Raw genomic sequence first — 72,089 nt, forward strand, 5'->3', positions numbered from 1 at the left:
AACTCGTTAACTGTATAAAAGACACCTGTCCACACACTCAATCAAACAGACTCCAACCTCTCCACAATGGCCAAGACCAGAGAGCTGTTTAAGGACATCAGGGATAGAATTGTAGACCTGCACAAGGCTGAGATGGGCTACAGGACAATAGGCAAGCAGCTTCGTGAGAAGGCAACAACTGTTGGCGCAATTATTAGAAAATGGAAGAAGTTCAAGATGACGGTCAATCACCCTCGGTCTGGGGCTCCATGCAAGACGTCACCTCGTGGGGCATCAATGATCATGAGGAAGGTGAGGGATCAGCCCAGAACTACACGGCAGGACCTGGTCAATGACCTGAAGAGAGTTGGGACCACAGTCTCAAAGAAAACAATTAGTAACACACTACGCCGTCATGGATTAAAATCCTGCAGCGCATGCAAGGTCCCCCTGCTCAAGCCAGCGCATGTCCAGGCCCATCTGAAGTTTGTCAATGACCATCTGGATGATCCAGAGGAGAGAAGAGGGGAGAAGGTCATATGGTCTGATGAGACAAAAATAGAGCTTTTTGGTCTAAACTCCACTCGCCGTGTTTGGAGGAAGAAGGATGAGTACAACCCCAAGAACACCATCCCAAGCGTGAAGCATGGAGGTGGAAACATCATTCTTTGGGGATGCTTTTCTGCAAAGGGGACAGGACGACTGCACCGTATTGAGGGGAGGATGGATGGGGCCATGTATCGTGAGATCTTGGCCAAGAACCTCCTTCCCTCAGTAAGAGCATTGAAGATGGGTCGTGGCTGGGTCTTACAGCATGACAACGCCCCGAAACACACAGCCAGGGCAACTAAGGAGTGGCTCCGTAAGAAGCATCTCAAGGTCCTGGAGTGGCCTAGCTAGTCTCTAGACCTGAACCCAATAGAAAATCTTTGGAGGGAGCTGAAAGTCTGCATTGCCCAGCGACAGCCCTGAAACCTGAAGGATCTGGAGAAGGTCTGTATGGAGGAGTGGGCCAAAATCCCTGCTGCAAGTGTGTGCAAACCTGGTCAAGAACTACAGGAAACGTATGATCTCTGTAATTGCAAACAAAGATTTCTGTACAAAATATTAAGTTCTGCTTTTCTGATGTATCACGAATCAAATACTTCATGCCATGCAATAAAATGCAAATGAATTAGTTAAAACTCATACATTGTGATTTTCTGGATTTTTGTTTTAGATTGTCTCTCACAGTTGAAGTGTACCTATGATAAAAAATTACAGACCTCTACATGCTTTGTAAGTAGGAAAACCTGCAAAATCGGCAGTGTATCAAATACTTCACCCCACTGTATGTATGATTACATTAAAAAAGTGGCCGATCCTTAAGAGGTTTAAAGTGTACATTTCGCAGCTGTCAGGTTAACATAGGTGATTAAACATTAATAGTGCCTCCCATAGTCTCTTCTGGACTTGGGGACTGTGAAGAGACCTCGTGACATGTCTTGAGGGGTATGCATGTCCGAGCTCTGTGCCAGTAGTTTAGAGAGACAGCTCGGTGCATTCAACATGTCAATACCTCTCATAAATACAAGTAGTGATGAAGTCAATCTCTCCTCCACTTTGAGCCAGGAGAGATTGACATGCATATTATTAATATTAGCTCTCTGTGTACATCCAAGGGCCAGCCCTGTTCTGAGCCAATTTTCCAGTCCTTTTTTGTGACACCTGGCCACACGACTGAACAGTAGTCAAGGTGTGACAAAACTAGGGCCTGTAGGACCTGCCTTGTTGATACTGTTGTTAAGGCAGAGCATTGCTTTATTATAGACAGACTTCTCCCCATTTTAGCTACTACTGCATCAGTAGTATCAGTAGTTACTCCAAGCAGTTTAGTCATCTCAACTTGCTCAATTTCCACATTATTTATTACAATATTTAGTTGAGGCTTAGGGTTAAGTGACTGTTTTGTTCCAATAATGGTTGCCATTTTCACAGTTAATTGTTGAGTTTCCTCAATCCTTGTATTCCTTAATTTTCTGAATTGATCTAATTCTTCACTTTCTCCAGTTCAGAAGTTTCTGCAATTTCTTCATTCTCTGCACTCATTTGTAATAATGTACACACTGTTACGTTTTTTCTTTTTTTTTACAGTATTTCTCCACCGAGATAGCCTAATTTCAATGGGTTCAATGACCGTTTGTATTTTAACCACCAGAGGGCAGTGTTCCGATTTTGGATACCAATATAGGCTTGTAAGTTGGCTGCTCCTGAACACAGTACCTGCTAGCAGTGCTGAGCCTTTTCTACTGGAGAAAAAAAACAGATATGTGCATTTCCTATTAGGTGTGGTAACATAACACGGCCGTATTACATTACTGCTTAGTAACAGCAAAGTAACTAATATAAACAGATATAGATCACAGATACTACAATTACATTTCTAAGTGCTTTAGAAATTTGAGAAATAGAGCATTTGTTCAAACATAGTGCTATTTCTGCCTCCTGCGTTTCAGAAGCGAGTAGGCTCGGTCATTATTAATTTCGAGCGAGGAGACAGGGCCAGCCGATTGAAATTGAGTAGATATTAGCTTGACTAGCGATAATTATCTCTCTGTCTGTCGCGTTACCAAGCAAGTAGACCAACCTTGTATTTCTTTGTTTATCGCGCTTTCCGGTTTAAAAAAAGCAAGAGGAGAGGAGCAGTACTTTAGTTATTTCAGAATTTCACTACTTAATTGTGTTTCTGCCAACTGCTGTGTGCCTCATGGTAGCTGCTTTTTAACTCTGGTCCCATACTGTGAGAGGGGGTTGTAGCCAAAATGGATTACTATTCTTCACCTATCTCCTTCTCAGCCCTGCATGAGTAAATGTGAAGTTGATCCGCACAGAGCACCTGCACAACCGGTGCTTCTAGAAATACTTAAAATACCTAATCTCAGCTGTCGACCCTCTAATGTTTTTTTGTTAAAAGCAATCAATTTTGTACTATTACTTTGTCAGAAATGTTGATGCAGCAGGCAGGGGAACAGGGTTTGGTTTTACCGCAAAGTTGACTTAAATATAAATAGATATAAAAGCAGCTAAAGCGAGACGGCTGTAGAATACAGTAGGAAGTAAAACCTGCTAGGTCTCCCGGTGGGTCTCTTAGAGGCAATGCAATGAATACTTTCACAGCTGGAAAACAATACCATAACAAATAATGTTTAAAGGGCAATAGTGATGGGAATGGGGAGCACTGTGCTTGCAACACAAATATAAATAATTAATCATCCACAACCGTTCAATGAGTGAGGCATCCAGCAGCATCCAGTGAATATGCAGTGAGCCCAACACATCAAAGGTGAGCAGCTTGGCTTGATCTTGTCTTTACAGCTGAGAAATTATTCAGCTGCAAATAAATGTATTTTAATGCACTTAAAAACAGACATGCTTTGCTTTTTATCCTTCCCTCTTAACTTTCTTGACAGACAGAATTAGTACGGCACAACGCAATTCTGAGAGCACATCAATCACGTTGTGCCATTAGCCATTCAAAAGGCAATTATGAAACTTCTGAAGCACTCAGTCACTAAACTCAGGGCTTCGATTGGAGCTAGACCTTGATGCAATTTAGCTTGCACAGCTATAGATCAAATAATAGATATAAGATGTAGAAAGAGGAGGAAGGGAATCTCTACTATATGAAGAGTGCCTTGGTCCTCCTTTCTTTTTAATAGATATAAGATCTTTAACATAATTACGTCTTAATGCATATCAAAGCCAGCCTGTCTAAAGTTGATCTGCAGATCAATTTATCAACACTATGGAGAGAGAACGAGAAATGGAGAGAATGCGAGAGAGAGAGAAGAGTGGCAGAGGAGGGATGCATGCTATGTATGGGACCACTCAACCATGAGGTTGTTTCCTATTAAGCAATTGTGTCATCAGCTGGAGTTCAATTTAACTCCAGTGAAAACATCACATTTCTGATACTCTATTGACAATAGACAAATGTCCAATATCTCAATGATTGCCCCATGTTCAGATTGTAGGTAGATGCAATGCGATTTTCTCAAGGTGACCTAAAGTCTGTGTGTCTGCGTGTGTGTGTGTGTGTGTGTGTCTGCGTGTGTGCTGCATTTTATTCCAGTTCATTTAGAAATAGTTTTCCAGAGTAAACCTCATTAAGTCTGAAATAATTGTGTGTGTGTTCTCCATGGTGAATATTTGATATTCTGTTTGCCCTTTTGCCAGGGTACAGACCCGAATAATCACTCTCCCCATCTGAGTGGAAGTGGTGGACAGACAAAGCTGCCGTGTGCTTAATCGCCCAGTCACCCACAATTACTTTATTAATTAATCATAAAGCTCCCCTCTAATATCCTCTAGAATCTGAGCACTTGCAATGTCACAACTGTTACAGGTCAATAACCAGGCAGAAAGCGAGACGGAAGCAGAACACAAGAGACACACACAAGAGAGGCTGCAATTACCTACATTATTCTGAGTATTCTGTAACTGCTCTAGTTAGTGGATCTGACAACACTGACAGATTGAATATTCTTCGAGACTGTAATGCTGGAATCAGGCTTGCCAACTTCACTACGCCCAGACCTCTATTTGTTTCGAGCATGAAGAAGACCATCACAGGAGGGAGGTGCAACCATTGCTAAACTGTCGCCTTGATTAGCCCTTCTAGGGAAGCCAATTCAACTACCCGGTATCCCCGTGGTTAGCAGTATATCAGTCTTGGCACTGCATACTCGTTGAGTCTGGTAAGTCTTCAGAGGCGCTGTTTGGCATGTAAAATGACTTGTAGATCAGTAGGCAGGTTTCCATTGATGCAGGTGTATTCAACAAAAACAATGTCACCCCAAAAAATCTTTGTGACATGGAAGCAGCATACAGTGGGGCAAAAAAGTATTTAGTCAGCCACCAATTGTGCAAGTTCTCACACTTAAAAAGATGAGAGGCCTGTAATTTTCATCATAGGTACACTTCAACTATGACAGACAAAATGAGCAAAAACAAATCCAGAAAATCACATTGTAGGATTTTTTATGAATTTATTTGCAAATTATGGTGGAAAATAAGTATTTGGTCACCTACAAACAAGCAAGATTTCTGGCTCTCACAGACCTGTAACTTCTTAAGAGGCTCCTCTGTCCTCCACCCGTTACCTATTAACGGCACCTGTTTGAACTTGTTATCAGTATAAAAGACACCTGTCCAAAACCTTTGTTTTTGTCTTGAGTGACCATCTGTTTTATGTAACCATACCAAACATAACATATCATAATAATTTGACTGTCCCGGATTTACAGTTGCTATGTTAGGTCTAGTCTATGCGACCAGGCTGAAGATCCGCCACGCACAGCAAGGTGAGTCCAAAAAGGACTTGTATGCTGCTGCATAAATGATGTAATATGCCATGGAGATATGTATACTGTAGCTCAGAAAATAATAAGTGTATGTTGTGTAGTAAGATGTTAGTAGCCCATGTTCCTCACCCTAATAATTTGGTCCCTTTCCCCCTCATAACTTAGCCTACTGTTCTGAGTTGGTGGTACACATGTAGCCTATAGCCCGTTTAAGAGAATTGTAATCAAATATTTGTAAGAGTTCTCATTGTCTGCTTCTATGCCCCCTTTCTTTATCCTACGGTTCTGACTTGGTGGACAGGGAGAATACTGTAAGAACGGCCCATGTTCTGAATTCTGTCACTGTACATTTCAAAAGTGCTGAACAAATAGTTATTGACAACGTCTGTCCTAACTCACTCATTAATCTTAATCTAAATTAAGGGTTGCCTCTTATCTGCTCATCATCCCCTTAAGCCATAGTTGGGAACAGTACACCTACATACAGTAGTGTTGGTCAGAGGGACACAGGACACAGGACACGCTGGACACAGTGTGCAAGTCTGACTAGGCTACTGACATTCCCTGCAGTTGTTCGGCATGTAAAATTACTTGCAGATCAGTAGGCAGGTTTCCATTGATGCAGGTGTATTCAACAAAAGCAATGTCGCCCCCCAAAAAATCTTTGCGACATGGAAGCAGCATATATAGGACAAAATGTTCTAAAGATCAACAACATTTTAATCCGTTCGAGAGGGGGGGATTTTTCTTCAGTCGTCTTTATTGCAACAAATAATGATGGAAACTGTGTTTTTCAAGTAAATTATGATTGCAGAACGGAGCATGTGAATTCAACAGGTTACTATGAAGCTCCACTCCACATTTAATTCTAAATGCCTACTGCCTGATAAATATAAATGTGAACTATAAAAATTGTGTTTCTTTGCAGGATCCTTGTACTGACTTGCTTTTCTGGTTGACTGGATGCCAGTTTTACCATCCAATTATTTCAGATCTACAGGAGTGCAAGTTTCACCATGGAAGGCAATATGTTGGCACATGATAATTAGAATATGGCAAATATTTGTAAATTCTTCAATTCTCTCTATACTGGCTTTCGCGGGCTACCTGAGACATTAGACAGATAAGTGGGAGGACATACTGGCTGTCATCAATTTATTAATGCGCAATTTGCCTAAATGGATCATGGAAACACTTAAACCACTACATTTTTATGCGTTTTCTTTTGGTGTAATTTCATTACGTCCACCGGTTTTTCACGACACAAAATAGTTAAAAGGCAATTGTAGCAGGCAATTGTCACATCTATTTTCTATGCAAACTTCCTAAATGTCGACCCCCAAAAAATAAATTAAAAATTAAAAATTCACTGGACAAGTCAATGGAAACAGAGCTAATGACTGTCAACATGGTTACATGCTCGTAATGGGTCATTTGCGAACGAGCCAGCTCTTATGTTGGGACCCTGTTCGCATATGGGGCGGTAGGGTAGCCTTGTGGTTAGAGCGTTGGAATAGTAACCGGAAGGTTGAGAGTTCAAACCCCCTAGCTGACAAGGTACAATTCTGTCGTTCTGCCCCTGAACAGGCAGTTAACCCACTGTTCCTAGGCCGTCATTGAAAATAAGAATTTGTTCTTAACTGACTTGCCTGGTTTAATAAAGGAATTTTTTTTTTACAAAAATATCAGAAGATCCTAATATATTTATTAAAAAATAAAAAATAAAGATATGATTAATCAAAATTAGCATCTTGTCCTGACAAAATATCCTGTTTAAAATGGGAACGTTTTTTTCTTCCCAAAATTGAAAATACTGCCCCAGAGTCACAACTGGTTAAATGCCAAAAATGTTGTGTTCCTAAATCAAACTGTTTCGTTATAGTTCAGTCTTCGGTGAAGTCTATAAAGTGTAATATTGGAATGCAAACTCAGAATTTAATACATTTCAACTCTATATCTGACATGTGTTTTAATTGTTTTAAACCTATACCCATGTGTGTGAGGTGTATACTTTTTTTTCAAAGTAGATTTGTTTAAAACTACCAAGAAACTGTGACAGCGATTTAGCCCACTGCAGTAAATTAAATGATTTTTAAGCCTTAAGACAATTGAGACATTTATTTATTTTATATTTAACCTTTAGTTTAGTTTTTTTTTACAATCGCTTACACACTAAAAGTGGTACTTGAGGCACACTCAGTGAAACCATTAACTCATGTACCTAATCTTCAGACCAAGTCTGCAAAACTGAAAGCACATTATCTGCTTTACACTCAGTTTGCAATTGTAAAACACTATTTTTGCCAAACACTAAACACAGTTCTCTACATTAGACACATCATTCAAAACTAACAGGTCTTGTTTCATTTGGAAAACACTGCCATTCAAAATGCCACACTCATTTACCGATTACCTACACGTGTGAAAACATTTATAGCTCATTTCTGCACTTAGAAATCAGAGTTTAGCACCATAAATAGGCTTCAGGTTGGCTTTCTTGATTTGGACAACAATGGAGGCCAATTTTGGAGAGAGAGAGTTAGAGGAAGAGGAGTAAGAGGGGGACGAGGACAAGGAGGACTCTGGTGACATAGACGAGGGGCATGCCAGGGCTGGATACTGCTACTGGGCTGCTACTTCCCCCGCTGTTTAGCCAGAGAGAACATGAGGTGATGAGGTGCTGTGGTCAGCCCCAAATAGGAGACAGGAGGCACACTAATAGTTTTTTTCTTCATAGTGACAAGCATATTTGTTTATCTTCTACTGTATTTGTTTTGTCTGTTACTGTTCATTCCGAAAATAGAATGTTTTGAGAAATCAATCAATTGTATTTTTCCCCCTTGCATTTCTGTTTATAGTGTAAATATATAATGAATATGTATACATACTGTATATATTTGTGCACATTCATGTACGTTGGCATGTATAAGAGCTAATCATTTGATGGTTTGTGTGTGGAGTTTTGATGCAAAAACACCATTTTGAGAAGAGTTCAAATAATTTTGAATTAAGAGTTTGGTTTTGCAAGAGATGTGTGACGTTTTGGGGTTGTGTGTGTAGAGTCTAGAGAAAAGGAACTACAGTTTCAGAAATCATATGTAAGCAATTGTCAAAAACTGACTAGGCAAGTCAGTTAAGAACAAATTCTTATTTACAATGACGGCCTACCCCGGCCAAACCCAGACGACGCTGGGCCAATTATGCGCTATCCTATGGGCGGATGTGATACAGCCTGGATTTAAACCAGGGACTGTAGTGACACCTCTTGCGCTGAGATGCAGTGCCTTAGACGGCTGCCCCACTCAGGAGCCCAAGACATGGATTGTGTAAGTGTGCCATTCAGAGGGTGAATGTGCAAGACAAAAGATTTCAGGGCCTTTGAACAAGATATGGTTGTACAGTAGGTGCCAGGCTCACCAGTTTGAGTGTGTCAAGAACTGCAACACTGCTGGGGTTTTCACACTCAACAGTTTCCTGTGTGTATTAAGAATGGTCCACAACCCAAAGGACATCCAGCCAACTTGACACAACTGTGGGATGCATTGGAATCAACAGGGGCCAGCGTCCCTGTGGAGTGCTTTCAACACCTTGTAGAGTATGCCTCAACGAATTCAGGCCGTTCTGAGGGCAAAAGGGGGTGCAACTCAATATTAGAAAGGTGTTCCAAATGATTTGTACACTCAGTGTACACATGATTTATCTGAAATGTTTTTTAATAACACAAGCACAGGTTTATTGACTCTCGTTACTATTGTACCACAATAGAGTCATAATACCCATAAAAACTAGGGAACTGGTTCCAATTGTTTTTACACCATTTATTTTTCCCATAGAGGATTTTAGAAACACTTAAAACAAGGGCTGTGTTTGTGGGCTTACCCTGGCGTGATGTTTTGATAACCTTGTAAAGATTGTAGTACAAGGTGACTTTCAGCAATATATTTGCCCCCACAAAATGAAATGCTAATTAGCTGCTAATGCCATGATGATCTGGACGAGACTGCTGAATCGAGGCAAAGGTAATAATCTCTGGATGAACTAATGCACTTTTCTAAATGTACTGTGAAAGTGCAACATTTATAAATGTACTGTAAAAGTGCAACATTTATTTAAATAGTCAAGTTTTAAATTGACACAATACCTGTTAGCAAAGATGGAGCTTGAGATGACGTGCAGGAGCTTGCAGGGATTTTCTAATTTTGTATAATGTCTACTTTGGTAATTAGAGAGTAAATAGAACTGAATATATTGATAAAAGTAATCTTGTCCAAGAGAGATTTACATGGTTATCAAAATGTCACGGCAGGGTAAGCCAACACAAAACACGGCCCTTAGTTTAAGTGTTAAAAAAATCCATTATGGGAAAAATGAATGGTGGAAGAACGACTAGAACCATTTTCCTGTTTGACAGCTAGGTTTTATGGGTATAATGACACCTCCACTGTAATCTATTTTAGCACTCACTGTGGCGGGTAGCATTTTCGCTATATACAACGACAAGAATTTCTGCCAATATTCTTTATTGTCCCTTAAGTTCAAGTACAGTACCCGTCAAAAGTTTGGATACACCTACTCATTCAAGGGTTTTTATTTATTTAAAAAAAATACATTGTAGAGTAATAGTGAAGGGAAAGGGGGATACCTAGTCAGTTGTACAACTGAATACCTTCAATTGAAATGTCTCAGCATTTACCCCAACCCCTCTGAATCAGAGGGGGGGCTGTCATAATCGACATCCATGTCTTCGGCGCCCAGGGAACACTGGGTTAACTGCCTTGCTCAGGGGCAGAATGACAGATTTTTACCTTGTTAGCTCAGGGATTCGATCCAGCAACCTTTCAGTTACTGGCCCAATGCTCTAAGACATCAGAACTATGAAATAACACATATGGAACCATGTGTTAACCAAAAAAGTGTTGAACAAATTAAAATATATTTTCTATTTGAGATTCTTCAAAGTATCTACCCTTTGCCTTGACGGCAGCTTTGCACACTCTTGGTATTCTCTCAACCCGCTTCATGAGGTAGTCACATGGAATGCAATTCAATTAACAGGTGTGCCTTTTTAAAAGTTAATTTGGGGAATTTCTGATTGGCTCAAATGCATTGAAAGTTCTGTTGTGACAAGGTAGGGGTGGGTATACAGAGGAAAGCCCTGTTCGATAAAAGACCAGCTCAAAAAGGCAAAGAGAAACAATAGTCCATCATTACTTGAAGGTCATTCAATCCGGGAAATTTCATGAACTTTTCAAATTCAGTCACAAAAGCCATCAAGAGCTATGATGAAACTGTCTCTCATGAGGACACCCACAGGAAAGGAAGACCCAGAGTTACCTCTGCTGCAGAGGATAAGTCCATTAGAGTTAACTGCACCTCAGATTGCAGCTCAAATAAATGCTTCAGAGTTCAAGTAACAGACACATCTCAACTGTTAAGCTGAGTGACACAGGGGAACCCAAGAGCAGACTCAGATGAGGAAACAGGGATGAATGAACCAAAATATGTATTGTTACACAGAGGGATATGGAGTGTAGATCCAGGGAAGCTTGGATGAGTTGCAGAAAAAACAGATGTGGAGAGTAGAACAGGGTAAACGGTCCTGAGGGGAATTCAAGGTAGTGGTGGTGAGTAAAATACAGAGCAAGGTAGTTGGTAGGTGTAATGTGGAACAGGAGACAGGAGCCAGAGAGGTAACTGCAATGAGAGGATAAACAGTGTCAGGCAGGGAAACAGGCACAGCAGAGTACAGGATCTTGAGTAATCATAAATGGCTAGAATCATGAACTGACTGAGCAGAGATTACGATCTGGCAGAGTGGAATTGGCAGGACTGAGTATTTGTAGAGGTCCTGATTGTGAAACGAGTTGCCGCTGGTAGGGATCTGCTCTGACTCCAGCTCACCTGTCTCCAACCACACAGAGAGGGAGAGAGAGTGTACAGGGGAATAACTGCAGGTCAAGAAGACACCGGATGAACACCAGAGGGCGAAGCAGGAGCAGATGTGACATCAAAATAAACTGTTCAGGGGAGACTACGTGAAATGTATTTGTATTTATTTCACCTTTATTTAACCAGGTAGGCTAGTTGAGAACAAGTTTTTATTTGCAACTGCGACCTGGCCAAGATAAAGCAAAGCAGTTCGACACATACAACACAGTTACACATGGAGTAAACAAACATACAATCAATAATAAAGTAGAAAAATCTATATACAGCATGTGCAAATGAGGTAGGATAAGAGAGGTAAGGCAATAAGTAGGCCATGGTGGCAAAGTAAATACAATTTAGCAATTAAACACTTGAATTGTGGATGTGCAGAAGATGAATGTGCAAGTTGAGATACTGGGGTGCAAAGGAGAAAGACACATACGTAAATACAGTATGAGGATGAGGTAGATTGGATGCGTTATTTACAGATGAGCTATGTACAGGTGCAGTGATCTGTGAGCTGCTCTGACAGCTGGTGCTTAAAGCTAGTGAGGGAGGTAAGAGTCTCCAGCTTCAGAGATTTTTTGCAGTTAGTTCCAGTCATTGGCAGCAGAAAACTGGAAGGATAGGCGACCAAAGGAAGAATTGGATTTGGGGGTGACCAGTGAGATATACCTGCTGGAGTGCGTGCCATGGGTGGGTGCTGCTATGATGACCAGTGAACTGAGACATGTAGATGACCTGGAGCCAGTGGGTTTGGCGATTAGTATGAAGCGAGGGCCAGCCAACGAGATCATACAGGTCGCAGTGATGGGTAGTATATGGGGCTTTGGTGACAAAACGGATGGCACTGTGATAGACCGCATCCAATTTGTTGAGTAGAGTGTTGGAGGCTATTTTGTAAATGACATCACCAATGTCGAGGATAGGTAGGATGGTCAGTTTTATAAGGGTATGTTTGGCAGCATGAGTGAAGGATGCTTTGTTGCGAAATAGGAAGCTGATTCTAGATTTAATTTTGGATTGGAGATGTTTAATGTGAGTCTGAAATGAGAGTTTATTGTCTAACCATCTAAGTCAGAACCGTCCAGAGTAGTGAAGCTGGATGGGCGGGCAGCGATCGGTTGAAGAGCATGCATTTAGTTTTACTTGCATTTAAGAGCAGTTGGAGGCCACAGAAGGAGAGTTGTATGGCTTTGAAGCTCGTCTGGAGGTTAGGTAACACAGTGTCCAACGAAGGGCCAGAGGTATACAGAACGGTGTCGTCTGCATAGAGGTGGATCAAAGAATCACCAGCAGCGAGAGCGATATCATTGATGTATACAGAGAAGAGTCGGCCTGAGAATTTAACCCTGTGGCACCCCCATAGAGACTGCCAGAAGTCCGGACAACAGGCCCTCCGATTTGACATACTGAACTCTATCGGAGAAGTAGTTGGTGAAACAAGCGAGGCAATCATTTGAGAAACCAAGGCTGTTGAGTCTGCCAATGAGAATGTTGTGATTGACAAAGTCGAAAGCCTTAGCCAGGTCGATGAATACGGCTGCACAGTAATGTCTCTTATCGATGGCGGTTATAATATTGTTTAGGACCTTGAGCGTGGCTGAGGTGCACCCATGACCAGCTCTGCAACCAGATTGCAAAGCGGAGAAGGTACGGTGAGATTCGAAATGGTCAGTAATCTGTTTGTTAACTTCTTATGGTATAGGGGATGCTTGAGTCCCACTTGGCCAAAAGCCAGGGAAAATGCAGTGCGGCATATAAAAATAAAACTTTCATTAAATCACACATGTAAGATTCTAAATTAAAGCTACATTCGTTGTGAATCCAGCCAACATGTCAGATTTAAAAAAGGCTTTTCGGCGAAAGTGATAGCACAACAGTAAACAAAGAGGGTAGCATATTTCAACCCTGCAGGCGCTACACAAAATGCAGAAATAAAATATAAAATACGCCTTACCTTTGACGATCTTTTGTTGGCACTCCAATATGTCCCATAAACATCACAATTGGTCCTTTTTTTCGATAATTCCATCCATATATCCAAAATGTCCATTTATTTGGCTCGTTTGATCCAGAAAACAGCTTCCAAATTGCGCAACGTCACTACAAAATATTTCTAAAGTTGCCTGTAATCTTTGCCAAAACATTTCAAACTACTTTTGTAATACAACTTTAGGTATTTGTAAACGTTAATAACTGATCAAATAACTGATCAATACAGGAAGACAACAAACCAACCTACTTTTCAAGTCTTGCACAACTCAACATTGTTACGCAGTTCCTAGATGGCCATACTTCTTCATTGCACAAATGAATTACTTCAACCAAATTCCAAAGACTGGTGACATCCAGTGGAAGCGGTAGGAACTGAAAACAAGTTCTTAAGAAATATCGTTTCCCAATGAGAACTCAGTGAACAGACAGAGACCTAAAAAAAAAATCTGAACGGTTAGTCCTCTGGGTTTTGCCTGCTTCATACGTTCTGTTATACTCACAGACATGATTCAAACAGTTAGACACTTCAGAGTGTTTTCTATCCAAATCTACTAATATGCATATCTTATATTCTTTGCATGAGCAGCAGGAAGTTGAAATTGGGCACGCTATTTATCCAAAAGTGAAAATGCTGCCCCCTATACCTTAAGTTAACTTGGCTTTCAAAGACCTTAGAAAGGCAGGGTAGAATATATATAGGTCTGTAGCATTTTGGGTCGAGAGTGTCTCCCTCTTTGAAGAGGGGGATGACCGTGGCAGCTTTCCAATCTATGGCAATCTCAGACGATACGAAGAGAGTTTGAACAGGCTAGTAATAGGGGCTAGTAATCAGGACCCCATGATTGAATTTCTGCAAAGAAACCACTACTAAAAGGACACCAATTAGAAGAGACTTGATTGGGCCAACAAACACGAGCAATGGACATTAGACCAGTGGAAATCTGTCCTCTTTGTGAGACGCAGAGTAGGTCAACGGATGATCTCTGCATGTGTCGTTCCCACCGTGAAGCTTGTGGGAGGATGGTGTGGGGGTGCTTTGCTGGTGACACTGTCTGTGATTTATTTAGAATTCAAGGCACACTTAATTAACCAGCATGGCTACCACAGCATTCTGCAGCAATATGCCATCCCATCATTTCAACAGAACAATGACCCAACACACCTCCAGGCTGTGTACGGGCTATTTGACCAAGAAGGAGTGTGAGGGAGTGTTGCATCGGATGACCTGTTCTCCACAATCACACGTCCTCAACTCAATTGAGATGGTTTGCTATGAGCTGGACCGCAGAGTGAAGGAAAAGCAGCCAAAGTACTCAGCATGTGGGAACTCCTTCAAGACTGTTGGAAAAGCATTCCAAGTGGAGCTGGTTGAGAGAATGCCAAGAGTGTGCAAAGCTGTCATCAAGGCAAAGGGTGGCTACTTTGAAGAATCTAAAATATATTATGATTTGTTTAACACTTTATTGGTTACTACATGATTCCAAATGTCTAATTTCATAGTTGATGTCTTCACTATTATTCTAGTAAAAATAAATAAAAACCCTTGAATGAGTAGATGTGTCCAAACTTATGACTGGTACTGTATTTATATACACACACCGTCATAGGATGTCACCTTTCCAACAAGTAAATGTCAAATTTCTTTCCTGCTAGAGCTCGTTATTCTGAGCTCTGGCTCTGCGCTCTGGCACACTCAGTTGCAGATGGCGCAAACAGAGATGGTCGCCTCGCTTCGCGTTCTTAGGAAACGTTCTTAGGAAACTATGCCGTATTTAGTTTTTCAATGTATTATTTCTTACATTGTTACCCCAGGAAATCTTAAGTCTTATTACATACAGCCGGAAATAACTATTGGATATAAGAGCAAGTCAACTTACCTACATTACAACCAGGAATACGACTTTCCTGAAGCAGATTCTCACGTCGGACCACCACCCAGGACAATGGATCTAATTCCAGCAGATAACCGAAAACAATGACTACGCAGAAGGGGCAGACGGAGAGGTCTTCTGGTCAGGTGTCGTAAACGGGCACACCGCTCCCGAGTATACTACTCTCCAATGTCCAGTCTCTTGACAACAAGGTGGACAAACTTCAAGTGAGGGTTGCCTTCCAGAGAGACAGAGATTGTAACATTCTCTGTTTCATGGAAACATGGCTCTCTCGGGATATGTTGTCGGAATCAATTCAGCCACCAGGCTTCTCCAGGCATCGCGCCGACAGAGATAAACACCTCTCTGGGAAGAGTAAGGGCAGGGGTGTATGCTTATGATTAACAACTCATGGTGTAATCATAATAACATAGGAATGCAAGTCCTTCTGCTCACCTGACCTAGAATTCCTTACTAATCAAATGTTGGCCATTCTACCTACCAAGAGAATTCTTGTCAGTTATAGTCACAGCTGTGTACACTATACATAGGGCTAATACTCTCTACCACTGTACCAGTAACGAGAACCACTCAACGTTGGTCTGACCAATCGGAAGCCATGCTCCAAGATTGTTTCGATCACGTGGATTGGAATATGTTCCGATCTGCCTCAGAGGACAACATTGACCTATACGCTGACTCGGTGAGTGTATATAAATAAGTCCATTGGAGACATCGTACCCACTTTGACCATTAAAACCTACCCAAACCAGAAACCGTGGATGGACAGAGGCATTCGCATAAAACTGAAAGCGCGATCCAGCGCATTTAACCATGGAAAGAGGTCTGGAGATATGGCTGAATATAAACAGTGTAGTTATTCCTTCCGCAAGGCAATCAAACAAGTGAAATGCCGGTACAGGAACAAGGTGGAGTCGCAAGTCGTTCAGAAAATCACATGCTACAAAAACAAAAACAGCCACGTCACTGATACGTCACGCTTCTTTGCCCGCTTTGAGGATAATACAGTGCCACCGTCGCGGATCGCTAACAAAGACCACTCCTCTCCTTCTCAGTGGCTGACGTGAGTAAAACATTTAAACTTGTTAACCCTCACAAGGCTGCTGGCCCAGACGGCATCTCTAGCCGCATCCTCAGAGCATGTGCAGACAAGCTGGCTGGTGTGTTTACAGATGTATTTAATCGTTCCCTATCCCAGTCGGTTATCCCCACATGCTTCAAGATGGCTACCATTGTTCCTGTACCCAAGAAGGCAAAGATAACTGAACTAAATGACTACCGCCACGTAGCACTCACTTCTGTCAACATGTAGTGCTTTGAGAGGCTAGTCAAGGATCATATCACCGCCACCTTACTGGTCACCCTAGACCCACTTCAGTTTGCATACCGCCCCAACAGGTCCACAGATGACGCAATCGCCACCACACTGCACACTACCCGATCCCATCTGGACTTAAATAATACCTACCTAAGAATGCTGTTCATTGATTACATCTCAACATTCAACACCATAGTACCCTCCAAGCCCATTATCAAGCTGGAGGCCTCCGGGTCTCTACCCCTCCCTGTGTAACTGGGTCCTGGACTTTCTGATGGGCCGTCCCCAGGTGGTGAAGGTAGGAAACAACATCTCCACTACATTGACCCTCAACGCTGGGGCCCCACAAGGGTGTGTGCTCAGGCCTCTCCTGTACTCCCTGTTCGCCCACGACTGCGTGGCCATGCAAGTCTCCAACTCAATCATCAAGTTTACCGAAGACACAACAGTAGTGGGCTTGATCACCAACAATGACGAGACAGCCTACAGGGAGGAGGTGAGGGCACTCGGCGTGTGGTGTCAGGAAAAGAACCTCTCACTCAACGTCAACAAAACCAAGGAGATGATCGTAGACTTCAGGAAAAAGCAGAGGGAGCACCTCCCTATCCACATCAAAGGTACATAAGTGGAGAAGGTGGAAAGTTTTAAATTCCTGGGCGTACACACCACAGACAAACTGAAATGGTTCACCCATGCAGACAGTATGGTGAAGAAGGTGCAACAGCCTTTGTCAAGGTTGTCACCCAAAACCTTGACAAACTTTTACAGATGCACAATCACAGTCTGGTACGGCAACTGCACCCCCCTCAACCACAAGGCTCTCCAGAGGGTGGTGCGGTCTGCATAACGCATCACCGGGGGCAAACTACCTGCCCTCCATGACACCTACAGCACCCGATGTCACAGGAAGGCCATAAACATCAAGGACAACAACCACCCGAGCCACTGCCTGTTCACACCATTATCATCCAGAAGGCGAGGTCAGTACAGCTGTATCAAAGCCGGGACCAAGAGATTTAAAAACAGCTTCTATCTCAAGGCCATCAGACTGTTAAATAAGCCATGTAACTCAGAGGCTGCTGCCTACACTGAGACCCAATCACTGGACACTTTAATAAATGGATCACTAGTCACTTTAAACAATGTCACTTTAAATAATGCGACTTTAATAATGTTACATACTCATATCACATGTATATACTGTATTTTATACCATCTACTGCACCTTGCCTATGCCGCTCGGCCATCGCTCATCCATATACTTGTATGTACATATTCTCATCCACCCCTTTAGATTTGTGTGTATTAGTTAGTTGTTTGGGAATTGTTAAATCACTTGTTAGATATTACTGCACTGTTTGAGCTAGAAGAACAAGCATTTCGCTTCACTCACATTAACATCTGCTAACCATGTGCATGTGACCAATAAAATTTGATTTGGCCCAGATGACAGTGCTCTGAAATCGAGGTAGATAAACAAGAGCGAATTTACCAGCTACATCTGTCAGTTGTCACATTGACATTCTATTGAAATGGATACTTTTATAGGACCAGTGTGAGGTCCTGTGCACTCTGAAGCATGTTTTTAATCAAAGATTTCTCTGTACTTTGCTCCGTTCATCTTTGCATCGATCCGGACTAGTCTCGCAGTCCCTGCCGCTGAAAAACATCCCCACAGCATGATGCTGCCACCACCATGCTTTACTGTAGACGATTGACATTCAGGCCAAAGACGTTAGTTTTGGTTTCATTAGACCAGAGAATCTTCTTTCTCAAACCTTGAGTCTCTTAGGTGAATTTTGGCAAACTCCAAAAGGGCTGTCATATTTCATTTACTGATGAGTTGATTCTGTCTGGCCACTCTAACCTAAAGGCCTGATTGGTGGAGTGCTGCAGAGATGGTTGTCCTTCTGGAAGGTTCTCCCATATCCACAGAGGAACTCTGGAGCTCTGTCAAGAGTGACCATTGTGTTCTTGGTCACCTCCCTGACCAAGGCCCTTCCCCCCCATTGCTCAATTTTGTCAAGGTGGCCAGCTCTAGGAATAGTCTTGGTGGTTCCAAACTTTGTTAAGTTAAGTATGATGGAGGCCACTGTGTTCTTGGGGACCTTCTATGCTGCAGACATTTTTTGGTACCCTTCAAGATATGGGTCTCAACACAATCCTGTCTCTGAGTTTGCTGTTTCATTATGTGTAGATCTTTAATGCATTTTAGGATAAGACAAAATGTTGAAAAAGTCAAGGGGGCTGAATACTTTGACAGCACTGTATAATATAATAATAAAACAATGAAAAACGTGACATGGCTGGTGGCCCATTGGCCTGTTAAGATTTTGGGGTGTGGATTTTTGTAAAATGTCTGTTATATACTAATCTATAATGAGACTTTGTCTGATCAGTGTGCAACAGACAATTTTTTGATAGGCTGAGCTGAGGTCACTCAAGCTCACATTCAAAGTCAAACGTGGCATCAGCAAAGAGACCTGACAGCCAAGATCATGAATGGTAAAAAAAAAACGAAAACATCCTAATTTTTGGGGTGGCTAAAACCATTATTTAGTCAAACATTAAAGTGAATTATCCTATTTTGACAGTTAACTATAGCTACTATAGTCTTCTTGCAAACCCATAGTTCTTGACAATCACATAAAAATATATTTAATCATGCATTCCAGCTTGGACGTGTTAGATAAAACAATAGTTTGAATACCTCAGTCTAGCTATTATACTTCTTAATAAAGCACTGTAAATGTCTTCATAAGATGATTACGCGCTTGCCACCAACTGTAGAAGTTAGTGGGACCAGTGACAATAGGGGACAAGGTTAGTCTGGAGCCCTGTAATAGTAGTTAACACTTAGGGTAGGTGTTGATTCAGGGGAAGACATATTACAGCACTCATTTGCAATATAGCCAAAGTCGTTAGCTTGGCTTTTATAACAGCTTAAGCAGAATCGCCCGCTCTTGCTGCTGGCAATTCCCTGATCCACCTCTACGCAGACGACACCATTCTATATACTTCCGGCCCGTCCTTGGACACTGTGCTATCTAACCTCCAAACGAGCTTCAATGCCATACAACACTCCTTCCGTGGCCTCCAACTGCTCTTAAATGCTAGTAAAACCAAATGCATGCTTTTCAACTGTTCGCTGCCTGCACCCGCACGCCTGACCAGCATCACCACCCTGGATGGTTCCGACCTAGAATATGTGGACATCAATAAGTACCTAGGTGTCTGGCTAGACTGTAAACTCTCCTTCCAGACTCATATCAAACATCTCCAATCGAAAATCAAATCAAGAGTCGGCTTTCTATTCCGCAACAAAGCCTCCTTCACTCACGCCGCCAAACTTACCCTAGTAAAACTGACTATCCTACTGATCCTCGACTTTGGCGATGTCATCTACAAAATTGCTTCCAACACTCTACTCAGCAAACTGGATGCAGTTTATCACAGTGCCATCCGTTTTGTCACTAAAGCACCTTATACCACCCACCACTGCGACTTGTATGCTCTAGTCGGCTGGCCCTCGCTACATATTCGTCGCCAGACCCACTGGCTCCAGGTCATCTACAAGTCCATGCTAGGTAAAGCTCCGCCTTATCTCAGTTCACTCGTCATGATGGCAACACCCATCTGTAGCACGCGCTCCAGCAGGTGTATCTCACGGATCATCCCTAAAGCCAACACCTCATTTGGCCGCCTTTCGTTCCAGTACTCTGCTGCCTGTGACTGGAACGAATTGCAAAAATCGCTGAAGTTGGAGACTTTTACCTGCCTCACCAACTTCAAACATCTGCTATCTGAGCAGCTAACCGATCGCTGCAGCTGTACATAGTCTATTGGTAAATAGCCCACCCATTTTCACCTACCTCATCCCCATACTGTTTTTATTTATTTACTTTTCTGCTCTTTTGCACACCAATATCTCAACCTGTACATGTCCATCTGATCATTTATCACTCCAGTGTTAATCTGCAAAATTGTAATTATTCGCCTACCTCCTCATGCCTTTTGCACACAATGTATATAGACTCCCCTTTTTTTTCTACTGCGTTATTGACTTGTTAATTGTTTACTCCATGTGTAACTCTGTGTTGTCTGTTCACACTGCTATGCTTTATCTTGGCCAGGTCGCAGTTGCAAATGAGAACTTGTTCTCAACTAGCCTACCTGGTTAAATAAAGGTGAAATAAAAAAATAAAAAAAAATAAGAAGAAGCACAGAGTGACAGCGGAGAAGATGCTGAGACAGATAGACAGCACAACATGGAGGCAAACAAATAGTTGAGTTGGCGGCGCGAAAGTGGTGTGGATAAAATGCCAGGGCCGAATTCTTGTCCCAATCCGCCCCTGATAAGAGCCCATGATTTGAAGTTGTCCTGAATGGAATAGGTACAGATCAATGGTGGCACTTTTTAAATGGAGAAAACAGGCTCATAGTGGCTGGAACGGAATCAATGGAATTGTTTGAAACACAAACCTTGAGTCCATTCCAGCCATTATTATAAGCTGTCCTCCCCACACCAGCCTCCTCTGGCATAGATTGTATGGAGATTGTCAGAAAATGTAGGCCTCGGCTAACAAATAGTTGAGTTGGCGGCGCGAAAGCTACACTGCAGGTGCTATTGTAGAGTAAATTCAGATAGTACTTTGCTTCTACCTGGTGGTTAAAAAAAGAAGACTAATGAACCCCATTTATAACTCTAAATATAACCTTGTTTTACTACTGCAATTGTAAGCTAACACTTTTTTGCTTCTAACCTTGGTTAAAATGCCTTTTTTATCTCATGGATCAGTCCTTACGTCCATAGCTCTTTTTATGAATTTGAGAGTGGTTTACCAAAACTAGTGGCGGGTTAACCACATTGTTGTTTTTCAAATGCCAGATTGCCCCTTTAAATCATCAAGACGGTATAAAGAAAACCCACTTCAAATCATCACATTCTATTTAGAATATTTTCCCTAAGTCATTGAGTCTGCATAATTTTATATGATGATTTTTCAGTTTGAGTGAAAACATAATTATGTGATACTGCAACAAATGTGTGGGGAATATCGGGCTTACACATTTTATATAGGGCATTACATTTGACTCCTACTTTAAGTAGTGCCGAAAATGGTATTTGTATAATATATCCATGTTTCAAGTAAATTAACATGAAGTTAAAACAAAACATTTGCGATGTGAAACACACAGACAAATGCTGTTACTGGGTCTTGCAACATCCGGATTGTAATTGCATTCAATTTCATATGTACAGAAATATGTTCAACTTCACACTGGCAGAACTACAGTACTGTATAATTTAATTTGAAGGTGGTTAGTCTTGGGATAAAAGGCTTTCAGAGCAGAAAGTGCAATTTAACACGAAGGGTGACTGACAGGGCAGGGGGACAGACAACGATGGTGGTTTGTCACATACAAATAGCCGTGGTCTGAGGGGTTATAGCCCTTCTAGGACTATTTAAATGGGTTGTCATGATGCGTGTGGAGTAGGCAGATCAGTGTTTTCCCAGCCAAAGAGACATAAGCATTGGAGTCTGGCTAGAGAGCTCTCAACTGTGACAGACTGTCCTATTCCTACTGTATATGCCAGTTTATATGACAGACAGAAAACTAAACAAAGTGCAGCTGATGACTGGCCAACAGAGGAATCTTAAGCTGTTCTTGGTTGGTGTTGCTAGTTGGTACTCTTTTAAAGACAGCCCCTTCTAAAGGGGAGAGTCAAACACAGTGGACCCAGTGACCCCTGACCTCTAACCCCTGTGACATCTAATCTATGACACCTATGATGTGTCCAACATCTTATACATAGGGTCTTGTACATAGCCAGGATCTTCATTGGGGGGGGGGGGGGGAAGCTTCAGCCACCACTGTTCCTTAGGAATCCTGTGGTTGGGGGACAGACAGTTCTCCCTCTCTGAGTATAGAGTTTAAGATGTGAATAGTAACAATTACAATAGTAATTATTCCTAAATTCTGAGTAGGAGAGAGAGTGAAAAAAGTCAAGAGAGGAAAGGAAAAAAGATAAGGGGACATGCAGAGAGAAATAGAGGCAGAGACAACGAGAGAGAGAGTAAGGAGAATCATCTCCGGAGAAACACTTGGAGCTTTAAATTAGGGCTATTTTCTGGGAATTGTCTCGGTAGTACGTACCTGATTTGTGGTATAATTCTTGCTGACCACGCGGGGGACCCGGGTTAATTTCCCAGCCTATAGACTAAAATCTGGGTTTGATTGTAATTCAACTATTGATATGCTTTGCCAGGCGATTTTGATGTAATACGTTGTCTGTTGCCCAAATTGTCTGCTGGAATAACGTATTGAGGATAGGAGTCGTATTTAAATAACTGAGTCACAGAAGAGACAGTTACCTAAATCTAATGCAGATAGGTAATTGCGATAGAGTTGTGTCCACCAAAATGTTTTTTCTTTTTATTCTTATGGATTGACTAAGTTAGGTTATACATTTGGCGAATTACATGTTACTTTTAAGTCTTGAACATTTCATAAGTGTGAAGCCGAAAGAGAAGAAGAAGTTGGAAAAAAAAGTTAATCTTACGATAGAGGTAAGGCAGAACGTTGTTTGAGTAGGGGTTATATTTTCACCTACTGGTAAGAATAGATGAGTTAATTGTGCTCACTGGGCTATATATTTGGCTGTAAGGAATTCAGGTCTAAATAGTTTAAACTAATTATATTCGTGATAGTTTCTGATTATTGTTTTGTGTTTTAATTAACTGTAAAGCAGTCAAGTAAAATGTTAATTAGGGGAATTTCATAGATTTGAATCTATCATCACGGCCGTCGTTGGAAGGGGACCAAGGTGCAGCATGGTGAGCGTACATTTCCCTTTTATTTGGAATGACACCAACGAAACAAGATAAACAACCATGAAGCTTACGAGGGCTAAGTGCCACTAACACAAGTCAACCACCCACAGAGAGAGGTGGGAAAAAGGGCTGCCTAAGTATGGTTCTCAATCAGAGACAACGATAGACAGCTGTCCCTGATTGAGAACCATACCCGGCCAAAACAAATAAATACAAAACATAGAAAATAGAACATAGAATGCCCAGCCCACATCACACCCTGACCTAACCAAATAGAGAAATAAAATGGCTCTAAGGTCAGGGTGTGACAGAGTGCTTCATTGTCTCTCATTGGAATGTTTTCTGTGGCTATAATCTTGAAGGGAGCGAGTGCGAAAGGCATATTCCTACCAAATTGAAAAGGTCTGGAAATGTTTTGTTTGTTTTTGGGTTTGAGGAGATTTCCACTTTTCCTAGAGCCACGATATCTTAAAGGGGTACACACACACACACATGGAATTTTAGAAGTTTTATTTTCTGAGTTTTAATTAAACACGTTATTTTGATAAAGGAATGTTCTGGGTGGTATGACTTTTGGTACGACTTTTGACCCCTATCATGGCTTTCCTTTGGTCTGATCAGCCTCATGGGAGGGCCATTTGGATAATGAATTTAAGGTCATTTGTAATACTGATGTTAAGGTAATTTGTGTCATTCATAATTATGATGGAGTTTATAGTTATTTGACATATTTGTAATTTGAACCAATGAGAAGGGCATAACCTTTGACTAAGGGTAGACTTCCTTAAGTCTCTCCTATGGCCATAAGGGTACAATAATTTCCGTGGAGGGTTTCAGAGTAGTGATTTTGATCTGATTATGTTATTTGAAACTTTGTTTTACCTTTTGACCAGTAGTAGTATTTATACAATACTCTCACTACGGTACCATTCCGGATAAAAGCGGTTTGAGCCGGTGATAGATCTACGGCCAGTCAGAGTCCAAGCAGTTCCCTTGACAAAACAGATATTACCAGTGTAGTCATCCAGAGCCAAGGACCGGTGCAGATAGCTCAGATGAAAGATCCTGGAAGTGATTGAGGTGGAGACTGGGTTTGGGGATTCCAATTTATGGTTGGAATGGATTCAGCATACAGCTAGATCAGTAGCTAAAGAAGAATGTTATGCCTGCGCCACACCTCAGTTGACAACCATCCCCATTCCACTCGATGGAATTAATTCACCCAGGGGAATGGCCTGTATGGTAAAGCTGTTCATGAAGGCAGCGAAGCCAGACAATGACAGTTGCACTGAACTGCATTATCTGTATCCCCATTACATCCAGACTTCCCTCTTTCACAGTTGCAGGAGGAAACTATTATTGTATGGCTCGATACAACACACGGAGGGAAGTAAGAACATGCAATAGGACAGAGAATGTTACAACCAATGAGACAATGAGGGACCTGACTGGGTGGTTGAGTTCCGAGGACTTTAGTAAGAGAAAAAGGCCTAGAGTGGATGTCTGGTGGTTGTGTGGAGGTATGAAGCTGTGGCCTAACCTGCCTACAAATTGGAACGGTATTTGTGCATTAGTACAGTTAGGCATGCCCTTCACCCTTATCAAACACAAAGACCTAGTGCCATTTAGTAGAGAGAGAAGGGGTGCTCCGTCAGGGTCCTTTGACAATAGGGTTTACATTGATAGCATTAGGGTTCAAAGGGGAGTGCCTGATGAGTTCAAAGCTAGGAATCAGATATTGGCTGGATTGGAATCAAGCATCTTCTGGTGGTCAACTCTCAATAAAAATGTAGATTGGATAAATTATATATACTATAACCAACAGCGTTTCATCAACTATGCTAGAGATGCGATAAAAGGGTTAGCAGAACAAACAGCTGAAACTAGTTTGATGGTATGGCAGAATAGAATAGCATTGGATATGCTACTGGCAGAGAAGGGAGGGGTGTGTGTGATATTCTGATCTGAATGTTGTACTTTTATCCCCGATAACACAGCTCCAGACGGATCAGTGACCAAGGCCCTGGCTGGTTTAACCACATTAGCTCACGAATTAGCAGAGAACTCTGGGGTGGATAATTCTCTAACAAATTGGTTTGACAGTATGTTTGGGAAATGGAAAAATGTCATAATCACTGTGTTGTGGGCAACCGTCACCTGTATGACTGTTGGTATTATGTGGCTGTTTGATTCCGTGTATGCGATGTCTCATTTCCAGGATTCTGGGGAGGTCAGTGATGCAACAGATGGTGAGATACAGTCCGATTCCGAGCTCCGACCAGTGTGAGGACGAATACAGATCTCCAGGCCTAGGAGATGGCTCTGTTTCTTTTAACCACGAGGAGCCAATGTTAGATGAGACTATCTTCAATGTTTAGACAGACGGTTCCTTTCATGAAGATTATGATGAAAATCCTAACAGGAAGAGTTATAATTGGATATAGGCCTAGAACAGTCATTGATGAGTATCGAATGTAAATACAGGTATTGGTTTGGTTTATTCTTGTATAACATTTCCATATAGTGTTTGATATATCAGTGTGTATTATTTAGTGATTAAGGGTGGATGATAAAATAATCTATATGTTTAAAGAATGATTAAATAATTCTACCCTGAAACCTAACTATAGGGATTATAGTTTATGTAGCATGTATAAGGAATAATTAAAGTATTAAACGTAAGTCCAACTAGGCTCAGAAGAGACCTGTGAGGGAGAGAAGTGTGTGTGCCTGAGATAATACCGGGAACAATTAAACTGTGTTTGACCCGACCTGGCTAGAACTCTGAAAAACTTATGGTAGGACAGGGAGTACTTCAAGGTTTCCATAATCTCGGGGGAATGGAACTGTCAGCTGGGTAGTGATACAGTGGTGAGAACTCTGGAGAAGGATACAACTCACCTACTGTTTGTGTGTATGTATGTGCGTAGGTATTTGTATAATGGACTTCAGAGTACTCGTGAATAAACATTTTGACTATTGTAAACTGGGACTCTTGTCTTTCATTCAACCAGAATTTTACAAACTCTGGGTTGCAGACTGAGTAGATTGATTGAAGTTTATGAACATCGATAACGAATTTCTCATAACATCTCCCCACAGCACAAGAGCAAAAAGGTGCGCGGGTGATGGGAATTATGGAACTCTCAGCCTGACTCACAATAGTACTGGTATCCACTAGAGACAAGGGTTTCCTAATAGAGCAGGTAGCTATAAAATGTCCTGCCCCGCCACAGTACAGACAACAGTTACTATTCATGCTTCGTGAGCATTCCCCAACTGATAACCTCTTTCTTCCCAACTGCATAGGCTCAGGAGTATCCAACTCACCCGTCGTAGATTCGAGAGGGCTTGGGTGGCTTCAAATCCTCTCGGAAGAGCTGCCTTCGGAAACTTCCGGATTCCCTTGGAGGTGAACGCGCCATAGCGGGAGGACGAGTGTGCATGAGATCAGACCTCTCACTCTTGCGTTCCCCTAAGCATCTATCAATTTTAATGGTGCCAAGGGAGTCGAGATCTATCGTCAATTCCCGAGCAGCTACAGTACCTCATCCTTTACCTCCTCAGATAATCCGTGCAGAAAAGAGACTCCGGATTCCAGGCACTCTAGGCAGCCAACGTGTGAAAATCAACCACGTAGTCTGCCACACTACGGGAGATTTGACGTAAGTCAAGTAGTTTACTGGCCCTTTTTCACGGAAACCGAAGACTCAAATACCTTTCTCACTTCTGCCATGAATTCCTCCAGATGACCATATATGGCAGATTGCTGCTCCCAAACTGCCGTAGCCCAGGAGAGCGCCCTTCCCGACATTATCATAATAATATACACTATCTTCGATCTGTCTGAAGGAAACGAAGATGGCTGTAGCGCAAAAATAAGCAATCACTGAGAAAGAAAACCCCGGCAGGTACCAGGATTCACCGAACATCGCTCCAGAGGTGGTAAGCGGGGTTCTCGGGGAGCCAGGATAGGCTATACAAACTCACCACAGATAGGGGGAAAATTACTGGGTGATTGGGGTTTTTCTGAGGTGGCAGGTAGATAACTCTGACTGGCTCCATAATAGCCATTAACTCATGGTCGTGGCATTCCGTCAAGGACCTGAGCCCTTCCAAAAAGGCCCTGTACCAACTCCTCATGTCTCATAATGGTGGTTCCCTGCAGGGAGACAGCGTGGCGGAGTTGGTCCAAGTCTGCTGGGTCTGTCATGGCCAGTTCGTACTATCAAGTCACAAGGCGAGACCAGGATGCAGACACAGGAGGCAGAGTCTTACAATGTTTAATAATCCAAAGGGGTTGGCAAGAGAATAGCCGGGGACAGGCAAAATGTCAAAACCAGATCAGAGTCCAGGAGGTACAGAGTGGCAGACAGGCTCATGGTCAAGGCAGGCAGTTACAGATCCCAGAAACAGGCAAGGGTCAAAAACCGGGAGGACTAGAAAAAGGAGAATAGCAAAAGGAGTATGGGAAAAACACACTGGTTGACTTGATGTCACGTTTCTTCAAAATCGAACCCAGAAGCAGACCAGGACAAGGAGAGTAGGAAGAAGGTGAATATTTATTTACAAGTGAATGTGAGTGGGTAGATACATCCAGGTGGCGTAGCGGGCAGCGGTGGTGAGTTGATGGGAGTAAATAGGTGGATCCAATGAGGAAGCGGAATCCTCCGATGACCAGGCGGGAATGGGGTAAATGATCCGGGTGAGTAACTGAAGACAGAACAAACGGAGGTAAGTTGAAGGCAAGCAAGACGTACAAAACAACAAAACAAATTCTATCCAACTTGAGGCTGATACTATGGCACAACATACTGTTCATGTGCAAGCTACCTGCCCTCCAGGACACCGACAGCACCCGATGTCACAGGAAGGCCAAAAAGATCATCAACGATAACAACCCCCCCAAGCCACTGACTGTTCACCCCACTATCATCCAGAAGGCGAGGTCAGTACAGGTTGTGATAGAACAATTACATACGTATCTAATTTGTTTGATATTAATAGTAAACAATTATTTACTTAACAAACAGAAAGATATTTCTGTCCAGCTCATGCTGTGTTTTATGGTCTCCACTTTAGTTCCCTGCAGTTAATCTGGGCATGTGGTCACTAGAGATTGCTTGAGCTGACAAATGAGTTAGACTGCATTACATAGACAGTGTGGTGGGTGTAACCGAGATAGAGATAGCCAGGAGGAGTTTAGAACAATTCCTCATTGTCTCTAATTCATCCTTGCATCTGGGAAACTACTTTAGATTGTGTGTATTATTAGATATTACTTGTTAGATATTATTGCACTGTTGGAGCTAGAAACATAAGCATTTTGCTACACCAGCAATAACATCTGCTAAACACTTGTGTGTGACAAATAAAATGTGATTTTAGCTAACTAAGGTTTTGCCGAAACACATTTTTAGGTGAATACGTTACTGGACAATTCTGCTGAAAATGGTGAAGCATGATTCATCAGTCCAGAAAATGTGTTTCCACTGCTCCAGAGTCCAATGGCGGTGAGCTTTACACCACTCCAGCCGATGCTTGGCATTGCATATGGTGATCTTAGGCTTGTGTGCAGCTGCTCGGCCATGACAAACCCATTTCTTGAAGTTCCCGACAAACAGTTCTTGTGCTGACATTGCTTCCAGAGGCAGTTTGAAACTCGGTAGTAAGTGTTGCAACCGAGGACAGACAATTTTTGCACGCTATGCGCTTCAGCACTCGGCAGTCCCGTTCTGTGAGCTTGTGTGGCCTAGCAATTTGGGTCTGAGCCGTTGTTGCTCCTAGATGTTTCCATTTCACAATAACAAATACAACACAGTTGACCGGGGCAGCTCAAGCTGGACAGAAATGTGATGAACTGACATGTTGGAAAGGTTGCATCCTATGACGGTGCCACATTGAAAGTCTCTGAGCTCTTCGGTATGGGCCATTCCACTGCCAATGTTTGTCTATAGAGACTGCATGGCGGTGTGCTCAATTTTATACCCATCAGCAACGGTGTGGCTGAAATAGCCGAATCCACTAATTTGAAGGGGTCCACATACTTTTGTATATATAGTGTATCACTCTCTCTAGAACATTAATTCCACCTCAAGTGAAACCCTATGTGGGCTTGGTGTGAGCTATTTGTTATTTTATCTGATCCAGGCATGCACTCCCCTTTCACACTCACACTGTGGCTTCATCCCAAATGGCAACCTATCCTTTAGTGCACTACTTTTGACCAGGGCCTATAATGCTATGGTTAAAAGTAGTGCACTATACAGGGAAGAGCGTGCCATTTGGAATGTTACCTATATGTGGGAGAGGGTGAAATTCAAAGGGACTTGCCTGAGATCTATTAGTAAATAAACTGATGATGCTACAGCAGGTATGCAGCTAAGTGTTATCTGCATCTATTCTTACAGACATATTTGGTCATCAAATGTCATAGTGTTAGTCATAGCTGAGGTCAGGGAATATCTGGTTCTGAATACCCTCGGTCCTGAAATCTATTTATAAATAAATTAATGAGCCTACCCCTCTCCTCTCTTCTCCTCTCCTCCTCTTCTGATGATTCTGCTGCAGGCCCTATGTATATTCTGGATCTCAGCTATACATGGTTATCAGTGTTAGTAATAACTGAGGTCAGGGAATACCTGGTTGTCAACCACCCCCAACCTATCCCCAGTCCTGCCCACCCACTGTTACTATGATACCAATGAGACTACGCTATGGAAGCATCATGCTTCCTGATCATAAGCAAATGGACAGATACTGTCGTTATGTAACAGAAGCATTTGAACATGCTGAATGGATGCTTCAGCACTATGTAGTGGTTGAAGGCAGAGTTGTAATTGAAATAGTATGCAAACTTTATCATAGCAATTTTTTAAAACGTTTTCAAGAGTACGAACTAGTACAGTATCTACATGAGTTCGTGTGTATGAGCTAACTGACTGCTCTGTGATGATTTTTGGACAGATTATTATTCATCCAAAACATGATCAGAGAAAAAGAGGTACAAATGAAACCTTCCCCCCCTCCTTCCACTCCCCCTATACTCACTCATAGAAAGAGATACACCAACTGTTTTTTCTAGCTCTTCATATGGTCAAGAATACATTATGTCATAAAGTCATATAAACGTGATTAAAAAACGTGTTGGCTTTTAATTTCATTCAGGTTAATGATATGACATTTTATTCAACTAACATGACAGAAATAAGTAGTGTATCGAAGTCTGAAGAAAATTAACAAAATGCTATATTGAAATTAATGTGTGTACAAAACAGCACTGGTCATCTCATTGGATATGGTGACAACACTGGACAAAAATTTGAACGCAGCATGTAAAGGTATTGGTTTCATGAGCTGAATTTTTATTTAAAAAAAATAAAATGTACTAGGCAAGTCAGTTAAGAACAAATTCTTATTTTCAATGATGGCCTAGGAACAGTGGGTTAACTGCCTGTTCAAAGGCAGAACGACAGATTTTGTACCTTGTCAGCTCGGGGATTTGAACTTGCAACCTTTCGGTTACTAGTCCAATGCTCTAACCACTAGGCTACACTGCCGCCCCAACAAATAAAAGATTCCGTAATTTTTCGTTGGCACAATAAGTTTTTTCTCTCAAATTCTGTGCACAAATTTGTTTACTTTACTGTTAGCGAGCATTTCTCCTTTGCCAAGATAATCTATCCAATCGGATAGGTGTGTCATATCAAGAAGCTAATTAATCAGCATGATCATTACACAGGTGCACCTTGTGCTGGGGACAATAAAAGGCCACTCTAAAATGTGCAGTTTTGTGACACAACACAATTCCACAGATGTCTCAAGTTTTGAGGGAGCGCGCAGTTGGCATGCTGACTGCAGGAATGTCCACCAGAGCTGTTGCCCAATAATTTGATGTTAATTTTTCTATTATAAGCCGCCTCCAACATTAATTTAGAGAATTTGGCAGTACGTCCAACCGGCCTCACAACCGCAGACCACGACGGCGTTGTGTGGACGAATTGTTGGCAACTTGAATGCAGAGATACCGTGACGAGATCCTGAGTCTCATTATCGTGCCATTCATCTGCAGCAATCACCTCATGTTTCAGCATGACAACGCACGGCCCCATGTCGCAAGGATCTGTACACAATTCTGCTGAAAATGTCAACCTCCTTCCATGGCCTGCATATTCACCAGATATGTCACCCATTCAGCATGTTTGGGATGTTTTGGATCGACGTGTACAACAGCGTATTCCAGTTCCCACCAACATCCAGCAAATTCGCAGAGCCATTGAAGGGGTAGGACAACATTCCAAGGGCCACAATCGACAGTCTGATCAACTCTATGCGAAGGAGATGTGTCGCGCTTTATGAGGAAAATGGTGGTCACACCAGATACGGCTTGGTTTTCTGATCCACGCCCCCCTACCTTTTTTTAAGGTATCTGTGACCAACAGATGCATATCTGTATTCCCAGTCATGTGAAATCATAGCTAAGGGTCAAATGAATTTATTTCAATTGACTTATTTCCTTATTGTAAACTCAGTCAAATCTTTGAAATTGTTGCAAGTGGCATTTATATTTTTATTCACTATGAAAGAGAACTGCATACCCAACAGGTAAAGAACAATGATCACACAAATAAAGTAACAAATTAATCAGTCATGTACATGGTGTAACTTGCATAGCAATTCTCAAAATCACTTCTCATATTCCTTAGGAACAAACACAAATAAGTTAATTTTAAGAACTTCACGTTTAAAACAATATAATTGTACAATTTGTACAAACCACACATACACATACACAGAAATCATAGTTTTCATATTGACACAAAATAATAGAATGACGTCTCAATCACAAGACCCATTCAGATGCATTTCTTTAAGAAACAAACTTGTATAAGATGCTTATACAGTATATCATGTATCTACAGAACATCCCACAAGATGTCACTGATTCCACTGTTAGCCAGTGAAACACAGTGTTACTGAGTAACACATCTCTTACATCCAATGAGCCGCTGCATTGTTGAGAGATGGCAAATTAAGGCAGCTACAGAAACCACTCTTCAGACATTGGTCAATTTCATTACACGAGTCCAGCGCCATTGAAGTGCAGGCTATTTACTGTCTCTATCCAATTTTCTGTCCTTCTGGTATCTCTTTCCAAAAGCATCAGTCACACCTTCACCATTGAGACCCGAACTCAACTTCTTGAGAGTCTCTGACCTAACAGTTCACCAGTACCAGGCTAGGTGAAAGGTAACAGTTATCTCTGATATCTTTACCTCTGAAGGAAATACACATTTCCTTCAGAGGTTAGGCTCAGGGTTAGCCATACTCTGTGGCAGGGGGACCTCTCACTAGATTATAGTATCCAGCCATTGCCCCCAAGTTGATGTACAGGGATCCCTTTCTCCTCAGGTGGGCAGACTCCTCAGGCTCAGAGTACAATGAGGATTCTGTGAAGAGAAAGAGAATAGTTGTTGTATTAATAGGTGCCCTCATATGCAAATTTGTGAGTGTGTACTCTGTCATTTGAATATCAGAGAAACATGCACTTTAAAACATATCAGATGTACAGTTTATTAGCATATGCCTAAAAGTCCTGTGAGGAACAGTATATAAAACAGTTTATTTTAGGGAACAACAATGATAGAGAACAGTAAAATATAGAAGTCCCTACCCTGTGTGGTGTCAGGCTGCTGGCTATGCTGCCTCAGTAGAGGGTGGGAGGCCTCCACCAGGGCTGAGTCCAGGCTCCAGCAGCGTGGCTGTTCCTCTCTGGGAGGGTTGATGGCCTCGTCCCTCAGGAGCTTGGCTGCAGAGCTGCGCTTGGCAGGGTTCCTCTCCAGGGCGGTCTCTAGGAAGGACCGCATGACACCACTGCAGTCCTCCGCTATGTCCTCCAGGGGAGGGGCCTGCTTGTGGATCTGAGGGGAGAGAGGAGGATATGGTCAGAGGTCTGAAGTAATACCTCCAGGTAAGGTGAGTTTAGATGGATGGGCGTTTGCACTTTTGGGACTATTCCATTGCACCAGGCAAGTTCAATCAAGCACAGCTAAAGTATTTGAAGAAAAAACAACTGATCGAATCTACTCCTCGATGCTTTCTTCCAATCTTGTTAAATACAGTTTCTGTTAGGGTGAAACTAAAAGTTATCCTGCATTGAATCTGCACCTCTATGCTATCTGACGGCTCCATCTATTGAGTGTAATATCTTGTAAAATAAGTTTGGTGTACAAGAAAGGGCATCCCTATGACAATGGAGAATGAGGAAGTAAGTCCTTCCTTAAAGCAGAGATGAATAACGCTTCAAAAAGAGAAACATGACATGTTCAAATCAGGAACATTATCATGGAAAAACACTGTTAAAAGTACAAACGGAACTACTGTACTGAGACCGAGGGAGTAAACTACTAACGTGTCATAGACAGAGGCTGCCTCCCAAATGGCAACTCATTTCCAACATAGTGCACTACTTTGACCAGGGCCCATAAGGCTTTGGTCAAAGGTAGTGCACTATAATAGGGAATAGGGTGCCATTTAGGATGAAGACAAAGTCACGTTAAGGGACCTGCCTCTCGTGACATTTGAGAAAAAAAATAATGTTGCAAGAATCTAGGTCTATGCCTTGGAAATCTGTACAGGGTCATGGAAAAATGTGACTTTTGGGTGGGTGCAGCAAAACAGGTGTTAATGACATTCTACTAGGTATAGTCCACTTTGCCTCTGACCTACCTCTATCATAAACAGTTTGTTTGATCTTCAGTGAATGTTAAGTCAAACTGCATTTGTCTGTTTCAAGGAATAACTGGCCACAAACAGGCGAGGGGTTTACCCTCCTTCGGCCCTGTCAGTGAAGCAAGAGGAAGGCCTGTAAAGTTCACCATTCACTCGTCTACACTTCATCCATCCACTTTTCGTTAATACTTGGTGGAGTTGTCACTGATTATGTCCCATGCAAAAACAGCTTCAGCTACACAGCTCCATATGTGTTCTGTCAATTTCTATGCATCTATTGGAAGTGTACAGAAGTCATTTGTGAACTGTCAGGATATGCTTACTATGTAGAGGTAGGATGGGTAGGGAGGGAGGGAGATAGGTAGGGTGGTACTTACTATGTAGAGGTAGGATGGGTAGGGAGGGAGGGAGATAGGTAGGGTGGTACTTACTATGTAGGGAGGGAGGGAGATAGGTAGGGTGGTACATACTATGTAGAGGTAGGATGGGTAGGGCGGGAGGGAGGTAGGTAGGGTGGTACGTACTATGTAGAGGTAGGATGGGTAGGGAGGGAGGGAGGTAGGTAGGGTGGTACGTACTATGTAGAGGTAGGATGGGTAGGGAGGGAGGGAGGTACTTACTATGTAGAGGTAGGATGGGTAGGCGGTGCGTGGGTATCTCCTGACCCAGGGTGGGCTGCCAGTCTGCATATGGATGATGGTGGTGCCCAGGCTGTAGATATCTGTCTTGGTGTTGTGTCCTCGACAAAGAACCACCTCCGGGCTCATATACATCTGGGGAAGAAAACACAAGACAACTGTTACTCACAGGGTCAACGGCATAATCCCAATTGTAGAAGAAGAAAATAAGTGTTTGGAAAGTACACTATTTTTCTTTATCAAATGTAATTTTTTGTTATGTCGTCATGAAGCCAGTGATAATAATAACAATCACAACATGAAAAAAGAAGAGTTTTCTCTGATAATGCACAGTGTCTTTATGACTATGTAATAATACAGGAACCCTAAGAGCAGCTGGGCTTATTTATTTATCTTTATTTAACCAGGTAGGCAAGTTGAGAACAAGTTCTCATTTACAATTGCGACCTGGCCAAGATAAAGCAAAGCAGTTCGACAGATACAACGACACAGAGTTACACATGGAGTAAAACAAACATACAGTCAATAATACAGTATAAACAAGTCTATATACAATGTGAGCAAATGAGGTGAGAAGGGAGGTAAAGGCAAAAAAGGCCATGGTGGCAAAGTAAATACAATATAGCAAGTAAAACACTGGAATGGTAGTTTTGCAATGGAAGAATGTGCAAAGTAGAAATACAAATAATGGGGTGCAAAGGAGCAAAATAAATAAATAAATAAAAATTAAATACAGTTGGGAAAGAGGTAGTTGTTTGGGCTAAATTATAGGTGGGCTATGTACAGGTGCAGTAATCTGTGAGCTGCTCTGACAGTTGGTGCTTAAAGCTAGTGAGGGAGATAAGTGTTTCCAGTTTCAGAGAGTTTTGTAGTTCGTTCCAGTCATTGGCAGCAGAGAACTGGAAGGAGAGGCGGCCAAAGAAAGAATTGGTTTTGGGGGTGACTAGAGAGATATACCTGCTGGAGCGTGTGCTACAGGTGGGAGATGCTATGGTGACAAGCGAGCTGAGATAAGGGGGGACTTTACCTAGCAGGGTCTTGTAGATGACATGGAGCCAGTGGGTTTGGCGATGAGTATGAAGCGAGGGCCAAGCCAACGAGAGCGTACAGGTCGCAATGGTGGGTAGTATATGGGGCTTTGGTGATAAAACGGATTGCACTGTGATAGACTGCATCCAATTTGTTGAGTAGGGTATTGGAGGCTATTTTGTAAATGACATCGCCAAAGTCGAGGATTGGTAGGATGGTCAGTTTTACAAGGGTATGTTTGGCAGCATGAGTGAAGGATGCTTTGTTGCGAAATAGGAAGCCAATTCTAGATTTAACTTTGGATTGGAGATTTATTTATTTTTTATTTATTTATTTTACCTTTATTTAACCAGGTAGGCAAGTTGAGAACAAGTTCTCATTTACAATTGTGACCTGACCTGAGATGTTTGATATGGGTCTGGAAGGAGAGTTTACAGTCTAACCAGACACCTAAGTATTTGTAGTTGTCCACGTATTCTAAGTCAGAGCCGTCCAGAGTAGTGATGTTGGACAGGCGGGTAGGTGCAGGTAGCGATCATGTTATGTTAGGCTCTGTACTGTATAGCTAATACGGTACTTGTGGTATGGTCTGTCAATTGGAATTTCCAGCAGCCTCAGCAGCTCCACTCCTTTGGCTAGCTGTCTGTTTGGTAGCCCTTTCCCTCCCTGTTATTAATGCTGTGCTGGGTGTCTAGCTCTCTGCTCTGGGACTTTCCCACTCTGTCACCAAGGGTATAGGTTACCACAGAGGGTAGTGGAGTGAATTGGGAAAATATAGATGAGGCAATCACTATGATCTTTCTTAAGACCCTCCCTCTCCTGATCCTCCTGTTCCTAACTACATTTGAATCTGAAAGTGCTACTGTTCAAAGGCATTCAACCTTAAACACTGTACATTTTGTAGCCCATGCAGCCTTTTGTGGCCTATGTAAAACTCTGTAGCCTATACATTACACACAAAAACCAATAGTCCACCGTACAAGATCTCTGTCACGTCCTGACCTTAGTTCCTTTTTTTGTCTCTATTTTTAAGGTTGGTCAGGGCGTGAGTTGGGGTGGGCATTCTATGTTTGTATTTCTGTGTGTTTGGCCTGGTATCCCCAATCAGAGGCAGCTGTCAATCGTTGTCTCTGATTGAGAACCATACTTAGGCAGCCTGTTTTTCCACTATGATTTGTGGGTAGTTATTTTCTGTGTCTGTATTTCACCATACAGAGCTGTTTCGGTTTTCATTTATTTTCACTTGTTTTCTGTGTTCAGTTATATTTCATTAAAATATTATGGACACTTACCACGCTGGGCATTGGTCCGATCTCTCATACTCCTCGTCAGAGGAAGAAGAAAACCGTTACAATCTCTTCATGTTTGATGTGATTTCATTGCAGCTTTTTTTGACTGAGACACTGTGAGAGGAGCACTGACATGTCTTCTGAATAAATCATTATCAGACTGTGCTGAGGCATTGCGTGATCTCAATCCCAAAACTAGAAACAGCATTTTTTCTTCTTCTAGTTAAACACACTTATTTAACTTCTCATGGATTAACTGGAGTAGGGTGGTTCTTCCAATTCATTGCTCTTGTTGTTTGTCATGTCATAGGTCATCATGGTTCGGGTGTCACGCCCTGGTCTTAGTTTTTGTGTTTTTCTTTATTTGGTCAGGCCAGGGTGTGACATGGGTTTATTTTGTGTTTTGTTTTTGTATGGGGGTTTTTCGTAGGTTTAGGGATTGTGGCTTAGTGGGGTTTTCTAGCATAGTCTATGGTTGCATGAGGTAGTTCTCAATCAGAGGCAGGTGATTCTCGTTGTCTCTGATTGGGAACCATATTTAGGCAGTGTGAGTGTTTCGTGGGTGATTGTTCCTGTCTCTGTGTTAGTTTGCACCAGAATAGGCTCAGTTACTTTGGATTTTCTTTTTTCATTGTATTGGAAGAGAAGAGAACGAGCGCCATTCTCCTTGCGGAGATGGTGCTAAATACATCAACACGGTCGGTCCCTGGGATTGGGCTGGCCAACACGATTCGGTTTGCTTGGAAGGAAAAGGAGTTGGAGCCTTTAGGACGGGAAACTTTTGGAAGGATAATATTGATGGGGATTCTAAAGCTGACGGTGAAGGACGTGTTTTGTTTCCAAGGCAACTCGTTGGAGGGAGCATACGACGTGGCACTATATACAGAGGAGAAACACGATGATATCCTGAGAAGGGCAAGAGCAGTGGGAGGTGAGAGGCCGATGAGCCACTATGAAATAACAAGCCTGGCGAAGAACAACTTTAGGGTTGTAACTGTCAACATTTACAACCCATACGTTAAGGACGAAGAGGTGAGGGCCTTTCTGGGGAGATACATGGATAACGTCTCCTCAGCAAGGCACCTCAAAGACTCCCTTGGGTTTTGGAATGGGAGGAGAGGCTTCCAGGCCCTCCTCAGGGAGGACCCAAAAGGGACATGGTGGCTACCTCCATCCTCCTGCTATGTTCTCCCTAGGGGCTGACAGGGGGACGTTGTTTTATGCACGTCAGCCCCCATTTTGCAGGCGCTGTATGGCCTACGGCCACATATTCGCCTTGTGCAGCACAAGACAATGCAGATTTTGTGGATCTGAGGAACGAGGCGAGGGATTGTGACAAGCCTAAGGCGTGCCACGGGTGTGGCTCGTCAGCACACCTGTGGCGGGGGTGCCCGGCTCGTCAGAGGTCATATGCGTCTGCGGCTGGGGGGGGAAGGAAGCACGCCTCATGACCAGAGTACAGGTCCAGAGGGGAAGGCCGCAAGGAAGGAGGAGGAGCAAGAAGCGGCGGATGGAAGAGAGAAGGAAACGGAAGGCATGGGAGTAGGAGAACCAGGAAAAGCGGCGGAAGAAGGCAACCGAGTGGAGGAGCATGAGAGAGAAGAAAGCGAGGGAGGAGTGTTGGAGAAGGAGACGGTGGAAGAGCAAGTGGACTGGGGGGAAAGTGCCCTGGTGGAAGAGCGGGGGGGAGGGTGGTATCTCTCCACTGCCGCCATCACCAAAGAAGAGAATGAAGAGGAGGGTGGGATTGGCCGACAGTGAGAGGGAGGGGATGGCCAAGAGAGTGATGGGGGTGGGAGAAACCTCTGGGTTGCTGCTGGTTTCCCCAGGCCCTCAACTTCTGTTGGGTGGGGACACACCTAACAAGACTCAGGACTGGGTACAGGAGGAGGTGGGGAGTTTTTTGTTTGGGGACTCAGCCTCCCCGATTTTTTTCCAAACCAGCTGCAGCACCGGGGAGGGGGAGGAGTGTGGGGGTAGACCCAGGGTGCAGGGCACCCCGGAGTCAAACACTATTCCTGCATCCTGGGTTGGTGAGATGGAGGAAGAGGGGGGGGATGTCGGGAGTACGGATGGTGTTCTCACCGGTAGATATGGAGCAGGGGAGCATCGGGTGAGTCTCCTGTTTTTTTTTTGTCTGTCTGGGTTTAGAATTTGAGTGTATTACATGTTTTTATTTTATTATTTCATGGGGTCTAATTTTACTTTTGTTACTTTAAATGTAAGGGGTTTAAGGGATTTTGTTAAGAGGAGGGCGGTTTTTAGTTATTTGGAGGGTGTGGGGTTTGATTTTTGTTTTTTACAGGAGGTTCACCTGAGGGATGGAGGGGATGTTAGTAGGTTTAAGAGGGAGTGGGACAAGGGGGAGTCGGTTTGGGGTATTGGGGGGGTGCACTCATTGGGGGTAGGGTTTTGTGTGGGCACAGGGAGGTAAAAGTGGAGGATTCTTTTGTGGTAATGCAGGGGAGGGTTATAGGGGTGGATGTCACGATAAGGGATTGTAAATTTAGATTAGTGGTGGTGTATGGGCCACAGGTGGTGGCAGACAGGAGGGAGATGGTGGACTGTCTGACGCCCCTGTGTGTCACAAATAGGAAATTAGTGATAGGGGGGATTTTAATACAGATTTAGGAATAGGGGGATAGCAGTCACCGGGCTAATGGCTTGCCATGGTCTGGTTGATGGTGGTCTGCACACTACTCCGAAAATGGCCGGTCCTACATGGCGCAACTCCAGGGGGGTTGAGCGGAGGCTCGACTATATTTTTGTACCCAGGTCTTTGGGTAAGTTGTCTGGGCGGCTGTTGCCTGTTTTCTTTTCGGATCACGACGGGGTGCTCCTGCAGGTGGGGTCGCCAGTCTGCCTCTTTGGTAGGGGGTACTGGAAGTTAGATCGGGATGTGCTGGAGGAGCAGGCTTTTGTTGACGGGTTTTATGGTTTCTTTTGGAGGCTTGAAGGCCTCCGGTCCATGTGCGAGGGGGTGTTAGAGTGGTGGGAATTAGTTAAGGTGAGGATTAGGGCTTTTATAATAGGGTATTGCAAGAGGAAAAAAAGGGAGGAGAGGAGGGAGGTGGATCGTATCCAAAGGTTAATTGAACTCGAGTACGAGGCAGGCAACCTCGGCGGGTCGTTTGACTGGGAGAGATCCGCAACCCTAAAGGCGCAGCTCAGGGAGTTGCAGGAGCGGAAGGCCTTGTGCTTTCCTGGAGCGTGCGCATAGTGGCTTTCTAGAACACAATGAGACTTGTTCTGCTATGTTCTTTAAGTCGGTTAGGGCCAGACAGAGTAGGAAGGTAATGCATGGCGTTAGGGAAGAAAATGGTAGTATAGTTAGAAAACCATGGGAGGATCATTTCCAAGGTTTATTTAAGGAAAGGGAAATAGATGTAGAGCAGGGAAATGTGTTTTTAGAACACTTGTCCAGGCGGTTGCCGGAGGACATTAGAGAAGTGATGGAGGCCCAGATCTCACTAGAAGAGGTTGAGAGCGCTCTTAGGAGGATGGGAAAAGGGAAGGTGCCTAGGATGGATGGGCTGCCGGCTGAGTTTTATCTCAGGTTTTGGGGTATACTTGGACCAGTGGTCCTCGAAGTCTTGAAGGCCATCCTTGAGACGGGGGTCCCGGGGGGGATCAATGGCTGTTGGTGTGCTGTCACTTTTATATAAGAAGGGGGAAGTAACAGACCTTGGCATGCTGTGTGTAGATTACAAGCTACTTGCAAAGGTTTTAGCAGACCGGTTGCGCACAGCCCTTCCCTACGTCGTCCATGAGGATCAGACGCGCGGGGTAGAGGGCCGCTCTATTAGATGGAACCTACAGTTAATCAGGGACTCCATCGCTTGGGTTGAAGATAGAGGACTGCCTTTGATGGTAGCAGCGCTAGATCAGGCGAAAGCCTTTGATCGCGTGAATAGATCATTTTTATTCAGAGTGTTAGGTCGATTAGGATTTGGGGAGAAGTTCATAGGATGGATTCGTACATTATATGTCGGAGCGGGGTGCCGAGTTAGTGTAAATAGTCACTTGGGTGACGTTTTTGAACTCTCGTCTGGGGTCAGGCAGGGGTGCCCACTCTCGGCTCTCCTCTTCGTTCTGTACATGGAGCCTCTGGGGGCTGCCATTAGGGCAGACACAGGGGTGGAAGGCTTGTTGATCCCTGGAAGTGGTGGGCTGCGTGTTAAGATGACGCAGTACGCCGACGACACTTCCTTGCTGCTGTGCAAGGACTCGTGCCTGACAAGGTCCCTTGCCATCTTTGGGGATTTCACCCAAGTGTCGGGAGCGGTTCTGAACCATGCAAAGTTTTTCGGAAGATGGCGCGGTAGAACGGATGTGCCCGGGGGGTTATCTCTCTGTGAGGGGGCCCTGGGGATTCTCGGGGTCAATTTTGAGACCTCCGGCTCAGCGACGCTAAACTGGAACATGCGTATCGCAGTGGTACAGAGGAAGCTAGCAATGTTTGAAGGCTAGGTATTTGTCTTTTATGGGCAAAGTCCTGGTCCTAAAGGTGGATGTGTTGCCGTCTCTTTTGTATTTGGCGTACATCTACCCATTGCCGGCTTGTCTGAGGAGGCCTCTAGTAAGGCTTGTGTTTCAGTTCATGTGGAGTGGCAGGTGCGAGTGGGTCGCCAGGGCACGCATGCTCTGTCCCATCGGGGAGGGAGGTAGGGGGGTACCACATTTCCCCCTCAAGCTGGATGCAATTTTTGTTTCTTTCTTGTTAACGGAGCTTGCTCATCCAGTGATACACCCGTCCGGTTACCTCCTGCGGGTGTTCTTCTCGTATCAGGGAGAAGCGTAATGGTGTGGTCTAACACGGGTCCTCGGGCGGAACAGCTGCCGTGACACTTTGGTCATGCGGCCAAGTGGCTGCGTGCACACCCTGAGGTTGAAGTTGCCCGAGTAGGTTTAGATCACAGGCACCTGTACGAGGAGGTCTTAAAGGCAGGGAGTCCGGCGCCTGTAGTGGGCATCTCGGAAGTGGTCTGGGAGGGAGTGCAGGCGCGGGGTCTGGACAACAGGCTCAAGGACCTGAATTGGTTGAGCCTCCATAAGTGCTTGCCGGTACGTTCCATCATGTACCGGTATAATTTGGTGCAATCCCCCACCTGTCCAAGATCCTCTTGTGGCAGGGAGGAGACTGTGCGCCATGTCTTTTGGGACTGTGCCTTTGCCGGAGTAGTATGGGCTAGGGCACGGGTGTTGTTAGGTTTGGTAAGGGGGGATTTTGTATTGACGTGGGCCAGGTTAGAGAGAGGTGTAGGGAGAGCAAGAGGGACGGATAGGGACAGGTTTCTGCTCTGGCTTCTCATGAGTCTCTTTAAACGGGGGCTGTGGGAAGCCAGGCAGAACATGGTGAAGACAGGGAGAGATTGGGGGGTGGAAGGGATAGTGAGGAGGGTGGAAGGAGATTTGAGGGGGAGGATGAAGAGGGAGGAGAGGAAGTGGGGGCAGCATGCTGCTAGGGAGAGGTGGAAGGGGGGTTTAGGGCTGGGTGTCATTTAGATTTGTAAGGGGATCGATTAGGTACGGGGAGATAGGGAAAGGTAGTTTGTAGGGTGACGGGGAGGGAAGATGCTCCCCTGAGGTTCTGTTTGGGGTTTTTGTTTAGTTTAATTAGTTAAATTAAAATACCATTATTTGAGTATGTATGAAAATTATGAGTTGTAAAGTATGAATGGTATTGAAGATAATAAATTATTTTTTATAAAAATAAAAAAAAATAGGCTGTATAGGTTTTCATGTCCCGTTTCTTGTTTTTGTATTATCGTGTTTCATCTTCATTAAAGATGTATCGTATTAACCACGCTGCATTTTGGTCCGACTCTCTTTCACCCGAAGAAAACCGTAACAGAATCACCCACCACTACAGGACCAAGCGGCGTGGTGACAGGCAGCGGCAGCAGGAGCAACAAAGTTTGGAATATACGACTTGGGAGGAAATAGACAGGTGGGCGGTCGACCCAGAGAGAGTGCCGGAGCCCGCCTGGGATTCGCTGGAGCAGTGCGAAGAGGGTTATAGGAGAATGGAGTTGAAGAGACAAGCACGACGGCGCGGAAGGAAGCCTGAGAGTCAGCCCCAAAAATGTCTTGAGGGGGGGGGGGGGGGGGGCTCAGGGAGAGTGTGGCAGAGTCAGGGTTCAGACCTGAGCCAACTCCCCCTGTTTACCGTATGTTATCGGAGCTATCGGCGAAGCTGAGGGCTGAGTCTGAGAGGGTTGAGGAATTATTGGACAGAATGGAGGAGAGTGAACGGATGGGAGATGAGGAGACACTCGAGGAGGTGTTAATAGAATTGGGGGAGAGTGAAGAGAGAGAGCAGTTGATTTGGCGTAGTATGCAAGTTATTCGCCAGACGGAGCGTGTCGGGGATTTGATGGCACCTGGGTCAGCGCTCCATACTCGTCCTGAGGTGTATGTTAGTCGGCTGGTGAAGATTGTGCCAGCCTCACGCACTAGGCCTCCTGTGCACCTCCCTAGCCTTGCACGTCCTGTGCCAGCCCTGCTCTCAGGCTCTCCAGTACACCTTCACGGTCCGGTCCATCCTGTGCTACCTTCACACACCAGTCCTCCGGTGGCAGCTTCCCGCACCAGGCTTCCTGTGCGTGTCCTCGGCCCAGTACCACCAGTGCCAGCACCACGCACCGGGCCTTCAGTGCGCCTCGCCTGTTCAGCGCTGCCAGAGCCTTTCTCCTCTCCTGCGCTGTCGGAGTCTCCCGCCTGTTTAGCGCTGTCGGAGTCTCCCGCCTGTCTAGCGCTTTCAGAGCCTTCCTCCTCTCCAGCGCTGCCGGAGTCTCCCGCCTGTCTAGCGCTATCAGAGCCTTCCTCCTCTCCAGCGCTGCCGGAGTCTCCCGCCTGTTTAGCGCTGCCAGAGCCTTCCTCCTCTTCAGCGCTGCCGGAGTCTCCTGCCTGTTCAGCGCAGCCAGGTGCTGCCAGTCTGCATGGAGCAGCCAGAGCTGCCACTCTGCACGGAGCAGCCGGAGCTGCCACTCTGCACGGAGCAGCCGGAGCTGCCACTCTGCACGGAGCAGCCGGAGATGCCAGTCTGCACGGAGCAGCCGGAGATGCCAGTCTGCATGGAGCAGCCAGAGCCGCCAGTCAGCCAGGATCTGCCAGTCAGCCATGATCTTCCAGATCTGCCAGTCAGTCAGCCAGGATCTTCCAGATCCGCCAGTCAGCCAGGATCCGCCAGTCAGCCATGATCTTCCAGAACCGCCAGTCAGCCAGGATCTGCCAGAACCACCAGCTAGCCAGGATCTGCCAGAGCCAACTACCTACCTGCCTGAGCTTCCTCTCAGTACTGGGCTTCCTCTCAATACTGGGCTTCCTCTCAATACTGGGCTTCCTCTCAATACTGGGCTTCCTCTCAATACTGGGCTTCCTCTCAATACTGAGCTACCCCTCAGTGCCGAGCTTCCCCTCGTTAAAGATGTATCGTATTAACCACGCTGCATTTTGGTCCGACTCTCTTTCACCCGAAGAAAACCGTAACATCGGGTCAATTCCATTTCAATTCCGAAACCTGAAATTCCAATTTGAAAAATGTTGATTGACTGAATTGAAAACGAATTGTCCCCAAACCTCTAGGTCATGGCATAGACCCGAGGGTGTATTTTGTTGTCATGTCATAGGCCTGAGGGTGTTGAAGAGAAAAAAAACAGCAGAATCACTCACCTCTGTGCCTCGTAGATCCCTAGGGGTGTATACTTTCTCTGTCATCTGTACCGTCAGGCCAAAATCTACCAGAACCGCTTTGTCTGACATCAGGACGATGTTGCTGGCTGAAGAGCAAGGGGGAGGGAGGGAGAGTGAGATTCACCATAAAAGCTGCTTAGTTCAGCCATGTCATACATAGCTAAAGAACCTTGTTGCAAGATACAGTATAGTCTCAGAACCCAGAACCAAATATAGTGTGGACTAACTAGCTACAGTGCTATGTTTATTAGTCAATCTACTTTCAAAGGTCAATACTTATTCTATAATATTCTATGTGATGAGAACTGTACATACATTCAAAGGAAATGAGAAGTACATTATAGAGGGAGCTCCGTGGTTTCTTAAGGTGTCAGCGGCTGAGTTTCCTATGAAGCCGTTTCTTTAAGCTGCAGTCTACTCTAAAGCCCTTTTCTGGATACATTTGTAAAGTAGATGATGTAAACATGTAAAGTGGCTGATGACAGTCACAGGCCCCAAACACACTAGCGTGCGTGCATGTGTAGACATACCTGGATTCCATTTCTGCTGTATTTGGGGCTAGAATTTGAGAAACCCTAGGTTTTTAACCCTGGTAAAAGTAGAGGCTGTATGCCTATTACTCTTCTTCTCCCTCTTACGTGTACTCTTACGCTAGTCTCTGTCTACTAATGTGTGTTTTTCAACATTTGTTTTGGGCTCTTACTCACGTTTGATGTCGTGGTGGATGACATTGTGAGAGTGTAGGTACTCCAAGCCCCGGAGGACTTGCTTGGTGACCCAGATTATCTCAAACTCCCTCATGGGGCCACAGCTGTCCAGTTTCTCCAGAACCGACCCTCCCTCGCCGGCTTCCATGAATAGGTGGATGTTTTGGTCCCAGAGGAGAGCACCATAGAGCTCTGCAATGTTCTCATGATGGAACCGTGCCTGGATCTCCACATCGGCTGGTTTGAAGTGTTCCATGGGGATCTAGGAGCATGGATATAACCATTAAGGCACCAAGTCTTTAGTATGTGAACTTTCCAATGACTATTGAATAACCAGACCAGGAAGCCACTCTCATCATGTGTAACTATTTGTGGGCTGACATAAGATCAATGCTATCCTCACCCCAGGTGAATACCAGCAGGCCTAATCATTAAGCTCAAAATGAAAACATAGATATCAAATGAGAACTTTAGCGGGGAAAACATGTGGTAATGGTGATATTCTATAATGCCGTTTGATTCTTTCCCACTGCATTTGTTATTGTCTAAAACCAGAGCTGTTACCGTGGGGGGTTTCTGTTGAGTTTCCTGTGGGGTAGGCAGCCAAATACTTTCAGTTTCCATCCATATGCAATGATGTCTTTTTTTGTGTCACAGTGAAAACCATGATCTTCTTGCATAGTGTTGTTGCAAGTTTCAAAGTGTCTGTGTGCAAAGGCTGACTTGACATGCGACATGATGCTTTGACATGGGTTTTTGTCCTAACGAACTGGTTGCTTCGAGAAATGTATTCTGCAAAAACCTGCCAGACATTCCAGCACGGGGCTCATTGACTCACCAGTTTGCATGCCATTCTCTTCCTGGTTATGGCATCCTGGGCCAAGTGGACTTTCCCAAAAGAGCCCTTTGGAACATGGCCGCCGGAGCCAGGAGTCTTATAGGTCCACTTCCATGGAAACAGAAACACATCTGAATCGATGCGATAGTGACCCTTCGTCAGCCCCATGTGTTTCTGCACAGAAGTAGTGAAATACAGTGTGAGAGGTGCTTCTGACCCAGTAAAGAAGTTAACCCTGTACAAATAAGTATACTCTTCTTAACTCTACCCATGAAGACAAACACAGACAGAGACACACACATGCAGTGTCATTTCTAACACTAGGAGTCCCTTTGTGAGCAGAATCCATCAACATAGTCTGCTCAAAAGACTAACCAATGTCCTGAAGTCTCACCTTGTTCAGTAACACACCCATCTCCTCCGGCAGGTGCTGCAATACTTCTGGCTGCATGTTAGAGATCTGGTTGACGAAAGAGAGCAAGTCCGACACCGTCCCGTACCTTACCCTGCCACCACTGTTCCCCTGCTGTGTCCCCTGGGACCCTCCTGTCACTTCGCCCCACGAATCATCCACTGTCTCCTCGTTCTCGTCCATCTCCTCCTGAGAGAGACCCTCCGCAAACGACGCCCTGGCCTCTTTTTCCTCTTCCTTGGTGTGGTAGAGATGTTCCACCACGTCGATGATGTCCTCTATGTTCATGTGAGCCAGCAGGAGTTCTATTCCAGCATTGTCATATTTGTAATCCATCTTGTTTGATTCACTGCTCCAAAATGGTTTCTGGGGGGGGGGGGGGGGGGGAATCTAATCTATAGATGAACCCGTTTTCCTTGCAGATAAAGGTAATTTCACAATTAGCTGTGAAGCCTCTGGTGAAATTGCACCCTCATGTTAGGGACTTCAGAAGCCTTAATAAAGTGATAAACATAACAGGCTAAATTTCCACTTCTCCTAAATCACATGATGTGTTCTCATTGTAACCAAGTGAAGAAGAAGTGCAACTAAATTAATTGACACGTTTTGGAAAACTAAGGTTGCAAGCAAATAAGGCGAATCAGGATTAGTTTATAAAAGCATAATATCAAATGATTACCTGAGTCTTTGTAATAACTTAGGGTCAGGTCTGACTGTGCTCACTCCATTCTTGCGTCTGTTTGCAGTGAACTCTATTGCTCATTGAAGCCTACGGACCCTCACCAGTGAGGAAGTTGTCAACAGAGGAAGTCCATATCAGTCTCCGTGTGCAGGTGTAGTGCTGTATTAATGAAAAACTATGCGAATGCTGTGTGTTAGTCATATGGTTCCTTTGTAGTTCCGTTTTTCTTTTTCATTTTCCTTAATTTCCCCGTAATATTTGTTTTCCATAGGCGAACGTATTCAGGTGAAGGAAGCTCAGAGAAAGACTTGCCGTTCATCAGATTCAATAGAATAGTTCGGTATATTCCAATAGTGTGAAACTGCAGCCAGCAATTCGGGGCGTTCCTGCTGCATGGGCAGTCTTTCATCATACTCCAGCTGGTTAAACTAGCACCCAGTGTCCTTCGCTCCCGACTACTAAAAAGCTTCCTTTGCCGTCGTTAACAGAACTGGGGGAAACCAGTGCCCAACAAGCGGGACGAAAGGACACTGTCTAACGTACTGGTGTATGGCTAGCTATCCACCGTTTGCGCCCCGGCGAGGTTAATCCGTTGCTGGCATCCAACATGATTGTGCATTAATTCCCACATACAGGAACGCAATTGAACCCTTCTACGATTTTTCAACCCTTGCGCTCTATGTGCGTCAATAACAATACTGTGTTTCGCAATGTCTCGTGTTGTTGAAGTTCAATAACAGTTATATGAGAAATTACTCAAGTGATAGAAGTGTAATGAAACTAAACGCAGGTGATTGCATTACAGAGAGCAAACAAAGTCATTTCAATACAAACAATTAAATTGATCGGTTTGGTATTGCACATGAGTAAAAACCCAATATTAATATTACAGCTGACTGAGCCTTCTTTGTTCTGTTTGAACCGTCTCTGAACAGGGGGAACACGCATATGCGCTTAAATACCACTCTCAGGGCATCAATGGCGTCCTCCTTTGGCGTGTAGGTTATGTATGAGAGGAAGCGGTAGCCTCTCAACGCTTCCAATAACTAGATTCATGCTTTCAAAGAAAGATCGGTACTAGTACTACTGCTAGGAAGACCAATGTACTCAAAAAGAAACATGAAATCGGTAGGTTTTTCATCCAACGATAGGGACGCATTCCTGTAAGTAACATGAACATTGTAGGTAACGTTAGCTAGCTAGCAGTTGCCCCAAGACTACTGCAGTTCAAGCTCCCTGCCACTTGTTAATTTATGTAGTTTAGCTGATCATGCTCAACATTAAAGGCATAGGGGCCACAAAGTTGTGGCAAGTAGCTCGCGAAAACACCATACTAGCATGGCATCTGTGTAGTTAGCGAGATGGATTAGGCCTACATTTCCTTTAGAACCAAAGGAGGGAGACAAATATTTTTACACATTACAAGAAGAGAGGATAGAGCAGGCAGAGAGATCTGTCCTAATCAGCTGCCCTGCTAAAACCAACAACAAAAAGTTACTGAAGTATTTATCCAGACATGGAAATATCAACACATTTTATATAATATGTAAGTATTTCAGTTGTGCTAAGATATGAATCTACAAATCAACACGAATTTATGGAAACAAAAGCAATGCTGTTTGTATGTAATTACGGTATGATGGAAAATAGCATATCCAAAAATAACTGAACATAATTAAATTAATTGAAAATATTGTATTGTTAAGGGAGTAATTTATAAGGAGGTCTATATTTTCTCCTACACAATGTGGGAATTACCACCCCCTCTCAATACTAAACTGTGACCTAATGATATTGTCTAAAGTCTTAACAAAAAAGACTAGAACGCTTTATAAGAACCCGGTTTACCCTGATCAGGTTGGCTTTTTCCAACACCGGTACGGCGCTGATGGCAAACAAATAAAAGTATATAAAATGGGCTATGAGGACCTGCCAAACCCCTGCCATAGCTCTGTCCCTGGATGCTGAGAATGCATTTGATAGGGTGGAGTGGGGTTTCCTTTTTAAAGGCCTGGAGTCCGATGGATTTCGCCCCCACTTTATATGATGGATCAAAACCCTGTATTCCGGGGGCCAGTGCCACAGTTACCGCCAATGGAACTATTTCTAATCAATTCAGGCTCCATAGAGCCCCACAGTGCAGGTGTCATAATACCCATAAAACCTAGCGGTCAAACAGGGAAATGGTTCCAATCGTTTTCACACCATCTATCAAATAAAACTCCTGGAGTCTATAGAGTGAACCTTGGAGTAATATCATCTGACTCCATGCCGTGAAGAGAATATGGGAAATAGACTTGGACTGCGATATCACCAAGGCAGAATGGAATGAGGTTTTCGGCAGATGTCTCTAAAGCTAACGCAATCGAAAACGATACACCTTTACCATTCGACTCCTAGTAAGCTTCACAGGGTCGGTCTGAAGCCCACAGACGCCTGCTGCTGGAGATGTTCATCTGAAGAGGGGACTTATCTACATATGGTATGGGATTGTGAAAAAAATCGGGAGGTTTTGGACTGAACAGCCACAAAAACATGTGTAACCCTGGTCCTAACAGTTGTCAAAATAACTGTTGGGGCTACATCAAATATACTGTATACAGCTGGACTAATCGACCATATAATGTGTACATAATTTTAAGAACGCTTGCAAAGTACATTTTATATATTTATGAACACATTCTGCTAAATGTGCAAAAATGTGTACGATTATGTAAGAACAACAAATCTATAATGTCAATTGTCCTCAATATTATTTATTGTATTATTTTTTCATCTGTGTCTGAAACAAAAAATACAATCTAACTAAGATTTAAAAAAGCTCTATCTTTAATGTTTATTGAAAGGAGGTTGTCAAAGATAACTGGTGGAGTTTACCAGCAAGGAGAGCCTCACTTCACTACATGAAATGACCATTATCCCCAGCATCGACTATGAAGCTACAGTGCCTTTCGAGTCCAGATTGCTGTCCCTCAAAAAAACGGGTCCTGTAGACCTGTCTAACCGCCAGTCTGCCAGTCAGTGCCAACCACAGACAACCATCCCCATCAACGACCTCATACAGAGACTGTCCAAAGAGGACAGTGTAAGTCGACATGGACTCGTTTCTAAAATACTAGGCTGTCTGAAGTTGTCTAACTGACTAAATTAAGATTGCTAGAATGCAGATTAACATAGCAACATATATGATGTCCCTGAGAACACATATAGGTACAATGTCAGCTTTATTGCTAATTTAGGTAACAAACATTTATACCAAGACAAAGTTGAATATAAATTATAGAGATTTTAAGAGATCCGTTGCTTTAAGCACAAATATTGTTCATTCCCATGAGAACGCTGTGTCTGTCTTCTCTATATCTCAGACCAACAAATCACCTCCCTTACAGAGACATACCAGCTAACAGAAGAGAATGTCTGTGCTTCCTGGTCTGCTCGCTGCTGAACGGCATAGCTGCTGCATATTTCCCAGAACGCAACATTCTTCCCTCCTCCATGAACGGCTTCCGGAAGCTGGGCTGTGAACTAGACATGTTTCACGACCTGGATGACATCAATGGAAGGAATCTTAAGGTGAGGATGGGGATGGAGGAACCACATCGGGGTAGGGCACAACGTAGCAAAAGGTCTTGCAACGGAAAACAAAAATCTGTTTTGTTATTGAAATAAGTCCAGGTAGGAATCTAAAGGAGAAGGACATTTTAACCCTTTATACAAGGGGTGGGCAACTTTGATGGGGGTGGTGTGGCCCCTCATCATGAGGGGCCACAGTCAGAGCCAGCCCTAGTCTTTTGGGGGCCGTAAGTGAAGCAGAACATTTTAGCGGCCCCCCTCCTGACAGTGGAGAGAGTTTTTAAGGTAATGTCCTACAATTCTTGGTCACTGATAAGCGCCTAAATTGGAACTTACTGGCTATACTGTAACATACTGTATATATAACGTCCCTTTATAGCGCTGTATGGGATTCAACTGACAGCCGTTCGAAACGTGTGTATCATGCACAACAAAAATATGCTACTTTTGGAAATATTTTGTTGTCTGAGTGAGGATGAGACATGAAGGATGAGACGTTGAAGATTATAATAAATACCGCTTTGATGTTGTAAAAGCAAACCACACGCCCATCAGTCCAAATGTGCATTTGAAAACTGTCATTTAACAATATCAACAATTATGATTGCTATGTTTGATGTACAGTTACAAGGATGACACGCATCTGTCTAAAGAGCCTTGTGAGAAAGCCTAACACTGTAAAATTGTTTTTTATAACGTAGCTGGTAATACAACAAGCTTTCAAATGATGCTCATCTGATCCAGATTTCCATTTTATAATGGGAGAGATTTTGGATTGCATAAACAACAACAGTAATTTTGCGATGGTGTGGCAGGGATGTGTTCCAAACAAAAAACGCCAATTGTGCTTGCTTCAGTTCCTCACATGCAAAGCACCTTAATTGTTGAAGGCACTTTCCTTGAGTCATAAACGTGTATGGAAATTACTTAGGAACTGTGCACAGTTTGGAGAGGCGTGTGGCCACTTGGAGACACCAGTTAGACCTCTCATTCAAACTCTTGTAATATTTTTTTCTTATGTTACACCTACCCCAAAATTACCATGAATATTCTTATTATATTACTGGTTTCACATTTCGTTATTGACAAATGCTGCGAAAAGTACAGCAAATGTAAAATGCACATAACATCAACAGTGTAATGTTTGGATTCAGTCTTGTCAGGTGAACTGTTGTCACCTTTGGTCTGATAATTTCCTAAGTGTTCTCTTTCAATTGCTACCATGGTCATGCATATGTTTTTATAGTTCTCCTGTTAGAAACATTTCAATTTGTCCCAACCCATATTTGACAATTTCCACAAGTGTGAAGGGTTAAGATAGAATCACTTTAGGGGTGTTTCCCAAGAGCTTCATAGCACTGATCATATGGACAATATATGCCTTGTACTACAAAGCTTTCAGGAAACTCACTCCAAGGGGTCTCTTCCTTTAATTACCAATTTTGACCTAGGGTTGTTTTCATATCATAAAACAGCTGTTGAGAGATTGGTCGCGTGTTTCTGCTGCATACACTCTCCTTTTAATTACATGTCCTTTTGTTTACATCTTTACAATAACTCATGTATGAGAGGAGATCAAGCACCTTGTTAAACCAGACCCCTACTGTCACTCTGTTGTTGTGCTGTATAACATTTGTTCAGGCAGGGGGGGGGGGGACTCCCTATAGAAAATGTGTTTACCTTGATGTAGTGTGGGAAAAGCCCTGTAGGAAGCCCACTGAGCCTGAGGTCCTTATCAGTCTCTCTCTCTCTCTCTCTCTCTCCGGGTAAACAACAGGCTGATAAAAAAAGAGGTGAGAGATGCACGCAGTGCTACAAATCACCACTTCCTCTTCTGTAGACAAGGCTGTTCAGTAGAAATGTAAGACCCTCATGTATGAAGAGCGCCTGCAGAGCTTGTCAAAGTTGTATATTTTCTATGTGAATGTTGAGTGTCACTCTGACTTCCAAAAATGTACTCAAAGGCCTAGGAGATTGAAAGATGCAGGGTTATGCACTTTCGTGTATTTTCGTGTATATGCCGTCGACATATCTTTTTCAGCCTTGGCCCGCCATCTTCACTCGCATACTCACTGTGATCCTATGCATTTAGAGCCCATGTTTCCGTAATTAAAAATGCTGTTCAATAAATGGTCGTGTCTCATCTGCCCGGCCAAAAGCAGGTACCAGACAAAGAGGTCTGAGCGGGCGGCGACCCAGAGTATCCTGTCTGTGATTGGGGAGTGTGTAGACCAGTTTGGGACCTGGCGTCGGGGTGCAGAAGATCCTCAACGCTCGCTGTCCCCTGGTCCGCTTCACCCACCGACCATTAGGGTTCCAGTGTGACCTCACAGCCAATAGGTAAGACAAAGACACACATATGGACTTGTTTCCACAGATACACACATGCTGACAGACATGTACGCATGCATGATAGCACGCAGACACACACACACACACACACTGAAGAGTCACTGAGCAAACTCCATTATTGGTGTAATCCGTCTCAAATACATCATCAGTATGATTAAATCAGAAAGCCTTCTATAAAAGCTTGTCCTGTTCCTGTTAAACAATTGTGAGTTCTACTTCTATATAAGTAACCAATTTGTTAGGATTTTGAATTGTTGAAGTTGTTTAAAGTTCACCTGTTCACATAACTATTAATCACCGTTTAAATGTCAGTTGCAGTTTGTCATTTTGCTCTAATGCTTCATAGAAACTCTGTTGCCTTTCAAAACCTACTGGTGTTGCACAAAGCAAACTGAAACTCAAGTTGCGTAGAAGGAGAGAGAGCAGGAGAGAGACGGAGAGAGCGCAGAAGATCGATGGGTCATGTGTTTCACTTCTTCTTTCCTTGGGACTAAGGGTTTCTGTGGTCTCTAAAGTTAGCCTGAGAGTGAAGCAGCCAGATACACACACCTGCTAATGATTAGAAACAAACACATCCACGCCTCAGTTTGTAATGAAATCGAGTAGGGTAGAGTGGAGACACCCTGACTGTGTGTTTATGTTAAAAACATTGAAGAGTATGGTTATACACAGTTTGTCATCCTTGCAAAACAGAGGGATGTCTGTGGAACTTGTTCAGTTTATGTCTCAGTTGTTGAATCTTATGTTCATACAAATATTTACACGTTAAGTTTGCTGAAAATAAACGCAGTTGACAGCGAGAGGACATTTATTTTTTTGCTGAGTTTAGTAGTAGCAGTAGGTATTACCCTGTTAGGGATAGGGGGCAGCATTTTCACTTTGGATGAATTGTGTGCCCATAGTGAACTGCATCCTACTCTGTCCTAGATGCTAATATATGCATATTATTATTACTATTGGATAGAAAACACTCTGAAGTTTCTAAAACGGTTTGAATTATGTCTGTGAGTATAACAGAACTCATAGGGCGGGCAAATTTCCAAACAGGAAGTGGAAATTCTGGGGCTGGTTGAATTTCAAGTCATCGCCTATTCACATCTAAACAAGATATGGATATGTTCGCATTTCCTACGCCTTCCACTAGATGCCAACAGTCAGTAGAATGTGGAATGAAGCCTCTAGTGTTATTATTTGTTCCCTGGTCCTATAAGAGCTCTTTGTCACTTCCCACGAGCCGGGTCGTGACCACAACTCACACTCATTCTTATGTTTAATAAATATATTGTATGTGTGTGTGTGGCAGGCTTACAATGATGGCAAAAAACAACATTTGAGAGTGCGCTGACCCTGGTGCTAGAGGGGGTACCAGCTGGAGGTTGAATATTTGAAGGGGTATGGGCCTATAAAAAGGTTGGGAACCACTGCCATTGATGACCATGGTATGCAGACATTACAATTCATTCACACATGGAGCAAGAAGGTGCTATATCGGCCTCTTGAGGTCTGATGATTGAAATGCAGGGGGGGGGGGGGGGGGGGGGGGACTACCTAAGCCCCTGTCCCTTGACCAGAGCATACATACTAATATTTTGTATACATTTGATTTCCACATTAAAACAGGTTTATTGATCATTATAATTGTGGTATTTGTTATCATACTCTTTGGGATTCCTTTCAGAGCAACTGCTGCAGGAGTTCTTTGAGTTCTACGGAACCTTCACATTCGGGCGCATGTCCATGCACAACAGAAAGGTAGCAGGCACACACAGCCCATTCTGATTGAATTAGTACCAAGTCATTCTATGTTGATTGGACACAAGATGAGGGTGCTGCACTTTTGCACTTTTGTTTCATGGTCGTAGTTTATAATTGGCGGGGGAAAAAGGACTGCAGATACTATCAGAACCAGATTGGAGAGTTAGCTAACGGCGTTTGAGATCTTTCATTGGCTAGCTCTCCCTAGTCGCAGGGCTGAGAGCCAAGAGGGGAAGCTGTTGGTAATAAAGTGGGTTTTTGGTGGATCAAACACACACACACCAGCATCGCACGAATGTCTCTCCGTGCCAGCTAAGACTACAGCTGTCAGAGGACTGTGTGATTGATAGTTGCTCCTCTCCTCTACCCATCTCCAATTAACACAATAGGCAGTTCATCACACTTGATAAGAAAACATAATCCACACGTTTATTCAATTTTAGACATGTACGTGTTCATTTAGTTACAGTTCACCCAGTTTGTTTTTCATTTAATTCCTTTGCAGGCCAAGGTTGTCCCAAATGGCACCCTATTCTCTGTATAGTAGGGATGTGCATCTTTCCCTTTCAAGACGATTCAATACGTATCTAGATAGATGGGCTCCGATATGATACAGGAACGATACATTTTAGTTTGAAATGATTCCGTGCGATTCTCTTTGATTAGAGAATGAATCGATACGATATGATTCGATGCACTAACATTTGTTGCATAAACACACTCATTTTCCATTCAAATATAAGTCTGATGCTGATGGAGCTCATGAGCTAAGCCTCTGAGCTGGATCGGTCTGAGCTGACTTGTGTGTGTAAATTATGTTTGTCTATGGTGTATACTATGTATGTACCTGATCTGACCCATAGGGGGAGACAAGGCATCTACCACCCCACTATCAGATTAAGGGGGACTATGTAGCCTTTGGTTCTGAAATCACCATCACCCACTAATTAACTTGTACATTTAGCAGATAGTGTTTGAGCTAGCAATGTATCAATATTCATCATTTACAAATGAACTATGACATAACCAATTGATATATAGCACAATTTTGGATTTCACCCCCATCTCAAAATCGAAGGGTTTTGACCGTTTTGGAAGATTTTGGTGAACTTTTTTTCTCCACATTTTAGCCGTGCGGTGTTAGTCACAGATGCCTTAAAAAATATAAATATTGTAAGGGCGGGGAACAGAAACCAATCAGTATCTGGTGTGACGACCACCATTTGCCTCATTGCAGTGCGACAAATCTCCCTCGCATAGAGTTAATCAGGCTGTTGATTGTGGTCCTTGGAATGTTGTCCCATTCCTCTTCAAGGGCTGTGAGAAGTTACTGGATATTGGTGGGAACTGGAACACGATGTCGTACACGTCGATCCAGAGCATCCCAAACATGCTCAATGGGTGACATGTCGGGTATGCAGGCCATGGAAGAGAGTATGCAGGCCATGGAAGAGCTGGGATATCCAGGAATTGTGTACAGATCCTTGCAACATGGGGCTGTGAATTATACTGAAACGTGAGGTTATGGCGGCGGATGAATGGCACAACAATGGGCCACAGGATCTCATGGCATCTTTGTGCATTAAAATTGCCATCGATAAAATGCAATTGTGTTCGTTGTCCGTATTTTATGCCTGCCCATACCATAATCCCACCACCATGGGTTCACAACGTTAACATCAGCAAACCACTCGCCCACACGACGTCATACACTCTGTCTGCCATCTGCCTGGTCCAGATGAAACGAGATTCATCCATAAAGAGCACACTTCGATGGCCACTGGCACGCTGGAGAAGGTGAGAATTTGCCCACTAAAGTCGGTTACGACAATGAACTGCAGTCAGGCCCTGGTGAGGATGACAAGCACAAAGATGAGCTTTCCCAAGACGGTTCCTGACAGTTTGTGCAGAAATTATTTGTTTGTGCAAACCCACAGTTTCGCCAGCTGTCCGGGCTTCTGGTCCCAGATGATCCCGCCGGTGAAGAAGCCAGGTGTGGAGGTCCTGGGCTGGCGTGGTTACACGTGGTCTGCAGTTGTGAGGCACTGCCAAATTCTCTTAAACGATTCTCAATTCTCTTGCAACAGCTCTGGTGGACATTCCTGCAGTCAGCATGCCAATTGCACTTGAGACATCTGTGGCATTGTGTGACAAAACTGCACATTTTAGAGTGGCCTTCTATTGTCCCCAGCACAAGGAGCACCTATGTAATGAGCACGCTGTTTAATCAGCTTCTTGATATGCCACACCTGTCAAATGGATGGATTATTTTGGCAAAAGGAGAAATGCTCACTAACAGGGATGTAAACATTTTTAGAGAAATAAGCTTTTTGTTTGTATAAAACATTTCCGGGATTTTCTATTTCAGCTGATGAAATATGGGACCAACACTTGTTGCGTTTATATTTTTGTTCAGTATAAATCAATGACTGTCAACACAGTTGCATGCTTTTAGTTTGACACTGAAGGATAAGACGCATCAGTTATCACAAAGGATTAGGTGTTGTCTCAAGGTCGAAAGAAAGTAATATGAGCAAAACATGTTAGTTTATCGCGATTCATGTTTGAAAAATAATCTGGGGTCTGTGGACCAATGCAGTCCACAGACCCCAGATTAAACAGATTAAACATTTGAATCGCAGGCTGATGTGTAATCGTTACATCCCTACTATATAGTGAGCTACTTTTGACCAGGGCCCATAGGGAATGCCATTTAGGATGCAGGCCTCTGTTGTACATCATCTCCTCATTGCCCCTGAGAGTAAAAATATTGTAAGGACGTTAAACCCAGGGTGAGGTGTGTGTGTGTGTGTGTGAGAACCCAGGGTCAGGACTGAAGTATTAAAGGAAGGCCTGTAGGAAGACTTGTGGTCATGGCCTCTGCATATAATCTTTCACCAGTAGAGAAACCACCATTAATCATCTTTACTGTGTACTGCGTCTCTCCTGTCTCCCTCCTCTCCCACACTCTCCTATTCCCTGTCTTCTGTCTCTCTCCCTGGCCCTCTTGCTCTCCTGCCCTCTTACCCTCTCTCTTTCCCTCTCCTGCCCTTTCTCCCTCCCTCTCCCTGGCCCTCTCTCCTCTCTCTACCCCTTTCCCTCTCTCGCTCCTGGCACTCTCCCTCTGCCCTGATGACTTTATGGTCCATGGTCATCTCTCCATCCCATGGAGCTGGAGGCTCCATCTCTGTTTCTCCATCCATTCAGCCTTTTTACAACCCCCGGCTTAGGGGATAGAGTATTTAGGTATTGCATGCCATGCATGCCCTGGGTTCAAATAGTGTTTGATTTATTTCAAATACTTTGAGGGGTACAATTGAGCTTGCCTGGGGTATTAGATTTGAGGCGTTTACACCTTTGGGACTATTCCATTGTTTCCATTGCATCAGGCAAGTTCAATCAGGTGCAGCGAAAGCGTTTAAAAGAAAACAAATGCTATTTGAACCCAGGTGCTTGCATGGAACCTTGGAGTGCTCTGGAGATAGATCTTTTACCGAGGTTTTTATTGTCTGTGTGACAGTTACAGAATAGTACAGAGTCACAAATGGAACCCAATTCAATATAGTGCACTACTTTTCCAAAGCAGCAATGGTCTAGCCTAGGACACTGGAATCGCCAAAGAGTTAGCAAGATGGCAGAAACAGATCTTGGACCAGGCTAGTGATGTTGTGGTATGATTGATGATTGAACCTGTGTCTACCCTGCTGGTGCTGCCCCCAGGCCCGTTCATCACAGCTAGGTTGACACTATTTGCGTCCCAAATGGCACCCTATTTCCTACACACTGCACTACTTTTGACCAGAGCCCTATGGAGCCTGGTTTAAAAGTAGTAGGGAATAGGGTGCCATTTGGGACAGAGCCTGCTAGCGAATGAAGAGATGAGATGTAACAGCCAGACCCTTTATAACTGGGTCCAGGTGGCCTACATAACAGCAACAACACCTAAGATAGATGGACCATTTCTAAAGCCAGTGTGTTTTTATGTTTTGTCACCCCTCTCTTTCTCACTCCCACCGTCTTTTAATCTCTTACGTTCTCCCCCACTCTTCTCTTTGCTCGCTCTCACACAGGGCAGAGAGCAGAACAAACCTGAGGTCTCTCCCTTCACATCCAGAACCCCTTCAAGCCAGCGCTGAACGTCAGTAAGCACGTTAACAGAACACAGCCGGAGCACTTTGTGGCGTTGAGTCGGGAGAGTGCCTGGATGATGCAGCAGCGGGAGTTCAAAGTACCGCACAGCAGCGGCAGTAACGGGACCGGTATCAGGTACAATGCTCCCTGGGGCTTGGCTGTGCTCCTCATGCACTCCGTCTCCCAGGCGGCCAGCAAGAGGCTCGAGATCCTGCTGGAGTCTCTAAAGAACAGGGAGGAGAAGAAGACGGGCAACAGTATCAACACCACGAGGAAAAAGAGCTAGAGGAGAAGATTCATTGTGTTTGTGGGTATCCGTCTGAGCCCAGGCGAGATGCAGAATCACTTATTTCGATCAGTAGTCATTTGGGATGCAAAATTATTTGTAGATCACTCATACTGTGCACTCTGCACACGGTTTTGTAGACCATCACCACTAGATGGCACTGGTGAGGTATAAGTCCAAGGGCAACACGCACTTAAAGTCCTACCCTTAAAGACACCACATTAGTGGACTTATGAGCCGAGCCAAGCTGTACTGAGCTGGCCTGTTTAGACATCCGCTATGGTAGCTGGAACTGTCCTGACGAAAATATAGAAGCTGGCGCAGTATGGTTTGGATTGGCATGATTGTGTGAAATGGGGTATAAATGTTTCCGTGACCAGATGCTCTTGATAAGAAAGGACTTATTTACTCTCCATGCCAACCTTTGCAAATAATGTACTTAAAGAAGATATTAACTTCTAGCATCTGACTATACATCTTTTTGTTTGTTTACGTTACATCAAATGTTTTCAGATGTTTTTTATTAAATCAGTGTCACAAAATTGACTTTTATACCAAAATGAAAACAGTATTTTGAAATGTGTGGTGGATAAGGAACAGTCTGACATTTGTTATTTCAAGATTCAACTTTTACCGTCAACTGTCCAAAAACAACGATGCATCCTTGCTAGTCAGTCCATATTTAAACAGTCCATACCGTTGCTCATCAAGTCAGTTGTCTGGAGGAGAGAGGAGCCAGCGGCGTGGTTAGTCTGTAAAATGGATGGACCTCTTCCCGGCTACTCGTTGAGCTAACATGTCAAATATTTGGATATAGAGAGTAGGCACATTCCATTTTAAACACAAGTCTTTAGTTTTCTCGGTGGAGACTGAAAGAAAGAGGCCTTAACTTTGTTTCCAGATCTGCTCATAATCCTTTATTGCCAATTTGGATGTAGGCATTTCCAACCCAAACCTTAATGATAAGTTCAGTGAACGGAGTACACAAGGCCAAGATAATGTACGTTTTTTTTTTAAATCAAAACTTCTTGCCACCTAAGCACTCTCTGTGAATGAACCCTACCACTGAATAGTTTGCCGTTAGGGAGAAGGAATGAGTGCCTTTTCCACTTACGGTAAGTTTCTGCCTCCTTTGCAGTTCTTCAAACCATAAAGGTACTACTGTAGGTCTTTCCATTTGTGCTTGTATGTTTGAGGGAGCAAAAGTTTGGGTATATTTGAGAGAGTGAGCGAGTGACAGAATATGAGTGGCTTTAGCAACGAGCGTCCCAGGAGAAGGTGGTTCAGGAGCAGGAGTGTGTGGTGGCCCCACAGCTGTTATTCCACTCTGTGCAGCATGAGGTCAGGGGGTGAAGGGATCCAGTTTGAAAAGTTCCTGCCATGGGGGCACAGCGACGGGAAGGAGAGGAGCGCCCGCTGCCGCCTCAAAAACATACATTACATTATAGGATGGCTTTGAATTTTTCTTCTCTACCCCTTCCCTCTGAGTAACTAGGTTAAGAGAGCGCTTGTGTGTCAGAGGTTGGTTCAGGAGGGTGCAACTGTACCAAACACTCTAAAATAAATGAATTATGTAGAATAGAACTGATCTGATTCTGTCCTGTACCTAAATATGGCTATGGTTTACTATTAGGCATTTATTCATACAAGGGAACAATGATTTAGCATGACAAACTCTACTCTTGTATTTATCACTAGGTAGGTACTGTAGGTATTCATGTGTAATTACAATCCTAGGTTTTGACCATTTGTGGACATGAACCAAGACTTCCTGTACAGAGAGGTGGCAAGGTCAGGGTCAAAGTAATGTTATACCTTCTCTAATTGTCTACCTATGTTATGTAACTGACTAGTTATTCCGTTCCAGAGATGAGTATCTAGCCCACCCGAGTGTCTCTGTCTCAAATGGCACCCTATTCCCTTTACAGTGCACTTCTTTTGACCAGTGCCCTATGGGCCATTTGGGACACACCCTCGCTCTCTGCTGAGGAGTACTCCTTCTGAAGTGGGTCTAGCACCTCTCCAGGGGTGTGTTTGGCTAACCTGCTTGCATTGACCCCCATCCTCAGTGTCTCCGGGCAGCAAACCATAGGTTCTGATTTATGAGCCAACACTCAGAGGAATTCTGGCGGTTTTAGAGACAAAGGCGCTGTGGACCTTGTCAGACCTGGGTTCAAATAAAGTTGAACTCTTTCAAGTGCTTTCAGCATTTGCTTTAGCATGCCTGAAGTGACAGCTAGGAGGGGGTTTCAGTTTTGCAACTATTATTTTGGTTCTATTGCGCCAGGAATGCTCAATCAAGCCCAGCTTGCGTATTTGGATTGATTTCATATAGTTGAACCAAGGTCTGATCTAGTTTATGTTGCTGGGGCTTTTCCTTGGCTCCAAGCCTCTCCCCCTTCAGAGCTTTGAAAGAATTTACAAAGGTGGCTTGAGGGGTTTATAAAATGGGAGGGATTGTATAAAAAAGAAACTAAGGATAAAGAAGATATAAAAATGGTCTTGGTCTTGGATTTGGAATTCTACTTTTACACCTCTGCACTTTAGCGTTTTAAAACCTGCCGTGAAATAGTGGACCGAGGAAGGCCATTTTTATTGTAATTCTATTTTGCTAGAAGAAAACATTCCAGCGTTCCAAGTCCGCCAAATGTAATCCTATCCCCAATATAGTGCACCAGCACTACCTTTCAAAAACAGTGCACTATATAGGGAATAGGGTGCCATTTAGGTTACATACCTATATTTCAAATCAAATTTTATTTGTCACATGCGCTGAATACCGTGAAATACCGCGCTGTGGACCTTACCGTGAAATTCTTACTTATAAGCCCTTAACTCTATTTATTGAACTGCATTGTTGATTAAGAAAATATTTACTAATTAAACTAAAGTAAAAAATCTAATAAAACACAAAATAACAATAACGAGGCTATATACAGGGGGTGCCGGTACCGAGTCAATGTTAGTCAAGGTCATTTGTACATGTAGGTAGGGGTAAAGTGACTACGCATAGTTAATAAACAGCAGGTAGCAGGGGGGGGGGGGGGGTCAATGTAAATCATTCAGGGGCCACTTGTTTAATTGTTCAGCAGTCTTATGGCTTGGGGGAAGAAGTTGTTAAGGAGCCTTTTGAACCTAGACTTGGCGCTCCGGTACCACTTGCCATACGGTAGCAGAGAGAGAAAAGCTTGGCCCCAGTGATGTACTGGGCCATAGGCACTACCCTCTGTAGCGCCTTACGGACGGATGCCGAGCAGTTACCATACCAGGCGGTGATGCAACTGGTCAGGATGCTCTCAATGGTGCAGCTGTATAATCTCTTGAGGATCTGGGGACCCCTGCCAAATATTTTCTCCAGAGGGGGAAAAGGTGTTGTCCTGCCCTCTTCATGACTGTCTTGGTGTGTTTGGACCATGATAGTTTGTTGAACATGGAGTACAGGAGGGGACTAAGCACGCACCCCTGAGGGGTAGATGTGTTGTTGCCTACCGTTACCACCTGGGGGCAGCCCATCAGGAAGCCCAGGATCCAGTTGCAGAGGGAGGTGTTTAGTTCCAGTGTCCTTAGCTTAGCGATGAGCTTTGTTGGCACTATGGTGTTGAACGCTGAGCTGTAGTCAATGTACAGCATTCTCACATAGGTGTTCTTTTTGTCCAGGTGGAAAAGGGCAGTGTGGAGTGCGATTGAGATTACGTCATCTGTGGTGACTGAGGTGGTATATTCCTCAATGCCATTGAATGAATCGCGGAACACATTCCAGTCTATGCTAGCAAAACAGTTCTGTTGCGTAGCATCCGCGTTCATCTGACCATTTCTGTATTGAGCGAGTCACTGGTACTTCCTGCTTTAGTTTTTACTTGTAAGCAGGTATGAGGAGGATAGAATTATGGTCAGATTTGACAAAGGGAGGGGAGGGAGAGCTTTGCATGTGCCTCGGTGTGTGGAGTAAAGATGTTCTAGAGTTGTTTTTCCTCTGGTTGCACATGTGACATGCTGGTAGAAATTAGGTAAAACGGATTTGCGTTTTTCTGCAGTTGAGTCCCCGGCCACTAGGAGCGCCGCTTCTGTTTGCTTCTGTTTGCTTATGGCCTTATACAGCTCGTTGAGTGCGGTCTTTCCAGGGGCCTTATCTCTCAGACCACTTTTACATGCTCTTTTAGCAAACCATCTGATCCATGCTACTAGCACGTACCTCCCCAGGCTCCACACACATGGTATGTTCCAAATGACACCCTATCCCCAATTATAGTGCACTACTTTTGACCAGGGCCCATAGGTCTCTGGTTAAAAGTAGGAGTAGGGCGCCATTTAGGACCAGTGCATAAGTGGGGAAAGTAATCTCCAATCACTTCCCCTCCCAGTTCCATGAATTGTCCTGACAACATTGTGAGAGGTTATAACACCATGCAGCTTCCGTAGGTTTAGGGACAACTATCCCAGGCAGTGTATCAGTGTAGTTCCCCCAATCTCACTACAACCCTTTACCCATCAACATAAGCAGAGTTGACCCACTCCCAACACCCTCTCTTTCTCTCCCTCTCCCTTTTCCCCTCTTTCTATATGTGCCTCTCTTTCTCCCCTCTATCTCTCTCGCTCTTTCACGTGGGAGTAGTGTAGTTGGAGCAGGAATGATCCTGACACACGCTCAGGTCCCTTGAGATTATCAGTGTGTGTATCTCTCTCCTCTAGAGTTATCCTACATTCACTGTAGTTACAGTGGCACATCAGGCTTCCACTTTCAGTCACTGAAATCTGCCAGGTCTGACAAAAACAAGCTATCACAGTTTACATATCGGAAACCTCCAAAGAAAGCAGAATGGGGAAGCAACTGGCCCAATAACGTAAGCAGTGTGTGGAGTAAGGGGAAGCCTCAGTGTCACTGTACTGTACCAGAATATCCATTGTTTCAGGTCAGGGTTCAGGGTGCTCTGCTGCCTAATTGGTGCCTGGCACAGGGTTGGTGATTCAATTGAATGTTGGCACTATGGTGGTTTGCACATCCTTTATATCCGTTATAGCACACCTAGGATGGATGAGTGAGAATGCCCCCATTTCAGTAGGCTATGGGCCATGGATGCAAGCCTCTATTGATATAATATCTGTATGGCTTTAATTAATAAAACAACTGGATTGTGGTCCTACGCCATGCACAGACATACCCAGTTCCATTGTACCATATACCCTCCAACCCCACCGGAATGAAGGACAAGGGGTGAGTAATGTAATGCACTATAAAGGGGATAGGGTGCCATTTGGGACGCATCCTCAATGTCCATTCCCCCCTCCAGTCGTCTCTTTTCCATGGCTGGGAGGCTGGCCTGGGGATGGGCTTCTTATACTGTAGGGGTCAGCTGCTCACTTGACAAGGATGAGATGGCAACTTTTGTACAACGTTGTTACTGTACATTCTGTTTGGTTAAATCCAGCACTGTTTGGGATGAGGACTGGGACTGGTAGGCTACTGCACTGTCCATGTGGATGCCCTATTAAGGCCAACTGTTTGGTCCCCCCTGGATGGTCTCAAAGCAAAGCTCTGTGTGTCCAGTGTGGGCCTTTATGTGGTTGGCGCTGGACACTGTCAGGATCCATGATGCATCCAGGGGGGCTGGAGCAGTCTGTCCCTGGGCTGAGGGAAGGTAGATGGAGACTGATGGAGTATGGCTCTATGCCAAAGAGATGATCAGCACCCCCCAAAATCCTCCCTCTCTTTCGTTAGCAGCCAGAACTAGCCATATCAGCTGTGAGAGAGCCTAACTCCTGGCTCCCCTACACACATACCCCATTTCCACCTCCCATTGCCCTACCATGCTTTAAGACCATCTGACTGCCACAATCAGGAGACATAATTACCACCACACCAAATATAGCCTTTCTGGGAACTATTCATCCTGTTAATCTAATTTCTGTTGTACCATATCACTTCAATTAGCCAAACACAGCCTTTTTCTCAACTCCTCTTTAGACCAGCAGAATGAGGGTAGAGAGTTATAGTACTTTGAATAACAAGGGGCTGTTAACTAGCTGCTCTGCAATACCATGTGGTAGAGTGCATTGGCGGCACATGAGTTTCTAGTTTAAGGAAGCTAAACTCTCCCCATAAAAATTCACCATTATAATAAGGCATTCCATGCATCATTGCATTTGCCTACAGTGCCTTGCAAAACCTACAGTGCCTTGCAAAAGTATTCATCCCCCTTGGCATTTTTCCTATTTTGTTGCATTACAACCTGTAATTTAAATGGATTTTTATTTGAATTTCATGTAATGTACATACACAAAATAGTCCAAATTGGTGATATGAAATGGGGAAAAAAAATAAGTGGTACGTGCATATGTATTCACCTCCTTTGCCTATGAAGCCCCTAAATAAGATTTGGTGCAACCAATTACCTTCGAAAGTCACATAATTAGTTAAATAAAGTCCACCTGTGTGCAATCTAAGTGTCACATGATCTGTCACACGAATTTGGCCTGGGGGTGATTTTATTTGACCCACAAAGTTTTCTGAGCAAAACAAATTACAAATATATATATTTTGTAGCATTTTCATTGTTGCACATAAAAGACTAAAAACACCAGGAAATCAGCTCCAAGTGATTTTAATTTAAGAAATGTATTCCCAAGTTTTCCCACACTTAGTAGAGAGACACATGATATAAGCAAGGTTTGAAATGATGTTTTAGTCAAACATGTCTGTTTGAGCTTCTATCGGTCAATTTGCAGTCTACAAATGATTTGGAATGTTGTTCCGGCCCCCCGACCATCCGCTCAAGACAACATTGTCCCACGTCTAGTTCTTCTGGCTGTGTGCATTAAGAGCTGTGAGTGTGTGTGTCTGTCTGTGTGTGCATCAGCAGATTTGTGCGTGTGTATGCGTACGTACATCTGTGTGTGTGGGTACGTCTATGTGTGTAGACATGCACTTCTTATCTTGGTCAGCTTAGCTCAGACAGAACAGAGCAGTAAGGGTGGGTGTGGTACTGGTGAAGCTGGTGAAGCTGGTGAAGCTGTTTTCACAGCCTTTGTCAGTAGTAGGGTGGCTTTTCTGTCTGGGAGACTATTGTCACCTGTGCATTGTCTCAGTGAGCAATCAGTGGTGTAGATACAGTACTTGATCATTGGTCACTCCCCCACAGTGTAATGTGTTTCGTGTCCACTCTACAAGACCTGATTGGCTGACAGAACCGAGAGTAAGAAAAGACGAAGTAAATGACTGTTAAATGATGTTCACAAGTCATTCTCCTCTTTCCCCAGATACATCCTTGTTCTTCTTCTTTACCTCCACGTCTAATATCCTCTAGATCAGCGACACGCTGATACTTTTGTCTTGCCCATTTACACTCTGAATGGCCCACATACACAATCTATGTCTCAAGGCTTAAACATCCTTCTTCGACCTATCCCCTCCCCATTCATCTACACGGATTGAAGTGGATTTAACAAGTGACATCAACAAGGGATCAAAGTCCACCTGTGTGCAATCTAAGTGTCACATGATCTGTCACACGATCTCAGTATATATATACCTGTTCTGAAAGGCCCAGAGTCAATAACACCACTCTAAGCAAGGGGAACCACCAAGCAAGCGGCACCATGAAGACCAAGGAGGTCAGGGACAAAGTTGTGGAGAAGTATAGGTCAGGGTCGGGTTATAAAAAATATCCAAAACTTTGAACATCCCACAGAGCATCATTAAATCCATTATTAATATGGCACCACAACAAACCTGCCCACCAAAACTCACGGACCAGACAAGGAGGGCATTAATCAGAGAGGCAACAAAGAGACCAAAGATAACCCTGAAGGAGCTGCAAAACTCAACTGTGGAAATTGGAGTATCTGTCCATAGGACAACTTTAAGCTGTACACTTCACAGAGCTGAGCTTTTACGGAAGGGTGGCCAGAAAAAAAATCCATTGCTTAAAGAAAAAAATAAGCAAACACATTTGGTGTTCGCCAAAAGGCATGTGGGAGAATCCCCAAACATATGGAAGAAGGTACTCTGGTCAGATGAGACTAAAATGTAGCTTTTTGGCCATCAAGGAAAACACTATGTCTAGTGCAAACCCAACACCTCTCATCACCCCGAGAATACCATCCATGAAGAATGGGTGGCAGCATCATGCTGTGGGGATGTTTTTCGTCAGCAGGGACTGGGAAACTGGTCAGAATTGAAGGAATGATGGATGGCGCTAAATACAGGGAAATTCTTGAGGACTGGGACGGAGGTTCGCCTTTCAGCAAGACAATGACCCTAAGCATACTGCTAAAGCAACACTCGAGTGGTTTAAGGGGAAACATTTAAATGTCTTGGAATGGCCTAGTCAAAGCCCAGACCTCAATCCAATTGAGAATCTGCGGTATAGCTTAAAGATTGCTGTACACCAGCAGAACCCATCCAACTTAAAGGAGCTGGACCAGTTTTGCCTTGAAGAATGGGCAAAAATCCCAGTGGCTAGATGTGCCAAGCTTATAGAGACATACCCTAAGAGACTTGCAGATGTCATTTCTGCAAAAGGTGGCTCTACAAAGTATTGACTTTTGGGGGTTGAATAGTTATGTACACTTCAAGTTTTCAGTTTTTTTGTATTATTTCTTGTTTGTTTCGCAATAAAACATATTTTGCATCTTCAAAGTGGTAGACGTGTTGTGTAAATCAAATGATTCAACCCCCCCCCCCCCCCCCCAAAACAAAAAAATCCATGTTAATTCCAGGTTGTAAGGCAATAAAATAGGAAAAATGCCAATGTGGGTGAATACTACTTTCATAATGTGATAAGTAGATTGGATAGTCATAATTTAGGCTAGTAATATAACTTACTTTTCGCAAAAAAAGTCTGTTCAATGCATGGCTGAGCGTGTATAGCATAGAGTAGGCCTAGGCAATAAGCCAGGAATTGGCGAATTTGGCCTGGGGGTGATTTTATTTGACCCACAAAGTTTTCTGAGCAAAACAAATTACAAATATATATATTTTGTAGCATTTTCATTGTTGCACATAAAAGACTAAAAACACCAGGAAATCAGCTCCAAGTGATTTTAATTTAAGAAATGTATTCCCAAGTTTTCCCACACTTAGTAGAGAGACACATGATATAAGCAAGGTTGGAAATGATGTTTTAGTCAAACATGTCTGTTTGAGCTTCTATCGGTCAATTTGCAGTCTACAAATGATTTGGAATGTTGTTCCGGCCCCCCGACCATCCGCTCAAGACAACATTGTCCCACGTCTAGTTCTTCTGGCTGTGTGCATTAAGAGCTGTGAGTGTGTGTGTCTGTCTGTGTGTGCATCAGCAGATTTGTGCGTGTGTATGCGTACGTACATCTGTGTGTGTGGGTACGTCTATGTGTGTAGACATGCACTTCTTATCTTGGTCAGCTTAGCTCAGACAGAACAGAGCAGTAAGGGTGGGTGTGGTACTGGTGAAGCTGGTGAAGCTGGTGAAGCTGTTTTCACAGCCTTTGTCAGTAGTAGGGTGGCTTTTCTGTCTGGGAGACTATTGTCACCTGTGCATTGTCTCAGTGAGCAATCAGTGGTGTAGATACAGTAATTGATCATTGGTCACTCCCCCACAGTGTAATGTGTTTCGTGTCCACTCTACAAGACCTGATTGGCTGACAGAACCGAGAGTAAGAAAAGACGAAGTAAATGACTGTTAAATGATGTTCACAAGTCATTCTCCTCTTTCCCCAGATACATCCTTGTTCTTCTTCTTTACCTCCACGTCTAATATCCTCTAGATCAGCGACACGCTGATACTTTTGTCTTGCCCATTTACACTCTGAATGGCCCACATACACAATCTATGTCTCAAGGCTTAAACATCCTTATTTGACCTATCCCCTCCCCATTCATCTACACGGATTGAAGTGGATTTAACAAGTGACATCAACAAGGGATCATAGCCTTCACCTGGATTCACCTGGTCAGTCTATGTCATGGAAAGAGCAGGTGTTCTTAATGTTATAGTATACTCAGTGTAATCTTATTTATTATGATCTGAAAGGTGAAACTGATTGTAGATCAGCAATCCTTAAAGATGTTAGTGGCTCATTAAATGGGCATCTGTGGCAGCAGCCCAGTCCCAGTGACAAGACTGATTGGGCTTCAAGCGTGACAGGCTGTGCTGGAGAATCAGGTCTGTGATCCTGTGATGTCCCAGGTGGAGCTAGCTACTGTGGTAGCCCACAGCTACTGCTTTGAAAAGTTGTGCTAAGACTTTATGTGGCCAGGCAGAAGATTTTGGAGACCCATACAAACAGTCCATCCTATCCCAACCATCAGCTGCAGGGCTTCAGCTGCTCACAATGCAGCTCCTGTTACCAAGTATTTGGATTCTGGAATTCACAACGTGGCCCAGGGCTGAGCCAAGAAAACAACATCAACATCATGCTGATTCTTTGCATAGCCTACTCTCCTCTTCCTCTACTACTATACGCAGACAGAGCTATCGTGTTACCTTAATGAACCCTATTAGGAAGAGTAATCTCTGTTGGTCCTCCGGTGGAGCTGCTTTGTGCTCTCCATCCTTCCCCCATCCCCTCCCTCCATCCCTCCATCTGAGCTGTCCCATGCTCCCATAGCTCCATTGGCTGGCTGGGTTGCTGGGTCACATTACTGTCCGTCTGTCTGTCTGACAGCCTAATGAACCCCACCCCAGAGGAGTGAAAACACAGACGCAGACCGTCTTTCTCTAGAGCGCCAGACAATGATGGCCTGTTTTAAGGGGCCCTCAAGATGGGAAGAAGGACAGTGACGCGGGATGGTCTGCTTCGGGCTGGGGGGTGATAGACAGGCTAATTTAAATGGCATTAGTGATGTGGTCCATAATAAACAACAGGCTGTGTGTGTAACCATGGGTTACTGCATGCCACGCGACCTTGAGGATGCTGACCCCATGACCTGGCTGACCTTGTGACTCTGGGGAAGGTTGGCCGTTATACCATGTTTATTCAATTAACCTTGTCAGGAGACGTCCTTATTCTTATACCTGACAACACAACAACATAGCTTTCAGCAACATAACTTAGTAGGGCTTTCTTTGCACAACTTTCCAAAGAGGTAGCCTTAAGTGTTGTACTACTACAGAGTAATGGGCCTGTCCTTACACCTAACAATTTAAGCTCTTGAAGTTCTTACTCTGCCTAAATCTGGCGCAACTTATCAGAATTTGTTGTTTCAAACATGTATAACCTTTTCTTTTTTAGTTAATTTCCTTCCAGGTGATATGTGTATCTATGGTAAGCCATTCATCCCCAGTGCTGGGTCTGGGTGTGTCTCTTCTTCCTCAGTGTGTTTAGGTAACAGGAGCGGGGGCCTGAAGACACAGACCAGGCCAGAAGCATGACTCCATGGTTGCATCCCAAATGGCACCCTATTCCCTATTTAGTACACTACTTTTATGTGAGCTCTGGTCAAAAGTAGTCCACTATATAGGTAATAGGGTGCCGTTTCAGAAGCAGCCTTAGTCTCCATACCTAAACCTCAGACAGCAGGTTATAATTCTGCGGCTCAGCCAATATGGGCAGGTTGATTTACCCAATATTTGAATGTGGCCAGGTTTATTTTCTTTTGATTAAATAGGCATTTGGAGCATTTGGTGCAGTCGGGCTTTAGACAAACTCTTTAATGCCTTTATTCAGCTCCTAGACCCTAACAGGGGAGCAGGGAGCTGAGGGGGGGATGAGGAGAGGGCGAGGATGAGGGGTAGGAGGGTGGGGTGAGGAGGAGGAGGATGGTGGAGAAGGGGGAGGAGGTTGAGAAGGAAGTGGAGCAGGGGATGAGGTGGGTTGAGAAGGAGGTGGGGGAGGAGGAGCACATGTGTTTTGTATCGTGGTAGTGTAACAGCACCCCACTTCTCTTCCCTCTCCCTGTTCTCTTTACTCTTTCTGCTCCTCTTCCTCTCTACCTGTCAGAGCTCTGGCACAACATTCCACACGCCTTTCATTTGGAGAGAAAGGAGCCCTAGAGTGAAGTTATCTTACTGCTCTGGAATGTTCCACCCCTCGCCTACCTCCACTGTTAACTCAGATGCAATTAGAGTGAAGGGGGGGTAGATGGGGTGGGGATATTGGAAGAGGGGTGCCTAACTAACGATTGTGTGTGGAATAAATGGACCTCTTTCAAAAATCTGTCCCATTCGTTTGTCTGTCACTCTGTCTATTTGTTCTAGCCTGTCCGAATTGAATGGTGTGAGAGTGAACGGATGGGCAGATAACATTGGAAAGGTTATTATAACAAGACAGTTTTACGTTTTTGTTTGTTATGGTGTTCGGCAGGTTTTTTTTCTGGCTGTTCGCAAGCACGCACACGTTTGTTTCGTGAGGCAACTCGAAGTTCGGTAGCTGAAATTTACGCCCATTCGTTGGTCATTGATCAACAGTACTACCACAGATAGAACAATGAGCCAGATATTTCACCGGATGTATAAATGTTCAGCATCCCGTTGGCGTATCCACTCACAAACAAATTTGGTGATGAGAGGAGCCCAGTGGCCGGCAGTGGGAGAAGATAGACCAAAATGGATTTTGGCCTACACTTTGCTAATTTTGTCAACTATGAAACAATTGACCTCAATACAGTTTTCTGTTTCCAAAACGAGAATCTTTTACGAACAGAGTGGACTAAGTTTGGTAGACTTTACCCTTTGCCAAAGTTTTAAGACATTGCGCTCTTTA

At 43.9% G+C, this 72,089-nt stretch overlaps 1 protein-coding gene and 1 long non-coding RNA gene across 4 annotated transcripts; one reads left to right on the forward strand and one right to left on the reverse strand.

Annotated features, from left to right (window-relative positions):
• Positions 1–31,841: 31,841 nt before the first annotated feature.
• On the reverse strand, positions 31,842–48,537 carry LOC109899545 (mitogen-activated protein kinase kinase kinase 8). 2 transcript variants are annotated; one of them, XM_020494877.2, is made up of 8 exons: positions 47,312–48,537; positions 46,615–46,981; positions 46,221–46,394; positions 45,383–45,644; positions 44,655–44,761; positions 34,645–34,797; positions 32,967–33,213; positions 31,842–32,742 (listed from the first exon to the last, which is right to left on the reverse strand). In XM_020494877.2, exons 2-8 carry the CDS (start codon positions 46,966–46,968, stop codon positions 32,612–32,614), a joined length of 1,428 nt encoding a protein of 475 aa, XP_020350466.1. In that variant the 5' UTR covers positions 46,969–46,981; positions 47,312–48,537; the 3' UTR covers positions 31,842–32,611. The 2 variants fall into 2 exon arrangements, with proteins under 2 accessions (XP_020350466.1, XP_020350465.1); XM_020494876.2 differs by having other exon boundaries at positions 46,615–46,998.
• A 255-nt stretch (positions 48,538–48,792) lies between these two features.
• On the forward strand, positions 48,793–59,872 carry LOC109899547 (uncharacterized). 2 transcript variants are annotated; one of them, XR_004211686.1, is made up of 4 exons: positions 48,793–50,399; positions 50,704–50,887; positions 53,047–53,227; positions 59,065–59,872. It is a non-coding gene; the product is annotated as an uncharacterized LOC109899547 (long non-coding RNA). The 2 variants fall into 2 exon arrangements; XR_004211685.1 differs by having other exon boundaries at positions 53,050–53,227.
• The last annotated feature ends 12,217 nt before the right edge of the window (positions 59,873–72,089 follow it).

The sequence above is a fragment of the Oncorhynchus kisutch genome, linkage group LG11, assembly GCF_002021735.2.
Source record: "Oncorhynchus kisutch isolate 150728-3 linkage group LG11, Okis_V2, whole genome shotgun sequence".
Lineage (NCBI taxonomy): Eukaryota > Metazoa > Chordata > Actinopteri > Salmoniformes > Salmonidae > Oncorhynchus > Oncorhynchus kisutch.

Bases quoted from the DNA above. Each gene is read 5' to 3' on its own strand.
- LOC109899545 (XM_020494877.2), bottom strand. From the start codon at position 46,968: ATGGATTACAAATATGACAATGCTGGAATAGAACTCCTGCTGGCTCAC. The intron at 46,395-46,614 runs GTGAGACTTCAG...ACTTCTGTGCAG, and splicing joins TGGGTGTGTTACTGAACAAG to AAACACATGGGGCTGACGAA. The intron at 34,798-44,654 runs GTGAGTGATTCT...TTTCTTCCCCAG, and splicing joins GGGATCTACGAGGCACAGAG to ATGTATATGAGCCCGGAGGT.